This window comes from Gavia stellata, chromosome Z (genome assembly GCF_030936135.1).
Source record: "Gavia stellata isolate bGavSte3 chromosome Z, bGavSte3.hap2, whole genome shotgun sequence".
NCBI classification, from domain to species: Eukaryota; Metazoa; Chordata; class Aves; order Gaviiformes; family Gaviidae; genus Gavia; species Gavia stellata.
The window spans coordinates 40,240,930-40,313,018 of record NC_082637.1 but is presented as its reverse complement, the minus strand read 5'-3'; the positions used below and the strand labels follow the sequence as shown (position 1 = coordinate 40,313,018).

The 72,089-nt window shown below is 39.8% G+C and overlaps 1 protein-coding gene across 1 annotated transcript; it reads left to right on the top strand.

Moving 5' to 3' along the window:
* Positions 1 to 27,942: 27,942 nt before the first annotated feature.
* On the top strand, positions 27,943 to 68,745 carry RORB (RAR related orphan receptor B). The gene is made up of 10 exons (XM_059834010.1): positions 27,943 to 27,952; positions 30,720 to 30,805; positions 35,185 to 35,326; positions 38,374 to 38,775; positions 58,009 to 58,130; positions 59,426 to 59,558; positions 61,483 to 61,590; positions 62,699 to 62,809; positions 67,999 to 68,111; positions 68,590 to 68,745. Exons 1-10 carry the CDS (start codon positions 27,943 to 27,945, stop codon positions 68,743 to 68,745), a joined length of 1,383 nt encoding a protein of 460 aa, XP_059689993.1.
* The last annotated feature ends 3,344 nt before the right edge of the window (positions 68,746 to 72,089 follow it).

The window sequence follows — 72,089 nt, the reverse complement described above, 5'->3', positions numbered from 1 at the left end:
TATTGGTAGCTGTATATAGATATTTCTAAAACTTCCTCTTGCCAGCTTAGTGTAACATCAACCCCAGTTACACAATACTGTTTCAGATAAACGAAGAGTATCTCTGTGGATTTGGTCCCTCAGGGTCAATTTTCCATATTGGTCCAATGCCAGATAACTCATTGTAAACATTGGGCACACATTCCTTGTGACAAAGATGTTCATTTACACTTCATCTAAGCATCCTGGTGTTGAGCAGACCACTCCAGCTCAATTCAGTTTTTGTTTGCAATTACCATTAGTATTTGCCTTCGCTCTGTTGTTCTGGCTAAGAAAAACTCAAATGGCTGAAACATTTACACAGTGCTCTCCCTCCTATTTTTTTCTTGGTCACTGCTCACTGCCAAGCTTATGTCACAATCTGTGCTTAAAAAAAAATGATTTAGCTGAGACGTAGTTATTTCTTTGCGTGGGATGCTTTTATTTATCATCCAGTACCATGTTGGGTGAGAAATTTGCCTCATCCCTTAACAATATTGACGGCAAGTGATTGTCCAAACATACTAAATGTCTATTTAAAAATGTTTGAAAAAAACATACTTGCTACTTTATTCTGGTACGTATGGATCTAAGATTATGGCTATGAACATAGCTGTCCTTTGTCTGTTCTCAGCTCATGCAAACAGTCCTTTAAGCAGTCAACATGTGTCATTTCAGTTCATTCTATCACACAGGGCTGATAAATCTTCAACCAGCAACGTGGATAGTTAACTTTCAGTAGAAATAAATTATGTTAGTATGACATCACAAGCTTCAAACAATGTGACCAATATGTGTTCCCAGGTCATAGACTATGTGTGTTCTACCTCCATCGCTTGTGTTCCTTTCATGAGTTCTGTACTCACAAATTGCTGTGTTTTAAGCTTGATGTTTATCTAATTGAGAATTTTAAATTTAAGATGTCCAGAGAGACATGATGTGTGCCCCTTGATGCAGAGTTAAGGTACATCAGAAGCTGAAATGTCTTGTGTGCCAAGCTAGCAAGGCATAATGTGTCTAATTTATATAAGTTACTTACATTGCACATTAGTTGAATTACCTCCTTAAAGTTGCCCATACTGTATCTGTCAGTGATGATAAACCACTTATAGATGTGAATGTAAGGCATTCATTCATTTATGGGTCCAAAGTACTTTGGACACTCACAAACCAGCATTATGTTTTGAAGAACTGAGTTCTGTATTTAGATCTCCAAGATGGATGAAAGATGTGTACAATCATATGTATGCTGACAGCTTCTTATTAGCAATTCATTTGAAGAAATAGCTACTTTGGATATGTAATATCTGAAGCACGCAAGCACAGAAATATGTTTTTGAGAAATTAATAGGCAAAAGAAGAGGTGTTGTTTAACAATTTGGATTTATATACACGCTGACACATTAGTTGTGTGCTAATATTAGCTTAAAATACACCCACTGTTATGTCCCCATATGTAATAGCACTCTAAAATGGCTTTTGGAACTGAAATTCTAGAAGCAGGAGAAGAGGAAACAGTAGTGGAAAACTAAACCATCATGAGGACTGTCCAGCCTTGCATATCATTTATATCTGATCAGCTAATATCAGCTTTCACTTGTATTGCCCAAAGTGATACTGTGTAAACTGTTAACAGGATTGTATTGCTCAAAAGAAGCTTGGGTCTGATACCTAATGTGTGATTCAGGAACTTAAACAGATCTTGAATCCTCCTCAAGGTAGAGGGGCAACACAATAAAAACAAAAAAACCCATGGGGTGACTGGCATCAGCCACTAGTGATCAAAACAACCATCAATGCTTTTCAGCACTGTTAATCATAGTATTAAGGGAGGCATATAGTTTAAGAAAACAAAGACATTAACCTGGGTTTTGCTACTTCAGAACAGTGCATTTTTAAAAGATCAACTTGCTCCTGAAACAGAAATTACACTTTTAAAACTGTGGTTAAATAAATTATTTCCTAGCTTTATCAAGATTAACATAGAAGACTGATTTACTCAGAAGGCTAATTCTGCAGAAAGCTTTCCTTAGGTTCATTGTAAGTAAAAAGAGAATAGCACAGGTTCAAGAAAGTTTCTGTAGATATGTATGTAGCTATGTAAACTTTTTAATGTCTTGAGAGAGAGAGACGCCTCTTTGTGTTCTGAGTTTTATTTCTCATTCTTTTATTAAATTCTTGACTCAGGTTTTTTGTTTGTTGCAAATACCATTACACTGGAACCTCTCTAATGAAACTTTCTGACTGAAATTTGTGCATTCAAATTTTATAGCAACTTTAGTCAAAAAGGAAGATTTAAATGGATTTATTTTAATCCTTTACACTGTTGCTGTACTTTTAAGATGCAGACCAGCTGAGAGAGGGAGTGTATTCTGCTTGTTTTTGTGCATCATCAGGTTGATTGTTTCGGATAGTTGTAGCCACTCAGGTAAGGAATTTGCACTTGGTACGTCACTGAAGACTAACCACAAGACAGTGGAGTCAGAAATAAAGGTTATTTTTCTAGATAACACTTACTGTCATATTTATAGAATAAGAAAGAATCTGCTTGATTATCAGGCCCCACGCTGAGCTTTCAGGGTCTGAAATTAGAAGACATGGAAACAAAATCTTCTGTAAAAAAAAAAATTGCACTGAAAAACTCAAGATGGAATTTTTAATGCAGGGGTTTTTTGTGCAGTTTTTCAGAGCCCTTTCAATGGATATATAAAGTACCAAGTTTAAATATTCCCAGCATCCCAGGACAAGCCCCCCTCTTACATTCAATTGGGTGGGACATGGCTTAAAATGTTACACCGTTTCTGATATTTTGCATGTCCCTTTATATTCTGAAATCATCCTCTGAAAAAATAAATAGAAATAGCAGCAAAAGACTTACAAAGTTAGCTTTCTGGGCAGGACCTGTACACCCGAACTGCCATAGATTTGCAGCCACAAATAAGATTGTTCTGTGCATCTCACAGAAGGATTTCTCAGTGTTGTTGCTACTAGCTGTGCTGAACTTCCCAATTTAGCCATGGACACCTGGCCAGCAAAGGAAGGATACAGCTCACATAGAGCTATAGCAGCTGATAAGCTTAGCTGTAAATCAAGAAGCTCAAAGATGCCTCTGTTAATGGAGTGTTTGTTAAAGAAACAAATGAACCCAGGGCTTCATCTGGAAATTAATGGAAAAGTAATTCAGAAGGATTAAATGGAAAAATATGCTTAAATAAGATATTTTCTTAGGAGAGATCTGGGGTGAGATCTTTATTCTTGTGCATCATCATCCCTAAAATAAAAATTAGTCCTCCCTCTGCCAACTACCATCTTTCTACTCTGCAGGTAACTTACCCTCTTACCTTTTCTCTGAACACTTATGTTGCAAACGTGACAGTTGCAAAAAGAGGTTAAAGCCTCCTCAGCTTTCTTTAACTCCCTGCTTAATGACAACAAGGGCAATTTGGACCCTTAGAGTTATTTATTTGCTTAAATCTCTGAATGAGCTGGTTCTTTGTTAACCTCAAAATGGTTAAACTTCACAATGTCCTTTTCAAAAAAAAAGGTTCTTTTGCTAAACATCATTGAAAACTAAGAAGAAACACTGTCTGAATTCAAATTGCAACTTTCTGTCTTCTAAGCTAGGGAGTGGAGATAGGAGTGGCTCAGGCACATGGTTCCTTTTCTGCCCACACTGAATGGCTTATAAAGGCACTCTGCACACAGGGTCACTAAGATCCATAATACTAGAGTCTTTATTTGTGCCTTCTGAAGTGAATTCTCCTTACGTAATGACGCGCGGAAACAAACTTCACAACTCACAAAGAGTTATAAAGCAGGCATGTTTATTGCAGCACCGGGTGCAAGGGGATTTCTCCTCAAAGCTTGCACACCGTTTCGGCAAGTAGTTGGGTATTTATTACACTAAAGCATACATATTCATAGGGTTTCATAATACATATGTATAAGTTGAGGGCGGAGTTGATTCAGAAACTGCGCAGGCTCAGATCTGTCTCTGGTGGTCTTTTACTTCTTCAGGGGTCTTATCTTCCTCTTCCTCTTCCGTCCTCTAGATGAACTTTAGCCTTTTACGCATGCTCTCTTCTTGCTTGTTGATTTCAGCAGTTCTTAACAAGTTCTAGTTGGTTCTGTGGTCAGACACCTTGCAGCTCCTGTTATCACTCCCTTTGTTCAGCAAGTAGTTCTTGACAAATACCAGTCCCTGATAAACTTCACCCTTAACAGACGTTACAGGCGTCAGCCTTGGTAAGTGAGTTTTAGAAAGAATAAACAAGAAACATTATCTAAGTGAATAAACAAGAAACAATATTCAAGTGACTGAAAGCAGATAGTTATGTCTCTGTATCAGTAAAATGCAGGTTGCTCAAACCAAATGATTGTGCTTCTGCACCCAGTGTTTATGGGCACATGAAACATCGGATATACAGTAAAATTCCCATGTCTTGGAATAGAACAAATCTTTTCCAGCTCCAGAAATTGGACAGTTTATCTCTGAGTGAGATGGAAAACCCATTTCAAACTTTCCTGGAGCATGTTAAGTAATTTACAAATGAGATGTGCCTTCAAATCCCTTAGGCAACAAGAAATACTTATTCTGCAAGTGTGCCACAATCGTTAACCGATCTATTGGGTAAAAGGGAGTGTCAGCATCTCCATTTCCTTGCTGATTCTGCATTCAGATCCATGAACATTTGATCTTTTCATTAAAGAGGAATTATTGTTTCTAGCTCCAGAATAGGTTCCTTATAGCAAACAACCACATGGTAAACAAAAACCCTGGAGTAGGGGAGATCATCACATTTTGTTCATTTCCCTAAAAGACTAATACTAATACTAATACTAATACTAATACTAATACTAATACTAATACTAATACTAATAAATAGTACTACTACTACTAATAATAATGTTGTTTTGATTAGGTACCAGGGAAAGTAATCTTTCTGATTGCAGACAGTCTTACTGTTTGTTTAGACCTCAATTCTTTTCCATCTGTAATAGAGAGATACAGATGTAATAGCAGAAAGGATTTTACAGATGTCTTTACAGGCATGGTTTTCAAGCAGGTAGGTGATGAAAGTCTTCAAGCTCTAGGTGCCATTTTCAAAAGTAATTCAGGACATTGAGGTTTTAAATGTCATCAGCTTCCAAATTTAGCATGGTTGTTACTTCAAAATCCCTAGTTAACTCTTCGTTTAAGTCTGTGTAACAGATACTCCCTTCCAGGTGATTGGTGAAAATTGTCTTTAACAACATTTGACATTTATGAATTTATTGCTCACTTTATATGTGATTTTCATTAATAGTTTTAATTCAAAACAAATTATATTTGGAGTCTAAAGGAACTCTGTTATAGAGGGTTATATCATGAGCCTCTCCAATAAAGTTTGACTACTAGAGCACAGCAGGTGGTTGCTAACGGCCTTACAATTCTGACCTCTCCCAATAGCCTGTTGTTATTTTTCTCCTGACTGGTCATGGCCTATATGTCAAAAAATTTCATTTGAAAATATTTGCCAAGGACTGTTTCGGTAACAGTTCCACATGGCACGAGCTGAACTGTAACACGGCGGTTACTTGCTGTGAACAACAAAAGAATTGCAATTTGTAGAAATTTTTGAAAAGTTTGGAAAAAATTGCAGGAAAAATCCCAGTGTGCAATGTAGCATACTTGCAAGTATGAGTCATTGGCACAGTGGTGAATAGGTAGTCAATTGATCCTGCAGTAAAAACCTACCACCCACTTTCAAAATTCCACATGGTATAATAAGTCAGAGGTAGCAGTTACAAAGCAAACTGAGAGAGTCTCCCATTTTTTTTCTCGCTGTAGGGAAGAAAGAGGAATTTGAAAAAAAGAATTCATCCATCCTGCTTCTACTGGAGAGAAAGCAGGGGAAATATATATGTCTATAAAATCCATGAGAACTTTGAGGAAAGGAGGTGGCAAGTAGGATTTGAGCATAAGATGAGTAGTTGAAGTGTTGGGAGGCTAGCAGAAAGGCATCTTAAACTGGCTTTTGGGAAAGAAGACTGAGCAGCAAGCAACAGTGCTGAATTCGTTTGCTCTGAAATCAGTAAGAAAGAGGAGAAAGAAAAGGCAAAAGAAGACTCAAACATTGTCCTCTAGCTACCTGTAGGCACCTTGACAGAAGAAAAGATTCAAATTCACCATGGACGTAAATTGGAGAAACATGCAGTCCATCTCTTTTTGCAGGAAGCCAAGTGGTCAAAGGTTACCGTCTTTTGAGATACCCTGTACCACACCGTAACTTAATTGCATACACCCTGCTAGGACGAACAGTGGAGGCCTATAATAAAAGAAAATCATGATCGTAATAGCTGTTCTCATCTCCTTCTTTATCAGCTCAGTGTCTGTGATCCTATCGAGAATATATTTAGGTGCATTACTTACTCAAAGGATTCTGAGATCATATCTTCACATATAATGAAAATTTGCTCAAGTAAATATACCATTGTGTACCAGGATCATCTCTTTCCTACAAAGAATGGAGAAGAGTGATTGCTGTTGGTAATTCTTGCACCTGGGACAATCTAGGGTAAAGTTTGCAAATGCAAAATACTCAAGGTTAAAATAATAGGTAATATTTCCTGGAAACCTTACAGTACCACATGACCATATTGCTTAGAAAAATTAGCTGACATCTGCTATTGAGTTCTGGCTTCCTGTCAGTTCTTGCCCCCTTTTCTAGACACCTTCTCTGATGTTGAGTGTGTTAGGTGAAATCCTGCTGAAGCAACAATAAAAAGAAGCCAAGGACAATCTCCATCCTTTATTGGATGCAGGAGGGAACAGCGTCACCAAGGATGAGGAAAAGGCTGAGGTACTTAATGCTTTCTTTGCCTCAGTCTTTAATAGCCAGACCAGGTATCCTCAGGGTATTCAGCTCCCTGAGCTGGAAGACAAGGATGGAGAGCAAAATAAACTCCCCGTGATCCAGGAGGAAGCAGTTAACGACCTGCTATGCCATCTGGACACTCACAAGTCTATGGGGCCTGATGGTATCCACCCAAGGGTGCTGAGGGAGCTGGCGGAGGAGCTTGCCAAGCCACTCTCCATCATTTATCAACAGTCCTGGTTAACGGGGGAGGTCCCGGATGACTGGAGGCTTGCCAAAGTGACACCCATCTACAAGAAGGGCCAGAAGGAGGATCCGGGGAACTACAGGCCTGTCAGCCTGACCTCAGTGCCGGGGAAGATTATGGAGAGGTTCATCCTGAGGGCACTCACAGGGCACGTGCAGGACAACCGAGGGATCAGGCCCAGCCAGCACGGGTTCATGAAAGGCAGGTCCTGCTTGACCAACCTGATCTCCTTCTATGACCAGGTGACCTGACTAGTGGATGAGGCAAAGGCTGTCAATGTTGTCTACCTGGACTTTAGTAAAGCTTTTGACACCTGGAGAAAATGGCAGCTCGTGGCTTAGAGAGGTGCACTCTTCGCTGGATAAAAAACTGTCTGGACAGCCGAGCCCAGAGAGTCATGGTGAATGGAGTGAAATCCAGGTGGCGGCCGGTCACAAGCGGAGTCCCCCAGGGCTCAGTCTTGGGGCCAGTTTTGTTTAGTATATTTACCGATGATCTGGATGAGGGGATCGAGTGCTCCTTCAGCAAGTTTGCAGACAACACCAAGTTGGGTGGGAGTGCTGATCTGCTCGAGGGTCGGAAGGCTCTGCAGAGGGATCTGGACAGGCTGGATCGATGGACCCAGGCCTACTGTATGAGGTTCAACAAGGCCAAGTGACGGATCCTGCATTTGAGTCCCAACAACCCCAGGCAATGCTACAGGCTTGGGGACAAGTGGCTGGAAAGCTCCCCCGCAGAAAAGGACCTGGAGGTGCTGGTCGACAGCCGGCTGAAGATGAGCCAGCAGTGTGCCCAGGTGGCCAAGAAGGCCAATAACATCCTGGCCTGTATCAGAAACAGTGTGGCCAGCAGGAGTAAGGAAGTGATCGTGCCCCTGTACTCATCGCTGGTGAGGCCGCACCTTGAATACTGTGTTCAGTTTTGGGCCCCTCACTACAAGAAAGACATTGAGGTGCTGGAGCGTGTCCAGAGAAGGGTGACGAAGCTGGTGAGGGGTCTGGAGCACAAGTCTTACGAGGAGCGGCTGAGGGAACTGGGGTTGTTCAGTGTAGAGAAGAGGAGTCTGAGGGGACACGTCATCATTCTTTACGATTACCTGAAAGGGGGTTGCAGAGCTGGGTCTCTTCTCTGAAGTGACTAGCGATTGTATAAGACGAAATGGCCTCAAGTTGCAGCAGGGGAGGTTCAGACTGGATATAAGGAAAAAATTCTTTACTGAGAGAGAGGTGAGACACTGGAATAAGCTGCCCAGGGAAGTGGTGGAATCATCCTCACTAGAGGTGTTCAAGGAACGTGTGGACGTGGCATTGTGGGACATGGTTTAATGGGCATGGTGTTGTTGGTTGATGGTTGGACTTGATGATCTTACAGGTCTTTTCCAACCTTAGTGATTCTGTGATTCTGTGACGTATGTGGCATAAGGACAAGTGATGGTACAAACACAGCAGATACAGGAAACTGAGAAGTGCAGAATCAGTGAAGAACTGAGACATGAGCCATCTAAAACTCCCCCTTTTTGTTTGATTTCAGTGATTTACTTATATTTCAGCAAATTATTAAGTATTTTGTCGACATAAATATGCAGTTGCATAGTATATATTCTTGAGATTTCAATCAGTCTTTTAACTTTATATCTACTTTTTGTGTGGGTTTTTCTCTGAGATAACAGAAATTCTTTCTGCAGAGAGGATCATTTGGGAAGTTGCCTAATAAAGACTTGTACTCTCGTAGCTAGTGACTGACATTTGTATTTGACAAAAGGGAGGGAAAATTTTAAATAGTCACAAACTAACAGTGTTAACAGCAGCCACATTTGAGAAACCCTTAAGCAAAGAGCCTGCTGTTACACGTAATAGCCCTAACGTCTTACTGGGAAAAGAGCACATGAGTCACTTGAAGTAAGGAGATTCATATTTTCTCCCAGACATGTCTTTTCTTTGCATGCTGTTTAAAGACTGAACTGTATAAAACAGGATTGACATTACGTAATTACTTGCCTCTTACACTGTGCTAACTCAATTTGCTTTTCATTCCCAGGTATTTAAAAGACCATTATTTTCCCATCAGACTTTACTGTCTGCCAATTAAAGCTTTAGATCGATGATGTGGAGAGAGAACTTTGTTATAAAAGGTTTCAGGTAGACATATTGAAAACATCTGCTTTAGATTGCTTTTCTTTCCTTTTTTTAATGTCTATGATTTTTACCAGAGACAACAATTTTCCTGACAGTTTTAATAATGTTTTTCCAGCCTTTTTCTGCAAAGCAAAATATTTGTGTCTGAATGCCAGATTTGTTTAGCAATAATTGCTAAGAGAGTAAGAGGAAAAGCTCCAAATACTGCAAGATTTTATGTTTCTTTTGCCACCTTGAATCTAGCAGCTAAAGCTACATTGAATAAGAAGGTATTAACAGGGGCTGCAGTTATGGCATATATCCCTGGCATATTGTTTTCCCCTTACCTAGGTAGGTAATTCTCGGACCAATATTACAGTTTTGTTCAGCTCTCCTAAGTCACATGATCAGAAGTCATTAGTGTCCAAGGGAACATGAGGTAGGGCTGGTTAATAATCAAACGTAGAACCACGTGAATTGAAAATACTAATGCTATCTGTAGTTATTCACTGTCATCTTAAGTAATAAGAGCTATGTTAGTAGGGTCTGTCTCTTGTACAGTAATTTGAATTCGGGTAATTTTCTTTCTCTCTGTGTAGTTATGGGAAATGGCTGCACTTTTGAGGTGCAGAAAATCATAGTAATCGCATTATGCATGAGAACTGTGCAAAGGGGCAGATGATATACACTTTTCCCCCCTCAGAAAGAGGATTTGTAGAGAGAAGAAAAATGGATAAAAATGTCACTATAAGCAGACCTGAGTATACTGTACCGTTAAAACATTTTTAATAGCAATGCCATTTCTGACAGCTGTAATATGACTGTCGTTCTGAGTTTAAGAATAAAACAGAAAGTATCTTATTATTTAACCTTGATAAATATGGTTGTTCTGTTGTACCCTTCATTTAACTTTTTAAAGCAAATTAAGTTCTCAGTCTCAGCAACTTGAGTGGGAAATCTTTCACTTTCGGTTAGACAAGTAGATGTGTCTTGTCTAGATAAGTATCAGAACTAAAAATTCCAAGAAACATATTTTTGATTGTACTTTTCTTACTAGATTCTTAGATTTCATCAACTATCTTATCTCATTAGGAGATACCAAATTTGCATCTAATCATTTCAGTGTCTTCATTAAAGGTTATATCTTTTACTGTTTTCAAGAACAATCAAAATATACCAACAAAAAGCAGAATCTGCTTTCCATATGTTTTTACGTTTTATGAAGCTAACTAACAATGGACCATGTTTTTGTCCTTATTTTTGTTTATTTTGAGGGGTTTTTTTGAATCTAACGGGTAGATGGTAAAGGTTTCTATTTCATTTCTCTAAATTCATTGGCAGCTCCCAGAAGGGGAAGCCAGAAAAACACACCCAGCCTAATTACAGACCAGTGACACACTGATAAAAAAATAACAGTAACACCACTGTTCTACTGGTGGTCTCTTCCCTCCTTACAGCTTGTTCTCATTTCTTTTAAAATGGTCGTATGAAAGGTTTCTGACAAGGATGTGTTATTTCACTAGCATGGCAGGAAGCTGTTCTTCTGATTCATTTGATATTGCTCTTTCCTTTTATCCTGTAGATGGTGATAGGCTTTATCAGTTTCTGAAAGGGATGAGGGGTTCTTACTGAGGGCTCTCACCACACCTTGTGAAAGTGTTCTGACACGTTGTTCCTAGTACACTAGTCACGTTTGCCTAATTACCTAAATGTCCCCAAAGTTCTGTATGGCTAGAACAGTTTGCATTTCTTGGTTTGTACTGCTGTTTGAGGCTTACAAGCTATTGTACTTTGTCTCAGATGTGGCCGCATCCCAGATACTAACCATTAGGCATGGACTTATGAACAGGTTCTTCTTTACCCTGTAGCTTTATCAAAACAAAAAAAAACCAAAAAAAACCCCTGTCTGTTTTATACAGCTAGGATGACAAAGCTGTATTCTGTTTAGCCTTAACGAAGTTAAAGCTATGTTCATTAAAGCTTTGTTAGAAAAAAAGTCAGGTACTTTGGGCAGAGGGGCAAAAACATCACTGTAAGCAAATGCTTATATTTGGTGTATCTAATGATTGTATAAGAAAAGCTCATTCACTACTTTTTCTCTATATTCTGATGCCACTAGTACAATTTTATTGGTTAGTTGCTGTTGAGAAGGAAATTAGGTAAATTTTCAAAATTAAATCCTCCCTTAATAGGGTACCCAAGGCACCTAAGATACTTTCTTTTCTTCTTCAGCTTTTGTGTGTGACAAGTCCACAAACAGCCAGATCCAATGGAAAATCACTGGACTGCCTATACCCTGTAGAAGCATTTAGGCACTTCATACAGATTTACTAATCCCGCTTTGATTTTAAACTGCTCTCAAAAGACAGGTATCTGAGCACCAAAGTCTTGGGAGTCTCAGTTCTTTGTTTCTGTGGATCTGGCTCTAATGTATTTCAGTGTGGATGAGTTTTTCATGTCACCAGTCAGAACGAAGCTGTCATACTGATTGCAGTTTCTCTCCACTCCATTTCATGCTTTCCTGGCGGACTTTCAAGGATGGTGCCACAAGCTTTGTCGTATGTTTGGAGATCCTATTGAACACAATAGCTAAAATAGCAGCACAGTACATTGAGTGGTTCATGCTTACCCTCAGTTACACGTCTTCTGCCTGCAACAGACGTGATCTTTAGTTAGTAATTAATTTTTTCCATTATTTTAAAATTTGTTGACCTCTGCATCTATTATTCACATACTGCACTTGGAAACAGAAGCCTGTGGTAGTGTTTAGAAGAGTGACTTAAAAGCACTCACTCTTTCTGTCAAAAGCACAACCCGTGTCTTCAGGAGTGCAAAGAAGTGCTGACAGAGGTATTAAAGCAAAGTTCTGGGCTTGTTGTTTTAGAAAGGTTTGATGTTCTGTTGTGTATTATTAATGAGCACAAGCTTCAAGATTAGAAACCCAGCAGTGATGCTTCCTTTGTGGCTGACCTTATAACGTGGCAGGCAGTGTTCTCGTTTGTGAAAGCTTATTCGAGTTTAATGTAAGACACAAAATTCCCATTCTGCCCCCAGCTGGATGTAGCACAAATTCATGAGACGTTCAAGATCTCCACTGAAGTAATTCTGCTGTGATTGTCATTTCACCCCGCTGTTTCCAATATTTGGGCTTGGCAGACTGAAAGGACATGATACCAGCACAGTTCAGAAGGAGCATTGCTGCCAATCAAATACCATTTCCTGATACATATAATGCAGAGGTGCCAGAGATATTTTATTGTTTCCTTACATTAAAATGGAAATACAAAGGTCTCAGACTGAACTATGTATCGTTACATTGATCTCACTAACTTACTGAAGGTGATTGTGGTCATTGACAGATAAACTGTCCCATCTTATTAGGTTTCCAACTAGACATTATAGTTACAGAGTGTAATCCAGAGAGTTTAAAGTGGATTACATTGTAGGAAGCAGAGTGTGGTCACAGTAGTTTATGGGAGTAAAACCAAGAGGTTTCAGTTCATATTTTGCTTGAAGTATTGAAGACTAAGGCTTGCATAAGATACCAGAAAACTCCTGAAAATGTTTCCTTTTAATATGATTTATTTAATTACCAAACTTGCTTAAATCCTTCTGCTTTCATTTTCAAGACGTAGGGGCTACTCTTCTTAACAGATCACGTCAATAATTTACTGAAAAATATTTGGGCTGCTGGTTCTTCTGGTTTATAAAAAACTGTAGGAAGCAATTTGCTCATTCCTAAAGAAAAAAAACAAAATACCACCTTAGATTTATCTCTGCTTTTCTTGTGAGACACAAGCCTGTGTAAACCACAGCTTTCCTTAACAGGTCAGACCAAGTCCTCAGGAGGCAATGGTTCTTTTTCTCCAGAAAGCTGGAATTTATTGTGGAGGCACAAAGACTTAGGCAAGAGAATGAGGCTTCATAAGCTTAGGAGACCCACAAAGAGACAATCTTTGATTCTTGTCAAGTCTGTTGAACCTCGATAGCAAAGCCAGAAAATATGGTAAAATCTTATTTTCCCTTTTCCCATCGCCTGTTTGTATGGGAGTTCAAATGACAAGTTGTGAAGCTTTCGTGCATGTATGGTCAGTGAGAGTCCACCAGAGTAAGTTCTTTTTCTTATTCTGAGAAGAGTCCAGAAGAGCCTGGACTCTTCCTTTATGATATCCATCAGCCCCCAGGATGCTAAGGAAAGTTGAAATCAGCCTGATATATCAGTCTAGGGGAAGAAGAGGTATGGGCAAACAGCTGAGAGGTTTATTAGAGTCACAGCGGATGGCAAAGGAGGGGCAAGAACATATACACTTAAATACGGAATTATGTTCTGGTTCATGGGAGGAAGCACTTCGAGGCTTTTTATGTAGCCATCATAATAAAATCCTTTCTGTAAATGGACAAAATTTGGGACATTGTACTATTTATCCTATGCAGGCAAATAAATCTACTTTTAAATAGCCAAACTATGTAATTCATATTCAGACTACCAAGCAAAAAGCGAGTAACACAAATCAATGGGTTCAACCTGAAAGCAGCCATCAAAGTATTCCTACTTCTCAGAAGGTGGCTTGCAATTAAGGGAACACTTGCTGGTTATTTTAATCATACTAAAAATATCAATAAATTGGGCAACCAATGAAGATTTGAGTGTTGCATGTTGGATGAGACTGTCTAGCACTTCAAATCTTTGGAAATGTGTCTGCACACAGAGTGAATCAGCTCCTTGTACAGGAGTGCTGCAGTTTATTATATATTGGGTGTAGGGTAGAAGAGAGTGTTTTGTTTATGTCGAACCTAATACGAATTTTGGTGGTAGTTCTGATGATCTCCAAGCATAAGAAAAATATGCCTAATTGCTCTGCTGTTACAGGTCACCCCTCTGCTTCCAAAAGAGACCTGCTAAGTACATCTTCATGGTACTGATAGTTGCAGTCATACTAGAAAAACTGTATGGACCTGCAGAAATAATCAGTAGTTTCACAGGCAACAGACGATGACAAACTATCTACTCCAATGCTAAATCCAATAGCAAGAGACTGACACGTGAGCTATGTGACACATGAGACATGTGACACATGAGGTTTGAAATCATGAAAACAGTGATAATTGTTCTGGAAAATCAGTGGTTTCCTGCAGCAAAATTTTGGTAGTCTGATTAAGTGGTGTGTGAATATCTGGACTGTAAAAGTCTAAAATACCTGACTGAATGGGTTTAGCTGTATATTTCTCTTTACATGTGCCAAGGAGATGTAGAATCCATTTTAGGAAAGAGACTTTTTTATCAAGAAGGGCCTGTCACTCCTTGGAAGGTGAAACAAGAAGTGGTGAGACAAAAAAGTCACTCAGAACAACTCACCCAGATGCTGCAAGTTTCCACAGGGAAGTAAAGAATAGACCAACTAAAAATCTGAGGCCAGCACTCATGTCCATGATTTTTTTCAAATTTTCTGTGGATAACCATGCAGTCTTTGGTTCTTAAAACTCACTCAGTGTTTTTCAAAGCCATTAGAGGCCATAACAACAGAGGAAGTCTGTCACCTTAATGTTACAAGGTTCTCCAAAGATCCTTCTTTTCTGCACATAAAGGTATAGCCTCTCTTATCATTTCTGAAGTCTTTGAACTTAAAATGCACTGCATAGTGGACTAATAGACCTTTAGAGCATGCTCTTTCTCGTTCACCGCTTCCCTTCACCCAGTCTGGTGGGGTTACTTTTCACCAGAAAACAAAATAGAACAAAAAAAGAACAGACAAAAAGCCTTGCTACCAATTTCTTGTGCTAATCCTTTTGCTGTGATTCCCCCATATATAGCAGCCCTGATTAAAGCACCTGTATTCTCAATACATTTGTATTGATTTTTCATTAAATCAGAAGGTAGCACCACCATTTTTGTATCTTTAGCCTGCAAGTGGAATAGAACTTGATTCACATCGTTGAAATGTCCCCAGGGCTGCAGAGACTTAGATTTACAGATCACAAGATTTCAGGATGCAGCAAGACTTTTCTTTCTGTTTTGTATCCACACGGGAGGAAGGCCAACATCTGAAAGGACATTTGCAAGGTGGATCAGAGCTTCAATGGCTGAAGAATATACAAAGCAAAAGAGAGCAAGGTTCATCTCGTCACATTCCCCAAGGACAATACCTACTTCCCAAAATGAAAGAACAGATGCACCTTCTTTGAAATTGTGCAGGGCCACAACCTAGAAGCTGCTGCTCAATTTCCTATAGCTCTGGCAGTTAAGACCAGGGGGATGTATCATTTGCAGCCTTCAGGAGGAGTGATACAGTTACCTATAGCCTCTTTAATAAAACTCTCTTCCTTTATTTTTCAACTGTCATGTAATGTAGAAATAAACGAGAAGAGGACCTGACCTGCAGTTAATATAATTTGGCACAGCTTCACTGACTTCAGCAGCCCTGCACCAGTTCACACCAAATGAGGTTCTGAATCAGTACAGTCTTGCCTGCACGCATGCGCGTGCGCGCACACACACCTTTTTTTTCATTCCCCTTACTCCCCAGGCAGCTGAGTGCTTTTTGATAAAAACAGAACAGCAAGAGAAAAAAAGTTCCTGTCTGTGGATGCATCTGGTGCCTGCTCTTAACAGGAGCAAAGTGGCTAGATGGAAGTGAATCCCACTGTGCCTCCCTCATAATCTCTACATTTGTTGGTCTCTAAAGCAATGGCCAGATTGTCCTTGGTTTAGCCAAATCATTTTTACCAGAGCTATCACCTAGAAGAAATTTTACCTACAACAGCTGAAGGACTCCCTGAGCTATCAAAGTGCACAGTGTGGCTCCAGAAGATCATGTCTTCAACCATTTGTAGTTTCTACAAAAAACTGTAATATACAATCAATTACCTTTTTGAATTTGAATACCTTTGTCTTTCAGAAGGGTGGTTTTGTGTGTGGTTTTTTTAATGTAGTGCAATTGTCAGTTTCGGTGCAACAACTTTTATAGTTTATTTTCCTTCTAAATTACTGGGATAAATTGCTTACATTCCTCCTTTCCATAGTTAATCCTGTGACTGTGTGTGTGTTATAAGATGTCATAAACTGCTGAGCAAATTAAGCTGATGAGAGAATTAACTGTCAGGACATTAAAGATTAAGGCTATATTCCATAGCATTCATTGGTGTCAAATACCTTCCTTTCTTAATCTTAAAAATTTTTGTCATATTAAAAAAATCTATTTTCTGTTAAACAACATTGGGTATAAAAAAACACAGGCAACTTTTTTTGATGAATGTGCAAATAGGACCTTTTCATGCTCATTGCAGGGGGTTAAACTAGATGACCTTAAAGGTCCCTTCCAACCCAAACTATTCTATGATTCCATGATTCTATGATCCCTTTGTATTGAAACAGTTAAAAAGAAAGCTAAGTGCATAACGACCCCTTTTATTCAAATTGTCCATTGGTTCAGGCTATTAAGCCAGCTTTTAAGACAGCTTTCTGGTCAAAAGGCAGCTAGCAATGCATGGATGTCAGCATTTGCTTTACTCTATGCTATAGATGAGTAGAGTTTTCGTTTTGTATTTGTTCGGCTCTTGTAATCATTCCTCAATATAATTTTTTTTCAGCTGAGAGTCAGTGGGGTGCGTTTCTATAAATACAAACTTAGAATTGAAAACTGTTGTATCATATTTTTGTAAGAGTTTAAATATCGCCATTTTCTTCTGGAACTGAATTCTCATTACAAAATGCAAACATTGCGTAAGACTTCTGCGTCCAAATTCTGCCTGGCCTGATGCCTGTAGAGGCAGCACACACCCGACAGGACATACAGGGAGATTTATTAGGCTGCTAGTCAAGTGATAATTCTTGATTTGAAAGCCAGTGCATCTGGAACTGTTGCTCAGTACCAGTTTGATACTAACTCCTGCATCAGAAGAGTCTGTAGTATTTGGCAACAATCTATTGATTCCTTTCTGACTCATGCAGAACTAATTTTCAGTTACAGAAATTAGAAAGGGAGAAAAGGGAAAAAGAACCCTTAAATGTTGTTCATTTATTTTGGCCATTTCTTTGATCCATGTTTTTTATCTGAGAGGAAAATGGTGTGTCTAATAGGGAACTGTAATATATTATGAAACAGTAAGACTTTCAAATCTTGTTAGGCAATCACTACTTCAGCAGAATGAAATGCTGTTGCAACAGGAGGAAAATTATACACCAATTATTTATCCAGTCAAGAAAAATTATGCCCCATAACATCAAAGGCTTCCATTTATGAAATAATAGAGAGAGGGCAATTCCTATTCTTTTAGCAAGCCAGGGAATTTTTATTCATCTGAAATGCAGCAGGCCAAGAGTTTGGGACCTTATTTAAGATTGTAATCCAACAGCATCACATGTAGCCTACGTGACTGGTTCTAGGAACAGTCACGAAAAAAATAGCTGTGTAATGTTTATGCAGATTTAAATGAGTTATTATAAGTAATTAACTCATCCTGTTTCTTATTATCTTTCAAATAATGTTTTCCTCATTATTGGAAAAATGTTTTTTCAGGCTGCCTATTCCCAGCTCATGTATTTGTTTGTTTTCTGTACTTTTCCTAATCTTCAATAATTTGCCTTATTTTCATAAACTTTGGAACTCTCCCCTAATATTTCCCCTTGCATTGGTTTCTTTTTTTGAAAATTCCTCAACTGTTTTATCAAACCAGACCGAGCATTCCAAGCAAAGTGGCTGACAAGGTGGCAATTTTGAACAGCCTTTTTTTAATAGTAGGTAGGATTAACAGTCTTCTGTATGTACAGGCTTATTGAATTTTGGAAATTAAGTCCTCTCTGTTTTATCTTTGGCATAAATTCCAAAGGAATGAATATGCAGAGATAGCAGGACAGAATGGTTAAAATCTGAATCATCTCTTATTCCAACAAGTACTTTATGCAAAAGGTTAGGACATGAGAAAATGGTTTAACAAGGAAAGGTTACCTGGAAATGAAGTAACCTTGCAGAGCTCTTCCAGCAAAAAAGCCTGGGAATGTGTAACAGGGAGGTGAGGGGAATGCTTTCCAAGCACAGAAAACCCGCAAAGACTCCCAAGGGAAAAGTGAATTAGCGAGAGGCACTGTATTTAATGTATTAGCTGTCTTGTAAAAATGCTCTCTTCTTACATCTTGTTTTGCTTTGTTTTGTTTTTGACAGAAAGACTGTGTAAAGCTTGCAGTGTTTTGTGTTTGTCTATACCATGTTTGGTGCATGACAAACACTGCATGCCCTTGCAAGTATAGCCTGTGAACCAGGATTCAATTCTAGCCAGTGTGAGAGCCTAGAAAAAAAAATAGTAGTTCCAGGCTCTGAGCAACTCTGTTTGTTAGAGACTTATACCGAGAGCTTACCCCTAAATTCTCTCTGGCCGTACCAACAAAGGGCAATTGGGATTCAGTTGATACTCCTTTAATATAATGGGTGTCCAACAGGGGCAGTTCAGTCAAGTCTGTCACATGAAGACTAAAAACACTATAAGCAAATTAACTTTTTAGCTCTGGATGCAGGTAGGTAGGATATAGGTGTTATTTCACAAGATGGGCTTTTTAGCTGTAATAATTTGGCATCTTACATCTGCCATTCTGATTCTCAATGCCTCATATATGTTGGAAACAAAAACAACCGATGGTAAAGGAAAGCTGAGATTTATTTTCAGAATTTCCAGAAAAGAAGTATTTTTTTTAAACTATTGGGCTGCAAAAAGAAATGCATTCTACATGAAGATAGTATCAAAAGAAAATGTTGTTTCATTACTTAGTTCCTCCAGCAGTCTTCCTCCCTTCCTTAATGAAATGGAACAGTCTATGCCTTTATCACTTCTTTCATTTAATCTTGTTAATGCAGTCTGTTAAGACTCCACTTTGCAACAGCACAGGTGTAACTGTGAATAAGTAGGGTAGTAGGAAGAATACTGTTCTGCTCCTAGGAATATTACTTATTTACGACAAAATGTGTGATATTCAACCCAGAATAAAAACTGATGCAGCTGGTGAGTTGAAACGTTTTTCTTCTTCACTTCCTTAACAAGATGAGGTATTCCAATGAAGAGTAAATAGGAAAATATTAATCATGTTGTACCAAATCTATCCTTGAGACAACTGCACTTGGAGTTTTACTAAAGATTAATTCTTCCTACTCTGTTAAAAGATGGCAGATTAAATCGGTAAGTAGACAGTTGGGAAGTGTAACATTTTTCAGACAGCAACAGATGCAAATCCAAGAATATCTCCAGCTGATTTGATTGCTTTTCAAAAGATGGGGCAAAGATTTTAAATAAAAATGTGCAAAAGTGAAAATCAACAGTGGTGATCAAAAATATGATCAAATTCAAAAAGCTCCAAGAAGGGAACATCGGAGCGATTTCAGAGTCATTTCAATTGGTTGTTACTTGTTTGTTGCTGCTTATGTCTCTTGTCATTTTGCCTTGTAGGTGTTATATTGTGCATAATGTACGGGGGAAGGTATTGTAAGGAAAGTGATCCAGGAAAGTGGATGGGAAATCATTCCATTGACTGTGATGGTAGTTACATAAAGTCCCAGACAATGCAAGTTAGATCCTCTTTTTTGCTGCACTGCTATAATTCTACTTGATTGCATTGAATTACTCCAGTTTACTTAGCACAACTTAGAACTAAAATCTGTACCAGCAGAAACACATTTCCTCATCCCTTCTTTCTCTTGGGCAGCCCGCTTGATGGGTTTTTTAAAGGAAAAATAAAAGGAAAAAAAAAAAGTAACTCCCATTTTTAAGAAGGCTTTTGCTACTGAATCATGCTCATTAACAAAAATGAAAACATAAACTATGCTTATGGATTCTTCCCTCTCAACTTTTCCTTGAGCATTACAGTTAGCCATTTTGGCAAGAAGCTTTAAGCTGTAAAAAATTTAACATCAAAAGCTGCATTAAAGAGTGGTTTAACAGGACGGCAGATATACAATATTTTCAGCTTACTAAAATGCTTTGGGTTTTTAAGTTGCATCATGCCCTTTGGTTCACCAAAATATTGTTAATCAAAGTATATGATTGTAATAGTCAGTTAAAATTTTCCTGAAGATATCTTGCATAAGGTGGTCAGAAAACAGTATAATTAAGCATTTTTAATTGCAATCGACAAACAGATTTACAGAGATTCCAGGAATGAGAAACATTCCATGAAATACGGATGTTGAGAGTCAGGGGGGAAAAAAAGCAGGGATGTTGACAAGAATTTTACTTACCAATGTGTAAAATAAACCTTTGTTCTCCCCTGCTATGCCATTCCCACACCTTTGTTCATGGTCCACACTCTGTAGTGCTTGATATTCTGTGTGCAGGACTTCCTGAAAGTCCTTTGGCTTTTCTGTAGTTAAATGTACATGTTCAGATGACTCAGTGTATATATTTCTTCACTGGTTAGTGCCGGGCTACCTTTTGTGCTTAATTTTCAGTATCAGATAAAAGAAAACTCCCAGGACTAAATTTCCAGGAATGTAACTATTGTGACATTTGCTTGCTACAATAAGTGATACAACTATAAAAATTCATACTGGGGAAATTAAGGATATGATCAATTAATGTAATTAAAAGTTTAAACAACCTTGCAGGCATGCATATTCAAATAAATATAAAGATGGGATGTTTTGCTATTAACAGTGATGTGGTATAGGCAATCAGTTATGTTAGTCTGACAAACAAGGTATTGGGTTAATCAATAAAGAAAAAGAAACATTATTTTATTCTATATGTGATTTCCACAGTAGAATCCTTACCATATTAAACATATCCTTGTTACACAACATTGTTGGATGTGAAAGGTTTTTTCTGTATCTTCTCTATAACACAATATATATAGAAGAGAGAAAATTTGGAAAATAACATTTTTCTAAGTTTGCAAAAGCCATTAGTAACCCCCAAGTATGCTTTAACATTGTCTTTAAGTCATTTTAAGTCACATTTTCATAACTTGTAAAGTAAAATGCCATCTTTGGGTACAGTATCCTGAGAGATAATGTTTAAGGTAGCTGTAATGATGGTTACAAAAGAAAATCAAATTTGTTTTTTAGAGGTGCACACAGGATACAAAATTATTGGACTTTTTAGGTATGCTACCATATGTAGTGATTTCTGGACTTTGAAGTGCTTTTTTGTTCCCACTAAGGCTGACATTTTAAATATGTCTTTTTCCTATGAAATCTTAAAAATGGCACTAGTCATTCCTGTGGGGTGTGTATTAGGTTTGGACCTTTTCAAATCTCAACCTTCCTTCTTTCCTTTTCCAATATTTTGTTTATAAAAAGTAGAACATACTGAGACCGCAATAAAAATCAGTATGGATTTCCACAGAAATGGAAGAATATAAAACATAAACATCCAGTTATTTGAATGGTGAGCTCACTTACTTATATGAAAGTAAAGTACTTTTCCATTCTAAGTATCACTTAGTGATTTTTCTGTCATGTTTTTAATCATATTTATTTCTAGCAGTGCATAACTTACTAATTTTCAGAAGTAAAGATTTAGATGGTTTGATACTTCTCTGTTATCTTATTTTTCCAAAAGAAGAAAGCATTTTAAACTCTCTGAGTATTTCATAATTTGCAGACAACTTTTGCATGAAGTATAAATACTGAAAAAAATAATTATTCAAGATGTGGGACAATAGAATAAGGTTCTGATGCAGTTGTTACTTTCTGTGAAGCTTCATTCTCTGTAGGTCCAGCAACTCTATTTTGTGTGTATCCACAGATTGAACAAACCTCCTAAATCCTTAATCATTCACAGTGCACTGTAATATTGCACTACTAACACCCATCCCGCATGGTGTTGCCGTTTCTTATAGCTGTCCATCCCAGGTGTTGGTGCAGCCTTTCTTCTCTTTATCAGAACAAGTGCTTGAGAACCAGTTCAGAAAATAAACAGTTGTAGAAGAATAGTTAAATAGGATTATACTTGAAGCCTCCAGTTATACAGAGACTGGCTTCAGGCTCTGTTTAGTGGCAAATGAGTCATGAATACTCAAATTGCTGAGTGTCATCTGGTTCTGTGTGAACTGTGCAACGGTCCTCAATTCCCTTGATGATTTTGCAGGGCATCAAATTCTGGGTTTGAGTGTTACTGGAAGTATAGGAAGCTGGGGATGTTCGAACAAAACAACGCAGGTAGCGAGAGAGGAGAGGGGGTATGCAAGGATTGTGAGTGTGCTGCAGCTGCAGTTTAGTAGCAAAGAGCTGGAGAAGGTGCTGCCACAGACAGAGCTAAGAAAAAGCACTACACCTTCCTACCACTGCAGGCTGAGCTAAGTTTTAAGTTCATTCCCACCCCACTCCAACAAGCAGTAACACTGTCTGGGTGTGAGGAAAGATAAGGTAATGTGTGATCCCACAGCCTTGAAAACAGAAGGTCTTCAGAGCTTGTTCCTGCAACATCTCTCTTTGTCCTACTAGGCTTTGTAACCATACAGCAGTGATCTATGCATATCTAACATAAAGAATTCCCACTAAGGTGCTGAGTACTATATGACAATTTCAGGCAGCTTTCACAGGCAAAATGGACACTAAATGTTTATCACAGAATCACAGAATCACTAAGGTTGGAAAAGACCTGTAAGATCATCAAGTCCAACCTAAAAAAAAAAAAAACCCCCCAAAAAAAAAAAAAACAACACACCAAAAAGCAACCCACCCAACACCACACAGCACCATGTCCATCAAGCTACATCCCACAATGCCACATCCACACGCTCCTTGAATACCTCCAGGGGAGGGTGACTCTACCACCTCCCTGGGCAGCCTATTCCAATGTTTCACTACTCTCTCGGTAAAGAACTTTTTCCTAATACCTAGCCTGAACCTCCCCTGGCACAACTTGAGGCCATTTCCTCTTGTCCTGTCACTTGTCACTTGGGAGAAGAGACCAACACCCACCTCTCTGCAACCTCCTTTCAGGTAGTTGTAGAGAGCGATAAGGTCTCCCCTCAGCCTCCTCTTCTCCAGACTGAACACCCCAGTTCCCTCAGCCGCTCCTCATAAGACTTGTGCTCCAGACCCCTCACCAGCTTCGTCGCCCTTCTCTGGACACGCTCCAGCACCTCAATGTCTTTCTTGTAGTGAGGGGCCCAAAACTGAACACAGGATTCGAGGTGCGGCCTCACCAGCGCCGAGTACAGAGGCACGGTCACCTCCCTGCTCCTGCTGGCCACACTATTTCTGATACAGGCCAGGATGCTGTTGGCCTTCTTGGCCACCTGGGCACACTGCTGGCTCATCTTCAGCTGGCTGTCAATCAACACCCCCAGGTCCTTTTCTGCGGGGGAGCTTTCCAGCCACTCTTCCCCAAGCCTGTAGCGTTGCCTGGGGTTGTTGTGGCCAAAGTGTAGAACCTGGCACTTGGCCTTGTTGAACTTCATCCGGTTGGTCTCAGCCCATCAATCCAGCCTGTCCAGATCCCTCTGCAGAGCCTTCCGACCCTCAAGCAGATCAACACTCCCTCCCAACTTGGTGTCATCTGCAAACTTGCTGAGGGTGCACTCTATCCCCTCATCCAGATCATCAATAAAGACATTAAACAAGACCGGTCCCAAAACTGAGCCCTGGGGGACTCCGCTTGTGACCGGCCGCCAGCTGGATTTCACCCCATTCACTACAACTCTCTGGGCTCGGCCATCCAGCCAGTTTTTTACCCAGCGAAGAGTGTACCTGTCTAAACCACGGGCCGCCAGCTTCTCCAGGAGAATACTGTGGGGAACAGTGTCAAAGGCTTTGCTGAAGTCCAGGTAGACAACATCCACAGCCTTTCCCTCACTCACTAGGCGGGTCACCTGGTCATAGAAGGAGATCAGGTTGGTCAAGCAGGACCTGCCTTATCATGCTATCTGGGATCTTCACTTGCAAAGTTCATTAGTCCATTTATCCAGAAGAGAAAATAAAGTAGCCATGGATTGTTGTCTAGCAGGAAACAGTAATTCAGAAACACTGGGCACACTCTGAGTAACTTTCTAAGTAAAGACAAGTAAGGAGGGAAGAGAATTTGTCCTGCTAAATGCCTGCTATATTGTAAATCATATAAGGGAAACATCCACAAATCATGACAAATAGGTTGGCAGAATAAATACTAAGTGTGCTTCTCATAGGAAAGAACTTTGCATGGGCAATGTATTTTCTGTATAGACTGCTATTTTTTGAGCAAGTGCACATTTACCGTGTAGAGAACTGCATAGAAAACATGGTCATCACTGCTCAAACAGCCATCCTGACCAGCTTATATAAGCACTAGCTAAAGCTGCTAGAGATTATTTGCAGAACATTGGATCTGATGAGCTCAAATATAAGATAGCTTGGGTAGTATAATATTTGGGATTACCATAATAATCTCTTTAGGGAAAGTGTGCAGTATCAGCAGAACGATTGCTTGAGTCTTTGAGGGAAGTAGAAACCTTACAGTAATAAGTCTGCATTTATTATACACTTAAATCTTTCCCTGTGAATAAGGCAAGTTTCTGAGCTCTTTATGGGGCCCAGGCTAAGGCTTTGAGAATTTAATTAAATATCTTTGATTTGAACTCACCTATGGAGCCCAAATCATCGGTTTGGCAACCTGTTTTTGTTGTGTGGTAACTTGTTTTACTGTAGCACCATCCTTTGAAGTTACACACTAATTTCCATGCATATGAGTTACTAGGGAAAAGAGTTCATAGAAGAATATAGAGAAGTCCATGTTGAGAGGCAATAAAAATGCTTCTGTACAGATTTACAGAGTGCTTAGGTGACTTGTCAAAGTTTACTGATCCTTTGACCCTTTCTGACGTCTTTGAGCACAGCCTTTCAGGGGCCAAGCTTTGAGCCGTAGCTTCTGACAAGGGAGCTGATTTTCATCTTTTTGGATCTGGATGCCGGGCTGTACTTGTCTGTGTTAGCCATCACTGCCCTGCAGAGGATACAGACAGTTCTGCTTCTCTTCTGCTGCCTTCCCTGCCTGTGAACCAGCCCACAGAAGTCCAGGGTAGCCTTAAACACTTGTGCTTCTTATGCACTTCAACCACTCTGTCTTGTCCAAAATAAACAAATAAGCTGCTAGGTAGCAATTTCTGTGCCTATGGCGTCTTCCTAACCTTTTGGTGTTTCATTGAGTGTTGGGCTGTCATTCTTGGCGAAAAAGCTGCACAGCTTTTATTTGGAGTTCAGGAAACAGCATCACCACCACTGTCTTGTAGAAACCCCATGGAAATCCAGGTTTTCTGTTAATTTATGAATGTTTTTAACTCATTAAAATAATCACTTCTGCAGAAAAAAAGACTGGTAATCCAAAATAAGTATATATAAATTATGTCACAACATCATGTAACTGAGACTCTTACGGTTCTCTTGCTTACAACTACCCTTGCTGCAAATCTTGCAGTTTTTCTAATTGATTACCATAATGAAATTCAGCTCTGAGCAATTATCCTTAACCTGTTTTAACCTTGAAGTCCTTTGCCCCTATCTAATGTGTGATAAAAATCTAGGGATCCAAAAGCATTTCTTTTTGAAAGAATGTATCCCTTGGTCTAATAAAAGATACCATATCTATTTGAAAATCTCATCTCATCTATATCCTTGGACCATCACAAGCATAGTAACTTTTTACCATTCATAAACTGTTAAATAACACTGATAGATTCAGTGTAGTTACAAGCGGGTAAGGAAAGAAAAGGCATTTGAATGAAAACATTTTTTCTTATTTCTGTTCCTATTGTGATAGGAAAAGGTTGTTCTACTGCGCTCATTTTTTTTCCTATAATTTCACCTTCCCTGCTGAATATAAAGGCAAGTAGTCTGTGCAGATGATTCTTTCCAGCCTTGTTGCAAAATTAGTATGTAGCAAGAAGACACAAAAGATCAGATAATATGAGCAGTGTGGAGATTACTTTTAGCTCTGGAGCAACTGTAGTCATTTGAACTCGTATTACTTCATCTGTCTATTTCAAAGCATTTGACAATGGTCTGTAAACATTATTATGGCCATGAAACACATGATACAAAAAGTCTTCCAAAGTATATACCTACAGTGCAGATATAAACATATTTCCTTCACATACAAAACCTGCAAAAAGGCTAATATATAGCATGTAATTTTGAAACTTTTCATCAGTCTGCAGACATTGTCATGCATATTCCTAAGGTTCGATCTTACCTTTTCTTTTAAAAAAAGATTTAAAATGCATGCAATAAGGATGCACAGGGTAACTACATACAGACTTTTTTTTTAATCAACAAAACTTGAGGTTTTAAAAGGTAGTTTTCCAGTAGGCTTTAGAATAGCCATGCAATAGAGGGCAGAGTTGATCTGTTAGAAGAGTTGATGTACAATTCAGTGCATTTTCTTTTTTTTTTTTTCCCCACTGGAAAATCATAAAAGAGGAAGGGGAAAAGAAAACATGTCACCAAAAAACCTTCCAAGTGACATTGATTATAAGCTGAAAAAACTTAGGCTAAGAGTGTGAGACCATGAAAGAAATCAGACCTGACAATTGTGTGGATTTATGGGAAAAACTTTTTAACAGTAATCTATCACTCTTCTATTTTGAGCAATGATCTATCAGATTTCTCAACATCCAACTTCCAGGACTACCACTTACCTTGAAAGTCATGATGAGTTTTTACAAATCATGTACAGATCAAACCTACTGTGTATGCCCAGTGAGACGTATAGATGTACAAGAACTGCTGCTTCTGGGGAATTTGTATGTCTCCGCATGTGAGCTGTAGGACTGGCATATTTGGGAATCATCAGCCTTGCTGCACATGCAGAGAGGACCCTGGGCAGAGTGGACCTGGCAGTCTTCATAGCTCTAACAAAGTCCCAGGTCCCAACTTATAGTGAGAGCTGTGTGTATCACTGTGCGAAAATGCTAGTATTTTATTAAAACATTATTTTCCTGGGTGAATTCCATCATATCTGCTTACTCTAGTGGCTCATTTGGGGTATGGCTGACAGCAAATGTATCTGCAGACACATTAATTAACATTAGCTGGCATTAATTAGCTTGCTGAGATACTGCTAACTATGTAGCTCTCACTGCATGAGGTATGACAGAGGCTGGAAAACATAACTAGTATCCTCAGCTGTATATTTTCAGATTATTAAATACAAATGCAAAGCACCTGAAGCCTTGCTGTGAAGCCAGAGATATCTAATCCAGTGGCAAAGGGGATACCAAGATCTAGTTGGCAGCCTAACTTATAGTGGAAACTTCTATTGATGGTAATGTGCAAGGAAAAAAGCCTGTCTTACTCACAGAGGTTAGGATAAAAAAAGCAGAGTTGGCAACTAGATAAAAATGCTGAATATATTTAATTTGAAATCACTTAGGGATACAAACATGAAAGTGAACTGGGCCAATCTACTAGTATTTTTCAAAGAACTCCAGCTTAAGGATGATGGGAATTCTTGGAAGGTGAAAGAGCTGCTTTTTGATATCTGTTCTCTGATTAGCCTTGATGTTTCCAAGTGCAATCCCTCCTGGATCAACAAATTAGAGAGAGGACTTCCTCTTCAAAGTTCATGCCCAGCATGCTTTAGTATCCTCCTTTGATCAAGAACTAAATATTGAAAGCTCTAGTCTTTTTTCCCCCTTGGAACCAAAGCTACAGGTCTGGAAGATTATAGTCCTATCTCTCCTGAATGAAGTTCCTCAGATGTTAAACTGAGATTATATAAAATGAGAGCTTTGCTTTTTTCTTGTTCGACAATGTATGCACGTGAGTGGCAGGCCTCACCAATACAAAACGGGCACATTAGCTGCTTTGTTGACTCTTAAAATTGTTTCAAGAGGAATTCACCAAATTAACTGTATATCTTCTTCCAGATTTATTCCTAATTTCACCAATATAACAATTCTTGAAACCTGATTATTGCCTGACTTTTAGGATAATGAATTTTGTGCCCATGAGTAAAATTTTTGCTGGTAAAAAAAGAAAAAAAAGCAGCTCAGTGTACTTTTTTATTCCTCTTGGAACAGCATTTGAGAAAATAGCTAATGCTTGGTTTGAAGATGGTTTTAAGTACATATTCTTTTTTATCCAAGTGTTCATTTCAAATGTGTGACATGATTTTACATTTCCTTCCTTAATAGAATTCCACCCTTCTTCCTGTTGTCCTAAGCAAATGAATTAGATTCCAGGTGGTAAACCCATTTGTGGATTATTATTACTAGTCATGTAGAATTAATTATTTTCCACTGCAGCATTCTAATTTGTAGGGTGCCATATAAATATAGAGGCAGTTCCAAGCCCCAATGAACTTTAAACTTATTTATAAAACAAGAGATGAATACTGCAGAGAGATGGGGTGACCCTGTGGTACTGATGAGAGAAGCTATAGTTGGTGATAAAGAGCAATCACAATGCAGCACATATCCAAAAATTATGAATGTTTTGTTAAACATCAGGGTGACAGTGGTTTTGCAGGCTTTTATTGAGTGATAAGTTTCAAGACAGGATGAAAACTGAATGTGCTTGTTGAAAACTTGGGCAAATGGACAGCTAAGATCTGTCTTGAAAAAAGGCAGGAGACATTATTCGCATTCACATTATCAAAGTTGATGGGTAAGAAGGTAAGTGGAAGGACTTTAAAACTGAAGATAAGTAGTTTTGCTCTTGTATCTTTCCTCATGTTTACTACATTGGAAGAAAATAAGTTCTGTTCCTGGGCTGCTGAAAGTTTTCATTGTGGCAACTCCATTATTATAAGTTCATTCCATTTTTGCCTCAAAATTCAGGAAGCGGTACTGGATCAATGCATTTTATACTTGTAAGAAATTGAGAAGCAAGAGAGAAGTAGGATATACAGGTCCCTAAACTGTTTGTTGGTCTAAAAGGAGAAGGGAAGAAGAAAACCAACATAAAATTATAGGCAGCTGAACAAAGATACAATGTGAAAAAGGTGTAGTAACCTCTGACAATCACTAAATCTGCAAAAGAAACCTGGTACACTGGGTGTTAATTACAGTAATTCAAGATGGTTTTGGGAATACAGTGACTTCTTTTTCATCTGGCCTGTACAATTAATGACGCAAGCTTTCTGTTACGAATCCTTAAATTGTTCTGCTGTCTTACGAACAAAAAGGAATGCCTAGGAGATAGTAGCATAGGCTACTTTTCCAAACTTCTTCAAATGCCTTCTATGTCCTAAAGATGTTGCTTTTTCTGTCAGCTCTCTAAGGAGCCATGGTAGCAATTTCCTAGACATCCTGTATTTACTAATTTATAGAATGGTTAGTTTTGAATAAGGTTTTGAATTAACTGAGGAGTTGCAAGTCTAAAGTATTTATTTCATATTAACTGAAACATGGAGTCTTAGCATTTAGTGACCTGGTCCACAAATATTTGCCATGAACATAGTGCTTATAATTGCAAGTCATGAGTGGAATTATTGATTGCTCACAGTAACGAGTATTGTGCTAAATGCAACGAGTGTCACAGGATCAATTCTTCTGTCTCTGCTCCTATCACAGTTACAAACTGTATATGCAAGTCACATTAAAAGTACCTTCATATTGTTTGGGGTTTTTTTTTCTTCCTTTGTCTTGTCTTTTCCTGACGATCTCCTCACATTCCGACTGTAGTTCCTGCCTCTGACGTTGACATATGTCTTTGAGGCTTGTCAACATAAAGCAGCGTGTGGTCCCAGAGCTGAGGCTTGCTCCCTCCACATGCCTCTCAAGCAGAGACCTGTGAGCAATTACTCAAACTAGCCTCTCAAACAGCAGTACCTGGAGGTGCATGTTTAAAGGTTTTAATTATCTCAATGGGGATAAGGCATAGGAATTTTTGAGCAGGATCAACCTGGCAAAATTGCCAAGGAACTGCAGATGCTTTTCTGTAAGGAATTGCCTTCTTTTTTATGTGGCTATCATGCCAGTTTCTTAAGAAGGGAAAGAAACTACCACAACCTAGTTCATTAAAATAAAATGGGATGCAGAAGCTAACCCAAAAATTGTGGATGACATAGGAAATTGTATTTATAGGTAGGAACTTTCTTAAGTACAACCATAATCTGAAGGATGTGAAAACTTCATCACCTCTACTGCTTTGAAAAACGCATCAAAATATACCATGTAATTCTACCTCAGCAAAATGAAAAGTCATGAATATTTGAAATGTGTAAGCAAGAACAATCTAGATAATTATTTAGGATCCCAATGACTGTCATTGGCAATAATGATTATGAAACTAACAAGTAAAAATAAAAAAGGAGAATATGAGGAAAAACTTGCTAATCATGAGATATCTTATATTGTTGAAGAGTTTTGTGGGGTATGGTTGAAACTACACAATGTGAAGCAATTAAAATTTGCCATATTAAAGCATTCAGAAACATACAGTACAATACAAAACAGTTTTATATTGTCAGCAGGGTAAACAGGTTATCTACTGTCTAGTTCTAGTTTTTAAGATCTTCATTTGAGAAAGAAAGAAATAAAATAGAATTATGTACTCAAAATATTTGTCTTGTTTCCTTTTTCAGCACAAATTGAAGTGATACCATGCAAAATTTGTGGTGATAAATCCTCTGGAATACACTATGGAGTCATCACATGTGAAGGCTGCAAGGTATGAGATTTTAATACAGCATAGTCATCAGCATCTGCATTAGCCTCAGGCATCTGTGTACAATAACACACTCTTACACGCTTTCAAGCAAGTGGTGCCAAAGGCTGTAAAGCCTGCTGCTGATATAGATGCGTTTCATGCCTAATTTTACTAGTTGCTTTCTTTTTCATCAAATAGTCTTTAGTTACCTCCTCATTTGAAACATGAATTAATCGCACCTGATGCAGTGTAAGTGCTGATACAGAAGCCAGCAACTCTAAGTCACACCTGCTCTACCTTAAATCAGCTTGAGAGATGGATTTCTTATCTTGTTTCCTATGCAATCCATGTACCATTAAAAGCTGGCACGGTATCTTAGTTCAACATCTTAAAAGCTTACAGGTGTCAGTTTGGTCCTAGTTTATCACATTTTTATTCTCTGCAGGCCAAATTTTAATCTCCAAAAGAAAAAAATGCCTTACAGTATGACTAGTGTAAAAGGATCCTTTGTATTCTTCCTTATAGGCTCCAGCACAGGGCAATTGCTGGGAATTGGAGGTTAAAAAAACCAAACCAAACCAGAAAAAACACTCAAAAAAACTTCCATGCTGCTTAGTCATATTAACATATCATCCCAGGTATTGGTTCAAATAATGGAAATCATACCCCAAGCCAAGAGAAGAAAGACTTCAGTGTTCAACTTTAAAAATACTCTGTGATTTTATTATCTAAGGAATTACATAATTATTCATGGAAAACCAGAATTGCATAATACATGTATGTCAGCTTTGACTGTAAATGGGAAACTGCAAAGGTGGAGAGGCAGCATCTCTGATTTCTTCTATGTGGAAACATACAAACTGGTACATTTGAAAGCATGTGCATATTTGTAGAGTGCAACAGTAAGTCTGTATTTACTTAATATTTTATGAAATTTTAGAACATCTGAGAAATCTGAAAATGTGGGTGAACCTATTCCCAAAAGAAAGCTTTTAATGCCAACACATCGAGAAGCAATACAGTGTCAAAGATCAGATTTCTTTCAGAAACATTAACAATTGTAAACGGAACAACCCACAGTGTGTCACTGTCTTATTGTGACACTGGACTAGAAAAAAGCATCTTCTTATGATGATCACACTAAACAAGATTAGGCTAATTGATCTGGTACTTCAAAACTGGCACAAAATCTACAGGAGAAAAATGCTTTAAGCAGAAAAACGACGTCTTGTCTTGATACTCAGTGCCCACAGAGCAGTTATGGGTAGAGTCTCCTGTAGATGTGATTGGGATTAATGCCGGCCCTTGTGTGTGCCTCAAGAGGAGATGATACCCCTTAGCTCTGTGTGTAGACTGCTTATTGAGATAAAGAGCTTCTCTTCCACTTACCGACAGTTTTAACCCTATTGTTTTTGTGCCAGTTTTGCAGTATCAGATCAATTAGTCTAATCTTGTTTTGTGAGCCTGTTGTGAAAAAAGACGTCAGTTTTCACATTGAGTCTGGTGGGAAGCGTCTCAGTCTGGCAGAGCTCTCTTTTAAAGTAAGCGTTGTCTCAGGCAGTGCAACTCTGCTCTTCATTGCCCAGCAATTAAATAACTATTTGCTCAGTCCACATACTAATAACTTGCCATTTCTGAGTCCTTTTTTCTGAATGTGTTAGAAATCTGAATTAATTAAGAGGGACACCATGTGTGGAAGAAAGAGGCGAGAACCGCTCCACAAGCATGCGTACACGTTGAGCTAGGCACCAGACAGACACAACATTTCAGGACACTAGCATCCAGGGATGGTACTGCCAGTGGCAGTGCTACAAACATCAAGGGACAGGAAATCCTTTAACTCTGTGTCCCTGCATTAGCTATGCTGCTGCAAATGCATATTATAAGTGCTTAAGGGGCATCATAAATATTACTGCTGTTCCATGTGCATGCCTGCATACGCTGGATAACATGCTGGACCTGGACCCATTGAAAACGGTGGCTGTGCCACTATTGTCACTGAAGGGGTGAAACCTGGAGACAGGTTTCCATCCCGCCTGCCTCTGTGGCTCCTTCTTTTGCTGAGAAGCCTTTTATCATCTCTCCTGCCTACTCCCAGAGCAAAGTATTTGCTACAACTCTTTTGTCATGATTTAGACAGTAGTTCGCGTGACCATTTCCCTTCTCAGACTGACTGTCGGTGATGGATACAGCGACTTGTTGAAGATGCAGAAAGACTTGTCAGTGTTGGAAATATTGGGAAACCTGTCTGTAAGTCCGTAGTTCCTCAGTAACGAACTGCATCTTCCTTCAAATGGAATTATTCTCAGTAAACATAGCCAATATTATATAAAAGTCCCCTAAAAATGAAAGGACAGAATTGTCCGTACTTTGTAAGACAACATTTAGATCTTATGCAGGAGAGAGTACAAAAGTCTCCTCAGAAAAATAAATTACCTGCTGTAGATTAATTTTATTAGGTAACCTTTGATTTTTTCCTAAGAGGGGCAAAGAAGGAACAAATGAATTCTTCTGAGATGAGGTCAACCTTAATGGGAAAATACAACACTACAGGATAAGGCACAGTCAATGCTAGATGGTTGTGTGGGTTTTTTTAATGTTATTTAATTCATTTGTTTCCTTAGATCCATATCCACATAGGAGCTGCTAAAATCTAAACCTTTAAACCAGAAAATCCTTTGCATGTCAAAACCAAAACTGGCTGTAAAGTTCAGCAAATAGAACTATCTGCAATTAGCATCCATTTAGCTTTAAATTAAACTCAACTCCACAGTTTCAGGAAAGGTTTGGTGAGCCAGGATCAGATAAATCCCCACCAGATTTTTTCTGATAGTTCCCCTAAAGCACATCCGTGTTCTCAAAAGTGCAAATGATAAAACTTAGTTTTTAGATCTACTGTAATCACTGATAAAACCAGCATGGGCCAGATGAAGTGAGTCTCTTTATGCTCGACCTCAGGAATTAGCACTGCCAGTGTCCTTGGTGGGACACCATGCCTGTCACCTGTTGTTTGTTACTGACACCGCATCACCAGGACTTGAGAGAGAATTCAGGCACTACCTGTAGCAAGTGAATTGAGCCCTGTGACACTGTCACCTTGTTGCTTCCGCACTCTTGTTCCCCCAAAACGCATGGCTGCCATGTTATCCATTGCTCAGTATTAACATCTGTCAGCCTGTGGAGACATAACACTGGTTTTGCCTGGTAAATTAAGTCAGCTCTTGCTTTCTGGCTCCACTCAGAGCTGTTTGCAAACCAGCCCAGAAAGGCACAGGCACTTTCGCATCACTTCTCGTGACTAGTGTAACTGCAGTGATTATCCTCATGGCTTCCTGTGGTGGCTAGGCTGTCCTTCAGCTCTCCCACCACACAACCAGGCAGCTGCCTGCATCTAAAGACGCCAAAGTGGCCAAAGAACTTCTCTTCTTTGTTTCTCTCTCTCTGGACTTGCTGTTCCTCCTGTCCTTTATTTTACAAGAAAGAAAAGGATAACATAACATGCCTTCCTCCTCTCTCTTTCTCTCTCTAATCCTCACCCCCTGATTTCATTCCTCTTGTCACCTCTGCTACTTCATGTCACTTCTACCATACCGGTACCTCTCGGTGTCATTTGTAGCAGCTGGGAGCTTGTAAGACCTTAGGTATGAGTTAATACTCTCCTTCTAGCCCTCTGATCTTTAACCAAATAGCCCACAACTGGCCAGAAAAACCTTCTAGGAGATAGAATAACTACACATTTTTACATAGATAAAATGGATAATGTTATATTCCATTGAAATGGAAAAAGTCGTTACTTTCTCATGGTAGTGTATAAAGGTGTTGCTTTCTCCTTTGTGTGTTGGCTTTACTTGATACAGTCATTAAATCCTAGTGCTTTTGTGATGCTTGAATTTGAATTACTTTTCACTCCTGAAGTGTATGGTCCCTCCAGATCAGATCAACATTTGCCAGGTTAAATTGTACAGCAGATTTCAGCTTCTGATGCTATGCATAGCCAATGCCTGTTATTACCAGGCTCTTTCATTAAAGAAAGAAAATAGTCAGAGCAAGTACTTTTAAGTTATCTGTTTACAAATGCTGACAAGCTTTCCCTCTATTAGGAGCAAGCGTTAGATGATACATGGTCGTTATTGCACAATAAGAATGCATTCTGTAACATTATTGTTTGCATTTTAACAAAGTAAAATTACATTCTTTACAGACTAAAGCACAATTCTCCTTATTATAAGTAAATGTTCTTTAATTTCCCTATATGAGGCCAACACATCTGCAAAGCCATAGCCTAAGTAGCATTGCAATAAGAGTTTATTGTAGTCATTTACATGGTTCTTTGTGTGTGTGTGTGTATGCACATATATGCCCATGGTACTACTCTGTCTCTCTCTCTCTCTTGCCCCTAGGGATTCTTTCGAAGGAGTCAGCAGAACAATGCCTCCTACTCCTGCCCAAGGCAGAGAAACTGTTTAATTGACAGAACCAACAGAAATCGTTGCCAACACTGTCGACTACAGAAATGTCTTGCCCTGGGAATGTCTCGAGATGGTAAGGAGTCAGATTTCTGCTTCATGCCTAAACCCTTTGAAACTCTTCTTCACTGCTGACTTACTTAAACTCCCTGTAGATTTCTGGAAAAGGAGAGAGGAGAAGCTCCTTGCTTTGTAATGCACGCACTGTGAGACACAGATCTTTGCCATTCAGTTAACAAAGGAGGCTATTTTCATGGGGAGGGTGGGGAAATCACGAAATGGAGGGCAGTATTAGTTTGGAACAGAAAGAGTCAGAAGTGAAATGTGTTGCTCTGTTCAAAACCACAAAAAGGTCACCTCTGGAGAGGTGGATTTATATTCCAGTTTAGATAACTTCTTATATTAAACATTAACATTTATCTTAACATTAAATATTGATGTGTGAAAGCGTCCCTTTCCTTGAGATCTCGAAAGGTTTATGACAGTAAATAGGCAGTTAAGAAGAAATTTACACCTTGATAGCATTAGGGGTTTCTGTCTGTTTTATTCAGAGCAGTTGACCAAATATTTTGCATTGCTAAAAAAACATTTCTTTTACCTGTGCATTGCCCCCTATCCCTGTCTGGGTCTGTAGAAGAAACATTTCATAGTTTAGCACTGAAAATGGACACTACGCCAGAGGAAAGCTCCACAGTGTATCCGATAGATGTATCCTTTGGTCCTTGCAGACCTCTGGTCCATCTTCCAAGCTGTGGTATGACAAGCCGTGATCAGCAGGCTGAGAACAAGCAGCACACCTTAGCTGTGGGCAGTGGGAGGCTTGGGCAAGGCTGCCCACAACCAACCTGCCCCAGTCACAGCTGCTTGTGCAGGGGGTTTCCAGCTCACAGACATGTTTTAAATGGTCGGAAGGTATGAGAAGAAAATGTTCTATTTCTGAGGGCAGGTTGTGTTAATTTAGATTGACTGGCAACAGTTTTCTGTCTTAGAAAGTTTACACAAAACGTGTCATCTGAAATTAGCAGTCATTAATGGAGAAGATACCTAAAGAGCTATTTCTTTAGGTGGTCCAAAGATTATAAAAGTGTTTTAAATTTGGACTGTAATAGGTCTTTTCCTACCTCAGTGTGTCTCATGGAACTGAAACAACTTGTTCACCAGTCTTACCAGTCTGTGAGGGGCCTTGCAGTCTAGCCTTGAATCCATGAACTCTTTTGGGTCCTAGCATGCAGCTTACTTGATGTCTTAGCTCCCGATTCTTGCCAGAGGAGACTGAAGTAGTAACGTTTCAGTAATTTAACAGCACGTGCTTTCCTCCTTAAAGTAATACCTTCCAATGATTTGAGGTATCACAGGGGCGTTTTAATGTGACTGACAGCACTGTCTTCCCAACCTATCATTCAGGGACCACTGCATACAGACAAAGGGAGTGGTGCTTCTGATAGCATCGCTTTCTTCTCTCATTGTTTATGTAAGGGTGTTTATACTTAACGATATTAAGAGCTCTTTCAAGTTTAAAACAGGCTGTATGGATTTTTTTTAACAGAGACATTGAATGTGATTTTTACCTCTCAGCCATGTAACAGATTCATTTTTATCATGCGGAGGCAGGATGCTAATTGACAGCAGCTGGAGAATCCAATTAATGAATATATAATGAGAATAAACAGTGGGTGTTTGTTTTTATTACTGAGACTTTAAATTTGAAGAAAATACACAGTTGCATTTTTCAAAACAGTCATTCTGTGTTGTCTGTAAGGGTGTGCAGTGCACTGTGGACTGATTCCAGGGGCAGGCTGTGTTTCTGTGAGGTAACTTGCAGCCTGTGTGAAGGGCCACAAGTAAGCAGAGGTTGACAACAAGAAAAAAAACCTTTTCATGTAAAAAAGCACAAATAAATTGAAGAAGCTGCCACCTCCTTGGTATTCTGGCACTGCCTTTTCATATTACGCTCTTCCTTTTTGTTCTTTTTCCTGATTGATGATTTTCACATTCGACCATATGTGTAGGCTCAGACTCTTCTGGAGGGCTATAGCTGAACTACGGGGGAGTAAAAATGAGAGCCAAGCCCATCCTGTGCTAATAAATGTGATGATTCTGAATTGATCCCAATTACAGATGGACTGGAAATACTCAGCATTGGAAAACACACCTCATAATACGTAGAAATCAGTATTTCCAGAGCAATGTCCTCTATCTGTGCTCTGATGAATTCTGCTGAATGTATCCCTCATTTGTTTTAGAGCACAATTAACAACTACCCCTGCTCTGAGGTCCCAAGATCTAGCCCAATAGAAAGCCAGAATTTGCAGGGAGGTGGGGTGGGGGAAGATAACCAGCTATGACCCACTGTATATGCAGGCAGTGGATTTAGTCTTCCTAGTTCCACAGCAATCAGCCTGTCATTGTTGAAAATTTCAATCTCAGTGTAATGAACCCGAGTGGTTTGCACTCTGATGTTTTCCTCCTTTTCTCATCAGAAGAAATGCATGGATTTGTGCATGGAGATTATGTAAATTGATTGTGTAAATCCCTGAGTCTTTTCTCTGTGGAAAAGATGACATTCATTTGTGCTGTTTACCTTCAAATCTGTTATTTTCCTCTAGGTTCTAACTCTAACCTGTAAGATTTTTTTTTAAAAGTGTGAAGATAACACCCCATTGAAAGGATGCAATAATAGGGCTTTAGGGCTTGTTTTCTTCCAGAGTATTAATCCTGTTAGTGCACTGTTTAAAGGTTTGTGAAAAGTTGGTAAATCACATGGGATATGAATCTACAGACTGTACATTTCATACAGCTCTGGGTTGTTGTTCAGTGAACACAGAGATATAAAAGTGTGCATGGTCTTTTTAACATTCACAGTGTGAAGTGAGTTGCTTGACTGAGGCCCTTCTGCCAAATAGGAGTTATTGTCATCATCTTGTAAATCCAAGCACACAATACTTTTTGCTTTGTGAGACACATATGGTGTAAAGCTTTGCATCCTCTCTCATTTCCACAGAAAAAGACAGGTTTCCACAGCAAAAGTAATGCTGAAAGCAAATATCAAAAGAGTGGTGGGGTTGAGGGGAATCAAGAAAAAATGAAAGGCGACAATGGTTCATATCATGCTTTGCTTTTCAGCTGTGAAGTTTGGAAGAATGTCCAAAAAGCAGAGGGATAGCTTGTATGCTGAAGTGCAGAAGCATCAGCAGCGACTGCAGGAACAGCGGCAGCAGCAGAGCGGTGAGGCAGAAGCCCTTGCCAGGGTTTACAGCAACAGCATCAGCAACGGCTTGAGCAACCTGACTAACGAAACTGGCAGCACCTACTCAAATGGGCATGTCATTGATCTGCCGAAGTCTGAGGGTTATTATAATGTGGATTCTGCCCAGCCTTCCCCAGACCAGTCTGGGTTAGACATGACTGGAATCAAACAGATAAAGCAGGAACCTATCTATGACCTCACCTCTGTACCAAACTTGTTTACCTATAGCTCTTTCAACAATGGCCAGTTAGCTCCGGGGATATCCATGACTGAAATAGGTAAGGAAAATTCTTATTCCTCTAGTGTAATGTGTATACAGAATGTGTCTTTATTAAAATATTATATAGGCATTCCATACACAGTTACACAATGATTACGTGTTCACACATGTGTATATGTGCACACGCATACAGGGAGTAAAGGAAAGAAAATCAGTCTGGCAGTAATGGACACAATATCGAGGAAGTTCTGGTTTTACCAAAATCTGCAAATTACGCAGTTTCTTAAAGTCAGCAGTTCACTTTTTGTTTATGAAATAGGAACACCAAAGCAGATGATGAATCAATCAGAATCAAGTGGTAATTAGTAGCAGGAAGCTTGTTTCAAATGAGATTATTGCTAGCAGGGTTAAATGATCTCTTCAGCCAGCCACCCGTATTCTTGTCAACACCAGAATCCCCATGGCAGCTAATTCTAGGGTATTTCTTGTCAAAAAGCACCAGCTCCCTACTTGTGGTGTATGGGTGTACACGCAGAGCAAGTTCACTGAATTCATGAGGTGCACAAACTCTGAATGTAGTTGCATGGATACCCCTGCCCCTCTGTTTGAACACCTTGGAGAACCTGTCCCTTGATTTCTTTGAAAAGTAGTAAAGAGACTTCTCTGTGAGATGAGACAGTTTGAAAGGCAACAGCTAACGGTGATTCTTCTCTAAGGAGGATTTCTGTTCATCTAATGCCTCCAGTCATACCTCTCCAACACAACTGGAAGTACTACTGTTATAAAGAAATAACATGAAAGAACATTGGCATCCTAATTAGGTACTTCCCACCTCAACAAGTGAAGTATGCTGAGTCAGTTGTGGTAGAGAACATAATCAAAGGGTAACACTTAGTTAATGGAATTTAATTAAAAAGAAAGAAGAAGGAAAAAAAAAAGAAAAAATATGGTATTCAAGAGCACCTGTAACAAATGAATTAATGACACATAATAAAAATCTCTGTAATTCTGGCCTGGCCTTGCTGCCTCATGGATGTACACTGAGATGTGTAAATCTATGTGTATACTCAGACCTATTGAGGGCTCTGGAGATGTGGCATGCACTTGATATACATTGCAAAAAGGGTATATATAGTAGTTACCATCTGATAAAAAAATGAAGGTGCAGCTAGACTACATAGCATGTTTTCTACCCATGGATGTTCATGTTCAGGAAGCTGTGTAACAAATTGTGTGCTTTAGTTGCAAATTGTGCAGGGGAAAGTTATATTTTTCTGCCACTGTAGTGGGACATGTTTTGTTACCACTTTTGGCCTAGGCTGCTGTCCAGTCAAGACCTACACCCACAGCATACCAGTACAGAGGATTAGTGAGGAACATCTCCTCCAACTTCCCTCTCAGCTCTTGTGGCAGTATGAGTATTACTCACATGAAGCTTGTGCAAACCTCAGTCCTGCAACTGTGGTTCGCAATACTCCAAACCAGCTGAGAGACAATTTAAACAGTCATAAGAACTGTTTCCCTGCAGCACCCTTTACCAAAGGAAAATGTTCCCAGGGGGACTCAGAGGAGGTGCCAGAAATATGACAATTCTGATAGCCCATGACTTAGGGTTTGTGTTCAGTTATAGAAGTGAGCCCAAAGAGAGAATATGGCCATGGGACTATACCCTTAGTGGCTAAAGGATCCCACTGAAGCCAATGGGATCTTTCAACTCATGGAGCATTTAACTTTTATCTCTTGCAGGATCACTTAGAAATAATGCATCATTCTTAAATTTTCACCCATTTTTTTGCTCTATTGGCCCTAAACCAGTCACATTTCCCAGTCTTTCACCCTCTATGTCATCTGGCCATCTGGAGCACACAAAGCAGGGAAAACCCCAGAGCTCAGGGAGCAGCACATAGCAAAGGGCCTGTTTCTGAGCTGACAGCAAATTTCAGGTGCTGGGATTTACCTCTTTTCCTTTTGAAATTGGAACTGGGGCTCCTAAATTGCTAGGATTTTACCCAAGTAGTGCTGTATGTCATGTGTGGCACCTACAGCAGAGAAGTAAGGGTGTTAATGAGAGATAATGTAGTATAATGGATCAGCTGACACAGCTGAAAAAATGGAAGAGATGTACCATAAAATATTAGGATTAGTGCACAGGCGAATGATATTTTCAGTGTTTAAAAACAAACAGAAAATGCCTCTTAATGATTCAGTGGATTGTTGGACCATCTGTAAAGCTGCCATCTTGCAGTCAAAGCAGGAAAACTCTAAGCACTGGGATGCATTGATTTCATATTACGGTGTGCTTAAATTTCACCGCAGCATTGTATCTTATTCACTCCAGTAAGATTTAGGAATAAGCTTAATTCATGTTAAATAGAAGTTACTGCCTTAACTGTTAGATGAAATCATAGAGAATATACAGGAGATGGAAAAGCTATACTGCATTGATCCTCGTGCCTGATGGAAACTTCTTTATACTACCTTGTCTAGCGATATACTGAACCATTGCTTTAAGCATCCCAGATTATGTTAGTTCTTTTCCTCACTGAAGACTTTCTACCAGATTCAAATTTCCAGTCTTAAGTTTTCTTCTGGTCTTTATATTCTTCAAATACGGGTATATTTTTAAGGACAATCTCACTTGCCACTCGCCTGATCTTGAGTGCAACCCTCTTAATTTCTTACTCATAAATGAATGTGTGAGATACCTTCCATCCTTGAGCTCCTAAAAGTTACTGTAAGCTCTCCAAGGGACAGACTTCTTCACAGGCAGCCCAGAATCAAAGCAGTCTTTGCAGCTTCTGCATCACATGCCAACCAATATCCAGTTCATTTATTTCTTCAGTGTTACTGCTTTGCTTGTTTTTCACTTAATTCTCTCCTCTGTAGGGCAATTTTTATTAAGGTACCTCTGATTGCACATTTCCAAGTTTGAATCTCATTTTCTCTTTCTTATTTTTTCTAACTTTTTCAATCCTATTACATTATGTCTCAGTCCTCATTGATGTTTTGTGACTTCTTTCAATTTAGAATTATGTCTTCCTTTAATTAGCATGCTGTGAACCCTCTTTTTCAGATTATTAATGAAAAAGTTAAATGCTTGTAAAACAAGTTCTAACAATGGTCCCTGCTGCACCTGACTAAACAACTTGCTGCAATTGCATAAATTACTTTATTATTTACTTTTGCTTGCTATCCAATAGTAAGGTTCTTGGAAAAATCCAAAGAACAAGTCCCTGTCAGTTTGATTCAGTTACAAAAATAATATTTTCTAAGATACTTTATGACATAATTTACACATCATTTACATTCTTTTCTTCACATTTTAATATTCTAATTCCACCAAAAAGGAATCAAAATGGTCAGGCCTCCTTTGATCTTTAACAGTTCTATGCTTTAATTGAATGTAAAAGTGCTCTTTTTCCTGAACATACCTTCATCTACAGTAGACTTTATAGTGGAAATGGAAATTGTTCAACTTAACAGTTTTGAAATTCAACATTTTTACACAGCAAATGTTTCAACACATAGCATGAGAATGGCACAGCAAGCAAAATATAGCTTATCCTGCACTGCATGCTTACTGGTATCTCTAAATACTGTACCAGGAAATAGATGTAGGAGAAAGAGGTGCTGACAAATTAAAGTTATATAGGGCGCGTTCACATGTATTTAGTACCAGTATATTCCTCCAAATGAGTTGAATAGTCCAGGGTACAATTGCACATAATCTGGTCACCATAAGAAACAGGATAGGTAGTGTCTCCTATGGAAGAGAGGGCTAAGTATAAGAAAGAGCAGTTTCAGATAGAGAGACAAATTTCTCATGTAACTGCCAGAGCTTACGATGGAGAAAAGTTGGATAAAATAATTATTTCCCCATTAGCCAGAACTGTGCCTTAGGCTCAACCCTGGTCAGTATTCCAGTTCATGTTACAAAAAGAAACTCAAAGTAAAAAGAAATCAGTCCAAAGCTCGTAAATAAGCATACAGGAGCACAGCCTCAGCTTGGCATCAGCTGCATTTCCAGGCCAGCTCCTTTTTCTTTTAAGGGAGGTATTTTCACCCTTAACTCAAGGCATCTTATTGGAGACTTGGTCTGGATTTGTAGCTGAGTGGGCAGAGCACAAAGTAGGTCAGAAGCAGTGACCAGATGAGTTGGGCAGCCTCTTTCTCTACCTGTCCTGCTGTTCACAGGTGGCATGACCTAGGTGTGTCCCGCCAGCCAGCAATGTTGCCAGGACAAGAGGCACTCATGGCCTGAGGGTACATGCTGCCAGGGACCCTGCGGCATGGTCCTGTTTCTCCCTGACCACCGTGCCATCTGCACATCTGGGAAGGCAGAAATTCCTCATGCTGCAGTGGGAGCTCAAACCGTGGGGTGAAATCTGCTCATGGTGTCAAAAGCGAGAATTTGGTCATTTGCAGAACGGCTTTCTTCTCACAGATAGAGTGGCAGAGGTCAGCTGGTATGTGGGAAATCCTAGAGGGAGAAGGGAACTCCATTTCCTGACCCTGGTAGCCCCACAGAGGGACAGCAATGCTTTCTCCCAAGTGTGATTTTAAATTAGCAGGTATTAAAGGCTTATTTTCAGACTTGGTCAATTTAAAAAACATCTTGTTTAAATATATGTGCATAATATTATCTGTCACTGAGCTGAGCATTGCATTTTCCTCACAAAATATGTGGCTCAGATCTTGGTCTGTAAAAGTTAATGGAAAGGCTTCCCTGCCTTGACTGCAGTTGAACTTACCAGCTTATGATTTCTGAAAGATGAGAAAAAATTAGTAGCAAGCAATGTTGTGGAGAAAACAGATTGGTTAAGGATTCACTCCAGGTCAAGTTGAAAAGTGCCCTATAGCTGTGTGTATTTAGGTAGTCAATAAGGCACCGCTAGAGCGTACAGGAGGTCACATAGCTCAACCTCTATAATTACAGAAAAAGGTGTTGTTTATGTATATATACATGGCTTTTCTTCAACATCAGTGCTATTTGGAGGTAGCCTATACTGTTCATGGATGTCCACAGCACTGTATGTTGCATATGCAATGTGCATACTAGCACCAGACTGATGTCTTAAAAAGTATGGTGTGCCTTGCTGTTGAACTCTGAATAAAACCCATACTTAAGGTGATATTAACAATGCCTGTGTTGATGTTCCCTTTACAAGGCCACTGTCCACCACTCAGTGAAGCAGAAATAATGGTTTTGTGACTGTAGTCCTGTGCAATGTTTCTTCACCTCTTTTTCTAAGCCATAGTTTAATATCCCTCCTACCAAGGTGATAGTCAAATTTTGCAGGGCAGGTGTCTACAGCCTTACAGCTGTATTTCAGCAGAGCAATGTTGCCATCTAGTGAGCAATTAAAAATGTGCAGCACGTGCATGTCTGCAGATACCCTTAGGGCTCTGTATCTTACCGTCATTACCTATTTAAAGTGACAATCAGAATAAATTAATATTTCAGTTCTGTACTCATTTCAGTTCATATGACAAAACTTAGAACTTCTGCTATTTTTTTTAACTATTTTTTTTGCCGGTTTGTACACTCAACAAAAGAACAGAGAATGGCAAGCTTTAAAACTCATTTGTCAGCATTGCTCAGTAAGGAAATACTTCAGCTTCATAAAAAATGGACAGAAAAGTGAAGGAATAAATTAGAGCATTATGATGTTGAAGCGTTCTAGCTGAACTGATGCTGGAGTGAAGAGTGTTTTTCTAGAACTGTAGAATTCTGATTTTTTTAAGCATATATTTAGAAATAAATTTAACCAATAAAACCAATAAATAATTTGGCAGAAATGTTGGGGAAAATGTAATATTTTTGAAAGTTTTAAAAATTTTCTAGTCCTATCTTTTCCCACTTCCAAATTAGTAATCTTTCTTTATTTGCAAATTTAGACCAAAACCAGTCTAATTACAGATTTACCTAAAGGCTTTAATGAGTTTATGTTGCCCAGCTCAGTAGGTTAAATGATCCAAATGTTCATAAATAGCTGATTATGTTGTTATCTTTTACTAAGTCCATATTTTAGCACTTACTGATGTAAGAAGAACTTAGGGAGGGCAGACATTGTGTTGTAACTCGTGATGTAGATTTAGAAAATAAAGACTGTTTCCTAGAAGGTATTATATTCAAGCACCAGTTTTTTCATCCTGTGATTTTCAAATCACCAAGCATCCACTGCCTCACAGTAACTGCAGTGGGCTTTGGATCAGTCGCATGTTGGTTCTGGCTGTCCCACTCGACTACACTTAACACAAATTATAGCAGTTCAATAAGCACAATGCAATGTGCCTTTTTACTAAGTCTAGTTCAAATTTATACAGTGAAGCAATTAACCTAAAACTATTTGAAATTGCAGTAGATAGCCTAAAAGTATACCTCAGACTGGGTTTTCCTGCAAATTACAAAGCTTTTTGGCTATTTCTGAAAGCAATTTGACTTCTCTTTCAGTTAAGTCAATTAATACATCAAATGCAGGCCAACTAGTAATGTCACAATAATTTTACCAATGATGGCTATTGGCAGCATTCCTAGCTGGGGTTTGATCACACTACAAACCATGTACTATAGATGGTACAGAAAACGCCATTTTAAATATTGTCCTTTATGTTTAGTATGGGGATAATTGTTGCAAGTGGGAATACAATCAAGAGTTCTGTTCACACAGTGGTAAAGTTTAATTACTTCTGGCATACGGTGCATGTTTTCAAGAAGTGAAAATTTTCTACTGACCGTGTTTTTCTGCAGCACCCAAGACAATGAGGTCCTATCTTAACTGTGGTTATGACTATTTGAACAATATAAGCAGCCGGATTAAGCAATTAAATTAATAAAATTAGTGACATCTTCTTTTAACTGAGATTGAGGATGGGGAACATTTTGTGATCATTTGTTCTGTTTTACTTACTTTTCAGCTTGTTTTACAAATGAATGAAAAAGATGCATTAAACAGTATCAAAACCAACATTACCTACAACTTACATTTCTAAAACATGGTAATATGGTTCTTTAAAGTGGCTACATTTCTAATCCATTAAATCAAGTATATAAAATTCCTCCTTTTCTCAAAAGATATGAATATTTTCTTGCGTAACCAAACTTGATAAAACATGTTCATTCTATAGAGAAACCAAAAAGTAGTTAGAAAGCAACCATTTGAGGCAGTCAAAATATGTAAAATACCATGTCATACATCCCATATATTACCATATATCATGACAATCTTCTCAGGAACAGCACTGTGCTGTGAATGTTGTCAGATTAGAAATCGCGCAAAAAGATCAATGTAAAGCTAATGTTACAACGAGCACTGAGGCATGCTGTTGCTGCCAGGTGTACGAATAGGCCGATTCCCTATCGTACGCTTCAGAGCAGCAATGTCAATAGCAGAAGAAAAGGTAACTGGCTTTCTGCAAGAAACCCTCAAAAAGAGAAGGCCAAAGCAGGTGCCAGAGCCTAAAGGGCCTGGGACATGTGAAGGATGTTGTCTTGTGGGTTTGTGTCTCACACACAACCCATGAGACGGCAAACATAGAGAATCAAGAGATCACACATGAGAATCAAGAGGGCAGGCAGTGATGATTTAGGAATCACTGTAGTATATGGAAGTGCCATACTATCTGCAAAAATTGGTGTGGTCTGAATTAGTAGTGATATGTTGCTTACTTCCTCACCTGAGCAACCCCTGTCTCTCAGTGTCAATGCTCCCTGTCTTTAATGTTTGTATATGTATATGTATATGTCCCCAAGGGGGAAAAGAATCCTTGCCCGTAAGTTGGCAAACCTCATCAGGAGGGCTTTAAACTAGACTCGAAGGGGGAAGGGGATGAAGCCAGGCTACCCAGAGGTGAGCCTAGGGGTGACGTGCCATTGTCGGGGGCAAGACCGATAGCCCAGCTCAAGTGCATCTACTCCAATGCACGCAGCATGGGCGGCAAACAGGAGGAGCTGGAAGCCATCGTGCGGCGGGGCAGCTATGACGTGGTCGCCATCACAGAAACATGGTGGGACGACTCGCATGGCTGGAGCGCTGCGATGGAGGGCTATAAGCTCTTCAGGAGGGACAGACAAGGAAGGAGAGGCGGTGGGGTGGCTCTGTACGTCAAGGAGTGCTTTGATTGTATAGAGCTGGATGATTGTCACGACAGGGTTGAATGCTTATGGGCAAGGATGAGGGGGAAGGCCAACAAGCCGGATATCCTGCTGGGGGTCTGTTATAGACCACCCGACCAGGGCGTAGAAGCTGATGAAGCATTCTACAAGCGACTGGCAGAAGTCTCACAGTCGCAAGCCCTTGCTCTTGTGGGGGACTTCAACTTACCGGATGTCTGCTGGAAGTACAACACAGCTAAGAGGAAACAGTCCCGGAGGTTCCTCGAGTGTGTGGAAGATAACTTCCTGACGCAGCTGGTAAGCGAGCCTACAAGGGAAGGTGCCCTGCTTGACCTACTGTTTACGAACAGAGAGGGTCTGGTGGGAGAAGTGAAGGTCGGAGGCCGTCTGGGGCTTAGCGACCATGAAATGATAGAGTTTGCAATTTTTAGCCAAGTAAGGAGGCGGGTGAGCAATACCGCTACCATGGACTTCCGGAGGGCAGACTTTGCCCTGTTCAGGACACTGGTCGGGAGGGTCCCTTGGGAGACGGTCCTGAAGGGCAAAGGGGCCCAGGAAGGCTGGACCTTCTTCAAGAAGGAAATCTTGAAGGCGCAGGAGCAGGCAGTGCCCCTGTGCCGTAAGAAGAGCCGGCGGGGAAGACGGCCGGCCTGGCTGAACAAGGAGCTTATGCTGAGGCTCGGGGAAAAAAAGAGAACTTACCACCTCTGGAAAAAGGGGCAGGCAAGTGAAGAAGAATACAAGGACCTCGTTAGGTCATGCAGGGAGGGAATTAGGAAGGCGAAAGCCCAGCTAGAGCTCAACCTGGCCACGGTCGTGAGGGACAACAAAAAAAGCTTCTATAAATACATTAACAACAAAAAGGGGGCCAAGGAGGATCTCCATCCTCTACTGGATGCGGCGGGGAACATTGTCACGAAGGATGAGGAAAAGGCTGAGGTACTTAATGCCTTCTTCGCCTCAGTCTTTAACAGCCACACCAGGTATCCTCAGGGTATCCGTCTCCCTGAGCTGGATGACAGGGATGGAGAGCAAAATAGGCTCCCCATGATCCAGGAGGAAGCAGTTAACGACCTGCTATGCCACCTGGACACTCATAAGTCTATGGGGCCTGATGGCATCCACCCAAGGGTGCTGAGGGAGCTGGTGGAGGAGCTTGCCAAGCCACTCTCCATCATTTATCAACAGTCCTGGTCAACGGGGGAGGTCCCGGATGACTGGAGGCTTGCCAACGTGACACCCATCTACAAGAAGGGTCGGAAGGAGGATCCGGGGAACTACAGGCCTGTCAGCCTGACCTCGGTGCCGGGGAAGGTTATGGAGAGGCTCATCTTGAGGGTGCTCACGGGACACGTGCAGGATAACCAAGGGATCAGGCCAAGCCAGCACGGGTTCATGAAAGGCAGGTCCTGCTTGACCAACCTGATCTCCTTCTATGACCAGGTGACCCACCTAGTGGATGAGGGGAAGGCTGTTGATGTTGTCTACCTGGACTTCAGCAAAGCCTTTGACACTGTTCCCCACAGTATTCTCCTAGAGAAGCTGGCGGCCCGTGGTTTAGACAGGTACACTCTTCGCTGGGTAAAAAACTGGCTGGATGGCCGAGCCCAGAGAGTTGTAGTGAATGGAGTGAAATCCAGCTGGCGGCCGGTCACAAGCGGAGTCCCCCAGGGCTCAGTTTTGGGACCGGTCTTGTTTAATGTCTTCATTGATGATCTGGATGAGGGGATAGAGTGCACCCTCAGCAAGTTTGCAGACGACACCAAGTTGGGAGGGAGTGTTGATCTGCTTGAGGGTAGGAAGGCTCTGCAGAGGGATCTGGACAGGCTGGATCGATGGGCTGAGACCAACCGGATGAAGTTCAATAAGGCCAAGTGCCAGGTTCTACACTTTGGCCACAACAACCCCAGGCAACGCTACAGGCTTGGGGACGAGTGGCTGGAAAGCTCCCCCGCAGAAAAGGACCTGGGGGTGTTGATCGACACCCGGCTGAATATGAGCCAGCAGTGTGCCCAGGTGGCCAAGAAGGCCAACGGCATCCTGGCTTGTATCAGAAATGGTGTGGCCAGCAGGAGCAGGGAGGTGATCATGCCTCTGTACTCGGCGCTGGTGAGGCCGCACCTCGAATCCTGTGTTCAGTTTTGGGCCCCTCACTACAAGAAAGACATTGAGGTGCTGGAGCGTGTCCAGAGAAGGGCAACAAAGCTGGTGAGGGGTCTGGAGCACAAGTCTTATGAGGAGCGGCTGAGGGAGCTGGGGTTGTTCAGTCTGCAGAAGAGGAGGCTGAGGGGAGACCTTATCACTCTCTACAACTACCTGAAAGGAGGTTGCAGAGAGGTGGGTGTTGGTCTCTTCTCCCAAGTGACTAGTGACAGGACTAGAGGAAATGGCCTCAAGTTGCGCCAGGGGAGGTTCAGGCTGGATATTAGGAAAAAGTTCTTTACCGAGAGAGTAGTGAAACATTGGAATAGGCTGCCCAGGGAGGTGGTAGAGTCACCCTCCCTGGAGGTATTCAAGGAGCGTGTGGATGTGGCATTGTGGGATGTAGCTTGATGGACATGGTGCTGTGTGGTGTTGGGTGGGTTGGTTTTTGGTGTGTTGTGCCTTGTTGTTGTTGTGTGGTGGTTGGCTTGCGTGGGTTGTTTGTGGGGGTTTTTTTTGTTTTTTGTTGTTTTTTTGTGTTGTGGTGTGTTTTTTTTTTTTTTTTTCCCCAGGTTGGACTTGATGATCTTACAGGTCTTTTCCAACCGTAGTGATTCTGTGATTCTGTGATGTTGTTTCTGGGCAGTCAGCAGTGACAACATACATACTTACCTTGTGCCTTCTGAGAGCTTCGTCTGGGGTCCGCACTGTATTTCTTTGTCGTCCTAGACAATGTTCAATTGTTCTTTAATTCTCAGGCACAAAGAAGCCAACAGAAGCTTGGTTTTACAATTTTTTTTCTTTTCCAGTACACATGCAATATCTTAAGTTTGACTTCCCAAGGCCAGAGTTCACTTTTTCACACTGAGTGCCTTCTGTCTGGCATATTTCATTTCTCACTTCATGCTTTTCACTACTTCATTGTAGTGAATTCCTGAGAATAATGTAATTCTGCTTGTTATGCTGTTTGTGATGCTGTTCCCAGCTCTATAGGTAATGATGTCTTTCTTCAGTCCATTCAGTTTTGATACTTTATTTCACAGAACAGTGACAATTCTTTTATACAAGAGTGGAAAAATATGAGGAAAAGTTGGTGTGAAACACGTGGGAAAGGTACATGGACGTGTTTAGTGGAAAAATGCAGCCTGCAGACACAGGCTCAGAAAGTGCTGAAATTATCAGAACACAGTTTTTATAGTGCAGTAGTCTTGCAGGGATGAAAGTCATGTGTAAACTGGAATAGTTAAAGCAAGATATTAAGGCATGGAGCACTGTCTTGTTTTTCTTTTTGACTGTATGGGCATTTTTTCTCTTGATCAGTGAAATCTCTGGCATTGCTTATGATAACCAAATTGATTCACTTTCTGACAGAACACACTGACACCACTTTGATCCAGCTCAGTTGCCACACTACAGGAAAATAGAACCATCGTTAAATGTTTTGTCATTACTTTTTAAAGCATTTCTATACCTAAATTGCTTAAAATCTTTATAAAAAGCTAATTGTGAGCCTGTGACAGTGAAAGAAGTGCTAAAATGTATGTCTAACCTCTCCCAGCCTTTTGCAGACTATGACAGGGCAATCCCTTCCAACCCTAGTTTAAACCCCTTAATATTCCAATTGTTTCATGCGTACTTCTAGGTTTCATAGTGAACAGTGTCCACTCCAAGCAATGTTTGCTTAATTGTAATAAATGAAACCACATTTTTGTTTTGGAACAGTCTCAATTTTAATATAAAGATCTCTTCGTGTAAGCTATGGTGGTAGAAGTTAGGAAACAGCTCATCTCAATAAATTTGTGATAATTATACGGTGCCTGTAGAGTCCATGTCCCGTAAGCTCTAGCTATTTCCTTGGTTAGTGCATTTGCTGCCAGCTAAATGATTTCTAATTAGTACAAAATATACAGTTTTTACTAAATTGGCTGAGACCCAGGAAAAGTATTATTAAGTGGAGACCTTTAAGCATTTATAAAGATCCTCTAGGATTTAATAGAATTCTGGGTCCATCCTCTAGGTTTCTCCAGATTAGGACTTCATTCAATTGTATTGTCATTTCTTGTAATTTATTAACATTTTTTGAAAGGCAAATGAAAAACTGATTTATTTCAAAGGGAGAGAGAGGAAATACAGAATTCACACACATAACATTGCCTCAATGTGCAATCTGTTTCTGACAGTAAGCATTCAATAACTTGACCACAAGGGAGGGTTATTCCTGAACTAAATTCAAGCGCTTCTAGTCTCATATGAGTGTTTTAATGTTTTATATCTTCTTCCTAGGCTGCATATTGTGTAGTGTTACAAATTTATTAAACAAATGGGTATTATGAAACTTGCTAGTCTATCCTTAACAGTTTTTGAAAGGGAAATCTTTTGTGCATTATGACATTGAGAATGCCAGGGACAGATGAAAACTGGGATGAGCTTTTTGCAACAACTTTTAGGAAAAAGTGTTCCTGCTTTTCTGTGAAAAAAGTTAAGACTTTTCAGCCAGTTCATTTAAAAAAATTGGGACCCATTATTCATGTTTAACAGCAATCACAAGACATACTTTTGCTTTATTCCCTGTGTCACTGCCTCTAGTACTGTCTAAGAATTTATTGAGGTAAAATGTGTAATGAAACCAGTTTGCAAAACTTTTCGTTTTGCAGTCATAATAACCTTGAATTAGGGTACAGAAGAGTGTTGACCTGATACTGGCTTTGCATTATTTGGGTCCTAGAACAGAGTTTTTATTTAGAATGTCTAGCTGGAGTTTTGATAGTTGTATGAACTGATATGCATGCTTACAGCAGTCAGCCAAAGCTGTGGTGTTATTGCAGCATTAATTCAAAGTGGATCCCTGCGAGAGCTCAACTTAGGATATAAGCTGAGATGAGCTCTTAGCTACTCAACTGGATCCTAAGGGTAAATGGCAAATTAAAAATTCATTATTCATTTTAATTGAGAATGATTATCAGTGTTTTAGGAGGCAGACTTCAAAGTTCTTCAGTTCCCAGTGCAAAAGAAGGGAATGCTGAGAAAAACTAGAGTCTCTCCTGAGAAAAGAGAGACAAATGAAAGAACTAAAGAGCCTGTAGGAAACAGACACTGCTGAGTACTGTGGATAATTTCCACTTAGCAGGCCAAATTCACAGCTGGTGAATGTTGTGTGCAGTCCATGGACTTATTACACCCATTTCCACCAGCATTGTACTTGACCCCAAGTTGGAGTTTTTCCTCAGTGTTGTAGTTTAAGATCTCTGAATATTACAAGGAAACGTCTGAAAAAGGCAGGACTGACTCATCAGCTGATGATGGACCCCTGCAGGTCTGTGCTATGCTGATTTATATTATCTAGGTTGCAATGTTCAGTTTTCTGTATGTACTTAGGATTTAAGCAGCTCCTAACCCAGTGGTGCAATACATGTTTGAGCTATCATAACCTTTGCAGAGTGCCTTTTGTGAGGTGTCTACTGAAATCTAAAATAAGAAATTACACTAGCAGGGAAAAAAAGAAAGGAAAAAATTGAAAGAAGAGCCCAGCAGAGTAGCCAAAACTCGAAACAGGAAAGGTCATTTGCTGTTCTGGAAGTTGTGAGCTGTAGTCCCAAGTTTATGCAAAAGGTGTATAGCTTGTACACTCTTGCTTTTCTGTTGCAACATATCCTTTTGTCCTGTTTTGCTGATAGAATAGGGCTTTCATAGCCTTGCTGTCTGCCCAGTCCTTCTGTCAGGACCAATACTTCTTTAGCTACTGTCCAGCTTCAGTGAAGAGAAGCAAAGGTCTCAGACACTTGGGTTTCCACGAGCTTTGGAAGAGGCTACTCAGCAGGTGAAGGAGACAGCCAACCTTAGGGGAAGGCAGAAGCCGTGACCCAGGCCCATGTTCACCCCAAAAGCTGGTGGCTGCTGGCCAATTGGCCTCAGCAGACCAGCCCCTCGTACATGTTCATGGTGCCTCTTAGCCAGCCAAACACAGGGGATGGGAGGTGAGAGAGGGAATGGCAAGCGATATTTCACATGTCTGTAAGAAACCACAATGAGTTTGTTGCACTAATTGGGGTATAGCTTACTTCACTGTTCACTGGGTCATCCTCACAGAATCAAGGCTTTTTGTTCTCTCTGTAGTTTTAGGTAGGCCTGGCCAAATTTAAAAGCCATTTATTTTGCTAAAACAGCATTGATCTCTCATGATCCTCCTCATCCCTATCTTCACAGAATCACAGAATCACTAAGGTTGGAAAAGACCTGTAAGATCATCAAGTCCAACCATCAACCAACACCACTATGCCCATTAAACCATGTCCCACAATGCCACGTCCACACATTCCTTGAACACCTCCAGTGAGGGTGACTCCACCACTTCCCTGGGCAGCTTATTCCAGTGTCTCACCACTCTCTCAGTAAAGAATTTTTTCCTTATATCCAGTCTGAACCTCCCCTGGCACAACTTGAGGCCATTTCCTCTTGTCCCATCGCTAGTCACTTGGGAGAAGAGACCAACACCCACCTCTCTGCAACCTCCTTTCAGGTAGTTGTAGAGAGCGATGAGGTCTCCCCTCAGCCTCCTCTTCTGGAGACTGAACAACCCCAGTTCCCTCAGCCGCTCCTCATAAGACTTGTGCTCCAGACCCCTCACCAGCTTCGTCGCCCTTCTCTGGACACGCTCCAGCACCTCAGTGTCTTTCTTGTAGTGAGGGGCCCAAAACTGAACACAGTATTCGAGGTGCGGCCTCACCAGCGCCGAGTGCAGGGGCACGATCACCTCCCTACTCCTGCTGGCCACACTATTTCTGATACAGAATCTTGTTTATGTCCTATATTCTACATTTCACCCTTCAGATGCTGCTTTTCCTTGATAGCTTCATTTAATTCTGTTAGCACCAGTGAGATCCCTCATTATGCTTCAGGACAGTTCCCATCAATATTTGCACATGGTCTCTTTCAGGTATTGGCCTCAACAGTCTATTTTGTAACCACTGAGCCACAAGCCCAGGGGCATGTTCTGTAGATATTTATTTATTCCATTACCATGCTCCCTTGCATATTGTAAAGCCTTTGTGTCACCCACAGTACATGTACATCTTTCTGCTACATTTTGTTGTTCCATCTAGTCATAGGATTGAGACCATCTTTTCTGATGAGTTGCATGTCACAGGCCATACACGCATACAGTATTTCTTTCAAGAATCTCAAATTTTCTCTGAATAAGAACAAATCTTTTTCACAGATAATCCTTCATCTTGCTGATGTACAATTTTCAGCTGCTTCTGGGTATCTCCAACTACGCATTTGACTTTTTTTTGCACTGCCACATTGCAAAATCCCAATTAATTTATCTCGCTATCCAGCTGGCACCTTTCAGGGCCCCACCAGCAGTACCAGAGCCGCTGTGACAGGAAGGGCAGTGTTCCCACCCACTGTGGGGCATGGAGGCCAGCCCCACCTCTTGCGTTTCTGCTCTCCGGCCGCGCCAACCAATGATATGTAGATTTCCTCGTTGCACCCAAGAATGAACAAAACTTTACAGCTAGCATAGTGGGCCATTATAGAAAACCCATCAGGTATATGCAAGAGAGAAATGAAATATAAGTGGTCATTCCAGGATACATATTGTTTGAGTATTTCTGATTTTTCAAGGCCTCATATTGGTTACAAGTACTGACTGCTTGATTGAGTGTGTTGTTTCTGGTTTATCTCTCTGGAAGCACCTTTTTTTTTTTCAGTGAAACATAGCATTTGTACAAAAAGTGTCTGCTTTGCATAAAAAATTTCAAGGTACCAATACTAAGAAATCTTCAAATTTAGAACCAAGCTATCTGATGTAAACATTTCCATGTCACAGTGCATGCTGGAGTTCAGACACTGGGAACATGTTATTTTCTATGGGCTGTGTTTCCCAGACAGAGTCAATCTGCTAGGATATGCTGTGGCTTTCAGATTCCCCATGGTATCATGTAGTATCAAGTGATCATGATGCGTGGTAGGAGATACAGCCTTAATATAATGAACCCCGTATATAGACAAAGGGGGAGGAGCGAAGCATCTAGTCTACATTTGTGTTTACATACTATGGCAGATAAGCTTTACAAATCCTGCAGTTTATAGGTGTAGTTATTATAATGCTGGTGGTGTACCAGCATGCAGGCTCAGTAATTCTTTTGGTTGGAATTATTAATTTTCACTCAACACTTGAAGCAGTTGGTGCTTGTAAAATAAAATGTTGCGGACTTTGATTCTCACACATGAGTGGCCAGCATAATCTCTTTTGTTTTTCTTTTCATAAAGCAAACCTTGCAAACCTGCTGTAAGTTATGTAGAATTGAGGCTGACAACATTTCAAGCAGAAATGCGGTTCACATTGAGGTCACAAAAACGGAGCTGTCTTTCATAGTCCTTGCAGCCCATCCAAACAGGAGTCCTAGTTGTGCCTGTGCAGCTTCCCAGTGTAAGGGGACCCTTGAAATCTCTGGCTCAACATTTTTGAAAACAAAATGAACAAAAGTCAAGACTTGATGCATGGAGTAACTGTAGTGGATTCTTCTAGCCTGGAGAACAGGAGGGACATAGCTGTTGAGCATCACCCCAGCAGGGTACCTCCACAGGGTTGAGGCCACAGCCTCTACATCAAGGCAATAGCTCTCCTTGCACTATATGAAGCTGTTTGCTTTCTTTTCTCATTGCCTCGTTCTTTCTAGTTCTACTAAAAGAATTAATCTGTTGAACTCAGTTGCCAGCAATGATTCAGAGCTGCCGGGTCTTGCAGAAATGTATCATATTTTGGATTCAGCACAGTACTTGTGCCATATGACACAACAGGTTTACATTAGATGTCAGCACATTATTCCTAGTGGTTTAGGAACTTCTTTCTGCATGGGATTTGCCGAGATGAGTACTGATTCCAACTTCATTAGCAAAAAGATGCTAAAATCTGAAAACTGTCAGAAAAAAAGGCTGTGGTCTTTAAAACCCTTTGAGAGTGAATGCTCTGCCTGCATTGGATCTTCTGTTGCTGGACCATCTGAGAAGCCAAGACAAGCTTATACTTCTTTTACTTTTCGCAGCATGTCAGCTCTGCGCAGCCAACGTGTGTCATATTTGCATAAAGCTCCTTCCACGGACTCCAGCGTTGAGTGTAAGCAAGCAGCCTCCTCTGCTGCTTATGCTGAATGGGTCTCTCTCCTCCCATGAGACCCATTGTACCCTTTCCATCACACACACAGTCTTGCCTAGCCTGCAGCGCAAGAGTTTCAAGTCTGTCTTGCACCTGATTCCTCTTTGGCTGTCAGCATTCAGAGCTGCTGCTTGCTGTGATTGCCCTAGGCCTTCACACATCTAAATAGGTTTTAATATCAGCTCAACATAAGCACAAGTATATAAGGAAAAGATGTATGGGGGTAAAACACAGGATGCCATCGGTAAGGTTTTTACTCTAAAATGCAACCGCTTACCATCATGGGTTAAGACTTGCATCCAGTCTTCTGTAAAAGAATGATGGATAGATCCCTGTACTCACCAATATACACTTTAAGTTATCTTTATGCCTGAGTCAATTCTTCCATCAGGAAACCTAAAGAAAGTGTTGACCTTTAAAGGAATACCTGTAAAGATTGAATTGAGCAGGTTTTATTGTTCCCACAAAAACCTGCAACTCTTTTCTGTTTTCTTCAGCACCTTTCCACTAAGTCTCAGCTTATTAACTGTGACAGTAGCGCACGCATCTCTCCTTTAAATAACACTCCTGTAGCAGTGGTTGCAGGGAACATATACATGTTTACATTCATTTTTCAGCTTTTCTTCTTGCTGGTGTTTTTAAATTCAGTCAACATTTGGCCAAAGAAACAGTCTTGTTTTGGGACTCCAAGCACGAGATCCACCACTGTATGCAAACTGTTGAGGATGTGAATGACTAAATGATGACATTCCTAGTTCTTTCTGCTTCCCATGCTAAGATTTGGCTAATGCATTGTCAATGTCCTTTCCTTTTTGACAAATATGTTTTCTGAGAAATGCCAGTTCTGCCACAAGGACTTCAGTTCAGTTCTGTGACTATGACTTTGTTCCGTTGTTTAAAAGGTAGTCAGCTTAAGCAACATCTTCAGGCTGAAGCACTGAGCTTCATTAAACATATAGGTCTCAAAGCTGCAAAATAGAAATCATCACATTTCTGTGGCATGTTTTATCAAGACATTTCAACTTCCAGTGCTAATGAATTAATGCATTAATGCTGAAAGTTTTTGTGAAAATCTTTTTAATCCACTCAAGTGTCTTAAAGGGGAAAGATCTACTTTAAAATATTTCCCTGAGAAGTTTATTCTTAGTTTCAGTGGGATCTCAGGCCAGCACTGACTGCTTCCCTTTCCCCTTGCATCCTGCATTCCATGTTACACAGTAGTTTCTAAGGCTGCAATATCAGAATAACCTTAAGGTAACTTGATCCTCTATATGAGATTTATTCCCCCCATCTCTTCTTTTAAAAGCCAGGATACTAGTTCTAGCTTTCACTCCTTGCTAGCACCAGTCTCCATGTTCGTGTTTGTTGAGCTAAATCAGAAACTGATCCAGCTGAAAACTAACCTGAGAAAAAAGATAAAAGACCTGTTTCCCGTTTCTCTGATATAAGTCACCCCAAGGTAATGCAAATGCCCGTGTCGGGATTGAGCAGCCAGAGCTGGGCAGCTGCACAGGCTTGGGGCATACAGAAGTGATCAGGTAACCAGGGTCTCCAAATGACATTTATTTAAACACCACCAAAAAAACCCCCAACACTTCCAGAATGAAAGAGTCTGAATAGTTTCAGAAGATTCTTTGTTATTTTCATGTGCAGATCCACTATTTATCAAGCATCCTTTGGCTTTGGGTTGAATACTGAAAGATTTTGCAACAATTGCCTTCAGAAATAAAAAAAATGTGAAAGGTAGCATTGGAAAGAAAAGATTATTTTTTTAAATCCGCATTTTCCAACAACTTTAATATTTTCAACATTTTGCTATTGCAAATCACTGTTCACTGTTTCATGCAAGCTATTTTTTATTCTCCTCTTTGCAGATCGAATTGCACAGAATATCATCAAATCTCATTTGGAGACATGTCAATATACAATGGAAGAACTACACCAGCTAGCGTGGCAGACTCACACATATGAAGAAATTAAGGTTTACCAGAGCAAGGTACAATCCTGTAATATGCTTTTTCTTCTGCTCCCTAAGGTTTGAAATTGTTAACAGCGTAATGTATTTGGCAAGGATATGCTGACAAGTTTCATATAGGTCAAAACAGGCTTTTAAATATCTTTGAGAAGCTGATTACTGAAAGCAAAGGAGTGACACTTCAAAAAGAAGCAGCAGCTTTCCAGCATGTTGGGATGTTTGCTAATGTCAAAGCGCAGGCATGGTTATGGAATCCAGCTTTCCATGCTTTGCTTATTATCACAGGTCTAAACTTCATGCAGAAATTCAGTTGACTTTAATGTGATCAGGATTGGATACTCTGTTGTAAGGATTTTAGGAAAATAAGGCAACCTAACCTTGGTTTCCTTATCATTTTGAAAACACATCCCCTTTCATGTGAATAACAAATATCTCTCACTTATAGACCATAGATAATGGCAAACTGAAAGTACTCCTTAAATTGAAGTTGTTCAAAACTGGGTGGAAAAATGATTTCATTACACAAGATTTTTGTTCTACCTCTTGAGATTCTCAGGTCAAGTTCAGACTATTTCCCACTGGCACCTCTTCAGATGTAGTCCAGTCAAGAGAAATCTTTGTGCCTCTTGTACAGGCATCACTAGTAATGATTCTTCAATCAGATTTCAGTTGGCCCATTAGCTGATCACACAAGAGACAGAAGAGACTCCAGCTTGTTCTTTGAAAGCTGAGGGGCTATGCAGTACTAGCAAGAATAAAGATACACCACAGCTTGCAGAGCTCTGGCATGCAAACCAAGACCATCAGTTTACATTTGCACACTTGTGTGTGCAAGGAAAATTGTTATCAAGGAGACAAATTTTGATGCAATCAGTGTTCAGATTGCAATAATACTTTGATTATATATTATTTAAGGTTTCAAACTAGAAAAAATATTCTGTTGGATTACTTAATAGCACTTCACCACTTCTTCCCTAAGAGTGCTCTGGGATGTTTACATTGTTTGTGCCACTGTTTGTCTATCTATCTTGCACAAAAGCCAACATTACAATCACATTTTAACTTTGGGTAATGCATTCTCCCCCTTTGAAGAGGCAATGCCAGAGTTCAGATCACTGGGGCAATTGGCTTGTGAAAACAGCCTTCTAATGAAAAGAGTTAGGTACCCTGAGATGCAGAGATGCTGCTAACTCTGCCTGGGGATGGGAAGGGGAGTCTGAGGACTGCACCTTTCTGCAAGGCCACCTGAAGAACATAATGCACTGATGAACCTGCTTGCTCACTGCTTTGCATTTCCATGTGTGTTTTCCCGGAAGACCAGAGAAGCTCTGTGGCAGCAGTGTGCCATTCAGATCACCCACGCTATCCAGTATGTGGTGGAGTTTGCAAAGCGCATAACAGGCTTCATGGAGCTCTGCCAGAATGACCAAATTCTCCTCCTTAAGTCAGGTGGGTAAATGCCGGAGGCTCAAGACTGGTTTAGCACCCAGCACATTCGAAATGTGCTCTACTGTCTTGTTCTACAAATCATTTTCATTTTGAAGGAGCCCTAATTTCAGTCTGTTTCATTAGCTACATTAACCCTTCCATATTTCTCCACATTATTCTTGTTGCTGCCTTCTGATCCCCTTCCCTCTACAGTCAGTTGTGCTTGTTAAGTACATGCTTGCACACAATCGTTGCAGAAGCTGCAGTCTCCAAGCTGACATGTGGTGGAAGGACCCTGCAAATTGAGCTGGTCGAATCAGTCATCTGCCACCCTGTAAAATCCCCACTTGTCATTAGTGAAACAAATGCAGGCTCACTGGGGCCTGCCTCTGTGGTCATCTCTAATCTTTTTAATGAGACTACAGAAATACCCTCTAGCCACTGCACAGGAGGGGAAATCCTTGCTGGCGCCAGTTGGTTTCAGAATAAATGAGAGCGGATTACAGCGGTGTGCTCTGGCCATGCTCTCTGTGTGTGCCTGGGTGTGCATGGGTGTGCATAAGGGCAAGAGGGAAAAGGGTTTCCTTCCTTGTCGTGGGACTCAGTAATTTCTGTCCTCCGGAAAAATCTTGACAAGATTTACCATGACTATTTAGTAACCCTGCCAAACTCAGGAGGACAAAATGGTATGACCAAGTGAACCACTACTGGTAATTACCTGCATTTACCCTGTCATATCAGTTTCTTGCTCCCTCCATGTGTAAAAGGCAGGATGCTGTGTGAGGCAGCTCATTAAAACTTAAGAAGTGCTTCCTATTTCAAGAAAGACCTCTTCATTAAGGCTGAAAGCCAGTGTGGTTCAGCACTCTGTACACAGAGGGCTGTGGCTCAGTGTGGGACTGGACTGAGACAGTGAGCACAGGTGCAAAGGGAAGGGATAGAGACACCCTGGAACATGCAGGCAACCTCCTGGAAAAACAGGGTCGTAGCATGAGAGCTATTTTTTTAAAGTACTATGAAAATTCTGCAGATGCCAGTGTACCCCAAGTAACTTCCCTCATTTGGCTGGCAAAGCTAACAACACAACTGCACCTGCGGCAAAAGATATATTTGACTATACTGTCGGACAACTCTCTTTAGCTTCAGCACATATAAATATGTCAGGTTTTATTTTCTGTTTTGCAGTTAATGCTGAGCAGGAGTTAGAAAATCAGGACTTTCCACTCAAAAACATGTCCACAAAAGAATCCTCAGATTCAGAGTTCCTCTTATAGGAGATTTGGATTTAGTTAAGGGGTACTTAAAATTTTTCCCTTCATTTTCTCAAACTGTATTTTTTTAGAGTTAGGAAATAATAGGGGAAGTTAAGGAGAAAAAAAGAAGGGTTCCTTTGGCTATTCCCCAACCTGAAAGAAAAACAAGGTAAACAAAAGTAAAACCCAATTTAGGGGTGTTTTTGACAGTACTTTAACTTTTATTTTCTCTCTAAAAACACTCTGTGATGTTTTCCCCCTGCAGACAAGTGAAGCTGGGATTTATATACACATTGAATGAAGCTGGTTTTTTGTCTAAAAAAGGTTTAGTTATTAAAAAGGAGTTTCAATAAATGCCTAATTTTCAAGATAAAATATTTCAAATTGAAAATATTTGCCCAGGTCTAAATTCAGATTAAGTCCAGGCTGCCAATTTGCTGCAATGGGCGAAGAATCAGCCTAAAGAAAATGTGGTTAGGCTGGACCTGAAATTACCCCTCTCTGTACTTGAAGCAGACAGAAATATTTTTTCCTCTCATTCAGAGACATATCATCTAGATGCCTTCAAAGAGTGTCTATCCCTGCAGATGTTTCTAATGACTGATGTCTTCCTAGATATTTTCTTGACATTTCGTATATTCTGATGTTTTGCAGTAATGTGGGGTATTTTTGCTCTTTTTCATGTCTACTAGGCTGCTTGGAAGTGGTTTTGGTGAGAATGTGCCGTGCCTTCAACCCACTCAACAATACTGTTCTGTTTGAAGGAAAGTATGGAGGGATGCAAATGTTTAAAGCCTTGGGTATGTTGGTCGTCTATTTTTCAATCAATTACATTTAGCCACATAGTGACAGATTTGTCTTTCTGAAAATAGTGACCCCCAATGAAAATCTCCAGTAAATATTGAATCCCCAAACCTCCAAATCTCTAGGCTGGAACTGAAGAAGAAAAAACGTGACTCCACTAGCTGCTAGCAGTAATAGGTGTTTTTCTATAATAAAAAAGAGCAGCATGAGGGTTTTTCAGACAAATTTCTTACTCTGCCATCTGCAGTTTTGATAAAAAGTGAGTTTATGGTAGAAGCCAAGAAGTTTATCTTCACAGTTCAGTTATGCTTGATATAGCAAATCACTCCCACTAATTGTGTCATGCAGAAGGCAACTTTAGCCTCAGCAATGAGGGGACTAAAATGATGAAATACAACAAAATACAGACAAGGACTTACTTAAAATACTGTTTTGCCTAAAACTTTTAAGCTCATTTAGATTCACGTGTTGAAACAATTGCTTAATTTCTCAACATGATATTGAGTGCTACATGAAATGTTAATAGCTAAGTGGATGTCTTTTGCCCATCCATGACATTGATACATTACCAGAAATTTATTCAGGACCAAACTCAAAGATAGATATTTGCTTCAAATGCATATATTTATCATATAGGTAGATATTTTTCTTATTTGCATATGGATAAATGTAACATTACTTTACAAGTTTAGTTGATTCATTATTTATGACGTTTTCACAGATTTTCATAAATATTTGTACTGTTAACTAATAAAATTATGTATGTGAACATTATTTAGGACTGGTCATTCAAACCTCTTAGATTTAATATCTGTTTAGAAATAGAATTTATTTCCACATTGGGAAAAGAAAACCCTCTTCTAAGATCTCTGTGCAATTTTTGTACAGGTCATGACCCTAATTCTTGATAGTTTTTGTGCTGCAACAGGTGTTTTAGTGATACATTTTGGGGTAGGTAGAATTTTAATAACTGATGGAAGGCACTTGTTTTAGAAGTACAGACATTCACTCACAACTTTTTTGACACCAAAAGAATCCACTTTTCATGGCAGGTTAAAGTGCTGATAAGTTCCTAGCATTGATTTTGTTCTCTATGGTCTGCAGGTTCTGATGATCTGGTGAATGAAGCATTTGACTTTGCAAAGAATTTATGTTCCTTACAGCTGACTGAGGAGGAGATTGCCTTGTTTTCATCTGCTGTTCTGATATCACCAGGTAATTATTCATTCCAAACACCACAATGATTTTTCTTTTTTCATTCTTGTCCACCTCTATTTCTACCTACTTAAACAGCCATTTAAGCAGTATTAAGCGATATTGAGCAATGTATTAAGCAATGGAAGAATACCTGAATTACCCAAATATACCTCACTCTCGTTTTGGTAGACTGTCAGCAATGACATGTGCTGGAAATACATCCAAAGTGTGAGGGTAACAGATATGGAGGAGGATTGTGCAGACAAGCAGTGCAGGCTGACATTCCTCCAGACCACGTTCAGAGAAGCATAGTACTCAAGGAGGTGCACATTCCTCCTAGCATTTTCAGGGAGCTCAGACGTCACAGCCCTGAGCAGGTCATAGAGTCCCTAACTATGATGGGCTTTTTCTGTGGGGATAAGAACATGAGCAGCAAAAATCTGTGTGAAGTCCTGTCTGAATTCAGCTCCAGGTGAGAGGTGGTGATTCCAGGGGCAATATGCTCTTTTTCGTGTATTCATACATCATAACTCTGCACAGGCAAGCATGCATTCAGTGAGTGCTGGCTGTCTGACCCCAGAAAAGAGGGTTTTGTGAATGAATTGACTCAGAAGGTCAATCTAGTAGGTAAGCTCACAGTTTAGTGTAGGATTTTTAAACATGCACCAGGGGATGTAGACCCCCAGTTCCCACTAAGAGTAACCTCTTGAAAGGCCTTTACAAGAAATCCCACCATAGATTATTTTTCCACCCTGTTCCACTAAAGACTTCCTCTAGGTCACTTTGCCCTTTTGCACATCTGTGGTGGAGATTATGTTAGGCAGAATTAGACTAGCACAGATGGTGTCAACATGTTCATTCTCATCATTAATGACACCTACTGAAAGGACTCTGCTTCTTTTGTTTTCCCTTTGAGTAGTTCTTGAGGTCATCTGCTCAGAGGTGAAATGATTCAGCCGATGGCTCTTCATGGTGTTAGGCCAGGGTGTTCCAGAGAAGACCCTCCAAACAGCCTCCATTTCCAGCTCAGAGGTTTCCCAACTGTGCACAGGGGTGAGAGTTGCCTCTGCACTGTCCCCCAGATGCCCTGACTTCCTCTGGGACAGGGGACCTGCAGTGTCCTGATGGGTCCCTGTCCATCAGCCCTCTCACAGTCCGAAAAGACCAAAGCTGTGAGCATGACAGAGATGTGCAGTCAGTGCTTGCTCCTCGTTAGCATTAGTGGCCTGTTCAGCAGACTGACTCAGTGCAAAGCTGAAGACAACCTGGAAATCTGTTTGGGGTCTGGGCTGTGAAGTTCTTCAATAAGATGTCAACAGAGGATGCATAAGATGGTTTCAATGTTTCCAGCTGACTTCATATTATGAAGCCAAGGGAAGCAGGAAGAGAGTGGTGGGATCCTTGTATGCAGTATCTGTACTTCTCTTTTGTAACAGCTGGAGGGTTTTTTACTCTTCAGTTTATTTTCTTACAATTAGGAACAGAAACAGGAGTTAGCTGAACAGACAGAAACAATAAGATTATTTTGAAGCTGACTTCAAAGCACTTTGGATCAGATGGGGGCATCTCATCTGTAGAGAGAAGGAGAATTCAGTTATGTAATTTCTAGCTAAATTGAAAAGAAGTCATGTTTCTGTTTGCCAGGTAATCCTGGAAAGGAGAACAAGTTATAGCCCTATTCAACAAATTCTGGTTGCAGAAAGCTTCTAGCATCTCAGAGTGTTATGTGCCTCAGGCCTGGGCAAAACCTATTTAAGTAATGGAAAATTTCCCATTTATTTTAATGGATTTTGGATCAAGTAATTTATGAAATGTGCTTAGCTGCAGGTAAGCATTAGATGGACATCAAAATTCTGATTCAGCTCTGCAGTTCTACATATGTCCCTTTAGTTTGCAAAGCACCAAAATCTCTTTCAATCTGCCAACAGTTCATGTTGCCTGAGTATCCACACTCATTTCTAATTCTTGCAGCTGTACAAAGCCCTTGAAAGAGCTAGCAACTCAGCGCTGGCTTTGAGCCAGCTGTATTGCAGACATGTTGTAAAAGCTTCTCCATTAACTCTAGTGATGCATTTCAGTCCTGATACACATCAGTCCTGATACAGCCTTTCAGAGTTGGGTGTCTCCTGAATAGCAGCTTCTGTTTCTGCTAAGTAGCACAGATAAGTAGAGGCAATTCCAAGGTTTTTTTCACTATAAGTGAAAGTTTTAGGGTTGAAGGTGGTAGTATGAGATGAAATATTTCAATAATCCATAGTTTCCCATTTCACATCCAAGTTGGCTTTTTCCAACTTGCAAGCAAGAGGACACATACAGTATCTCTTATTCCTTTAACCAAAAAAAAAAAAAAAAAAAAGTTTGATGCATGCTGACTGCTTATTTCTGCAGTCTGTAAGCATGTGTATCTCTAGTCATAGAAGACACTATAATAAAGAAATGATGGGCTGCAGCAGCATGTGCATGAGTGAAAGCAATCTCTCTTCCATAAAAAGACCACAAATCTGAATTGTGCAAATAATTCTCATTTCAGCTGGGCTGCTAATTTTGGGAGTGAGAAGGCAGGGAAAATCAGTACAAATTGAACTGAGATTGAAATTTGCCATTTATTTTCTTACAAAAATGACAACAGTAAACAAGAGAGAAAGAAATAATTTCCTTCCACATTAGATGTTCCAGTTTCTTCACAATAAAGTGCTTCATCTTGGGAACATATGTAAAAATTTAAAAAATTAAGCGTTGCCTCACAGAAGTACCTGCATCAGTCCTTCCATCCACTAATATAGGTACACAGAGATTCCCTATGGGAAGTACTCATATTCAAGTTTCTTTTCTACAGAAACCACCATCCTGAAAGGTGATTCTTGTGCCTTTGGTCTCAGTGTTTAGGTAGTTTACAGGAAACAGAGCAGTCCCATCGGGAGTAAGAGGACCTAAGGACATCCATTAATACAATTGCTAAGATTGCAAAACACAGTGTCAGACACATTTTCCATCTGATTCAGAGCAGAAATCCAGATTTTCCACTTTGGGGTGGACCTAACCAATCTGCTTGGAGTTGATTCTTTAACTTGATTTCTGATTTCAAACGTTAAAACATTGTAGGAGTCCGGTAAAGGTTGCAGAGGCATCTCCACCTGCAAACGTGCCAGAGCCAGGTGGTAAGACACTAACCTGGATGCCCCCTGGGTGCCAGTCCCTCTTCTGAAATTCTGAATGGCCATGTTCCTTTCCTCCATCCTCCTTTTTGCAAAAGGAGATCTTGTAAGTTGTCCCTCATCTTCTTTCCTACACTATTCTCTAGCCTAGCAGCCTGTGCACTATTTAAAGATACACAAGTTCAAAACCCAAAAGGAAAAGTACGGAATTGAACCACTGCTTCTTATATCCTGTATGGGTAGCCACTGATCTATTGACTTTTTCCTGCACTTTTGTGAACACACCTAGAGGTACTTGGGGAATTCCAGCCAAATTTGCAGATGGATTTTAGGTGGTAGAAACCACATTTTGGGAGACGAACTTGATGTCCATTGTAAAAGTTTCACCTAGCTCTTGTCACGAATTTAAGAACTCTTGTGCTATATACAGCCTGCTCCATGACAGATAAGTGATTAAACTTGTCCTCCAACAGCCTCAGTCTATTTTTAAGCTTTTTCTTGTGACAGAAAGATAAATCTTTAAGGATTGCTCTCTATGATAAATCTTTTTAGCTCCAGCCTGCCACAATAGGCCTTGATTTAACACTATTGAAAGGCATGTTTTTGCAATAGCATAAAATTTGGCACCTAACTTGTGAAGTCTAAATATTATTGTGTGCTTATTTATGTAAGGGCTGCATGTGCTCTCAGCTAATTCTGTTTCTATGACCACTGGTGGCACAGGATCCATTGCCTTACCTTCTGGGAGAATGATACTCTAAGCATTGCAAAAAGGTTATTTTCTTTTCCTGATCATCTGTTAAGTAGGTAGAGGTTTGGTTTTGTCTCTTTTCACAGTACTTGGTGATGGACACTTTTCATACACTCCCTCTCCACAGACAGTCAGACAAATGACAGAATCCTGCCCCTCCTGTGATGAAATACTATTCAGCTCCAGCCTCTGTGGCATGTGTGCTCACTGAAATGATTGACTTACATTATTTCTATGGATTATTTTAGTGACTGGGAGTGGGTGAAAGAGATCTGAAACTGAAAGGGATTTTCCCGCACTTTTCTATTTGTACATGAAGATTCATGCCCTGTGATAAAATAGATTTTCTTATTTCCTGTTTGAAAGCTAAAATCTATACCCAAGAATTGATCTGGATTGAGGGAGAGAGGGAGGAAGAAACAAGCTTGCAGCATGGGAAAACAAAAGGTTTAATGGTGCTGTAAACACAATGGGTTTGGGATTGTCTTGGTGTCTGCTACTTCTCTTTCTGTGAGTTTGTCTCCAGAAGCTATTACTTGTGAGAATACAGATCTTAAGGAAGATCTCCTACACTTGGGGTTTGAGTTCAGTAGAAGCCATATAGGTTTCCAAACAACTGTGTCTGTAACTGTTATTCTCTCAGATAATCTTTTATTTTGTGTTGTTTAAAAAGAGAACATTTTTAAATAATGAGAAATTTGCACTTCAAGACATTGCAACAACTCATAATTCTTTAGAATTATTAAAGAAATTCTTTTGAAGGAAGCCATTTCTTTTTATTCAGAATATAATATTTGGTCTCAAAATGTTAGCCTAGTAAATAATGAGCTATATTTTATTTTAATTTTTAAATAATTATATTTTATTATTTTCAAAGAACTGTTTTGATCAATATGTTTATTATTTATGTATTAAGACATTGAGATGACATGACATGTTTTTCACCTAGCCAGTATGAAGTTAGAAGAACACTGATTGTACCAACAGAGAATAATAAAATGGTTGGGCCTTGTTTCATTTCTACTCCCATCTTTATCTCTAACATCCTGGTTTAAACAAAGAGATGCAGAGCCAACACTGTGTTCCTGTACACTTTATGTCTGTTAATTAAACTCTCAGGTGATCCTTTAATGGAATAAGATACTTTGCCTCTGAAACCATGTCTTAATTAACATGCAGTCCTTCCTCATGGGAATTATGATTGCTGTGAATGCTTGGCAGCATGGGACACTGTGTTCATCCATGAGCATGCCCCACATCTGTGCATTCTTGACTTTAGCTCTTGCTTTCCTTTTTCTCAGATCGAGCCTGGTTAATAGAACCAAGGAAGGTCCAGAAGCTTCAGGAAAAGATTTACTTTGCACTTCAACATGTGATCCAGAAGAACCACCTCGACGATGAGACTTTGACAAAGGTAAATTGTTAAAATGAAGAGCCGGGCACTCTTTGATCGTGATCTTTTTTTGTAGCCATTTCTCCATGTATTGCTGCATTAATGTAAGTTAAAAGCAGCATACTACATGCTTGCAATGTATAGGAGAAGTAAGGCTTGTTTTACTCTTGCTCCTGATTCCTCTTACTCCATTTTTTGTTTGAACCACTAATATTTTTAATTGGTACCCTAGCAAGAATGAATCTGCCTTAAAACAATACCCCTGCAGGCAGTTCCTCGTTAAACGCATTTTTGGCACTTGGTTAAAATTTCCAGGACAATTGTTTTCAGCCTCTTATGGTAAGAACAATGACTGGTCCTTTGAATGGGTAGTTTTGATGGAGTTCTGAGTGTTGCATTCAGTTACCCAAGATGTTAATGTAGTTCATTATGGAAACTGTAATTTATACTAAATTTGTTTCCTCCGTCTTCCTTTTTTTTTTATCTTGATGTCTCGCAGTTAATAGCCAAGATACCAACCATTACTGCACTTTGCAACTTGCACGGAGAGAAACTACAGGTATTTAAGCAATCTCATCCAGATATAGTGAACACACTGTTTCCACCATTATACAAGGAGCTTTTCAATCCAGACTCAACCACTGGCTGCAAGTGAAGGGGATAATAGAATTTTCACGTAGTCATGGAATGCGTCACTGTTAAGACAAAAAGAAATGTTTTCATGAAGAACTTATTAAAAATGTCACTACTGCAACACTAGGAATGTCCTGCACTTAATAGAATTATTTTTCACCGCTACAGTTTGAAGAATGTAAATATGCAACTCTGAGTGGGGATGTCTTTTTTCTCTTTTCTTTGTTTACTTTTTTTTTTTGAACTGACAATGAATATACAAATATAGGACACTGGGTGTTACCTTTTTTTTATTTTATTTTATTGGAGGATGTTTTGGGAGACAACTGTTCCTAGAATTTTATTGTAGATATACATGAGAATAGAGCAGTACTTTGCAGTATTACTCTTGCTGTTTATTGTTGAAATATAATTTAAGAAAATTCCACTTATTAGACTTGCTTATTTCTATGTTTTTAGATAGTTTAATGCATGTGGAAATTTGTAGCTGTCTTGGAAATTACGGTGCATGTATGGAATACACACATATATATATAAGTTATATACTTTTTTTATATATATATATGTAGGTATTACATGCATACACGCTGTAGCTTAAAAATCCCATGCCTACTTTTAAAGGATGCTCAGCCTGGCTGTCATGCATTTCTTACTCTCCAAGTAATGTATTAGATTTACTTTGGGCAATCAAGATTTGCTTTGCCAGTCAGAGTTAAATTATCAGCTGCCAATGTGTAATGACAGGATCACTTCTGAGATATGTGTAATGTAGTGCATATGTGCAGTCTGTAAATGAAACATCAGGAATGTATCAATGGTGCAAAAGCCTTGTCTGGATTATTTTAGTGGAGAAAGGAAAAGGGTTTTTTGAATTTTCTCCCTGTTACAGGGATAGAGCATACATAAAACGGAACATTGTAGTACCTGATGTCAGTAAAGTATCTGAAATATGGAGTAAAAATGTAGACTATCCCACATGTACATTTTTCACATAATTTTACTTTATACATACTGCTTTAAAAAGTAGTCGCAAGGCTTGGTTTGTTTTTTGCTGAACTCAGTGGAAAGACAGTGAACTCAGTGAAAACCTTAGGAAGCCTAAAATGTAGCTCTGAAGAGTAGCAACAGAGGGAGGAAGGGAGCAAAGGAGGAGGAAAGTCAAAGCAAGCAATGTCTATGGTTACAAAGGCAAATATAACTATCACTGTTTCTGACATAGCCATCATTTAGATGGGACTGATGGTTTCCATTACACACATACATATATGTATGTTACATACACATGCATATATGTATGTATATATCTGTACGTATGTAACTGTATGTATATACATATATGGGGTTGATTTTAGATGCACTTCAAGAGGGAAGCAAAGGATTGGGGCTTTCTTTTTGTCTGGCTCTGAAATGACTACATGTGCATTTGCTTGCAAAACCAAAGGCAAACACAGAGGCAAGTGGAAGACTGCTATGGACTTAATCTTGTGGACTAATTAAGTTTAATTAGCAGTCATGATTAATGTATTTGGATTCTGTCAGAGACACAAAACATAGGCTTTTTAGCTATGGACCAGGGATTCAGTTTCTGCTGCGGGTCTGTCCTTGCCACCACTTTTACCCATTGAGAGATTTTTCAGAGAAGTCTCCTCTGGGATGCCAACGGAGGGACTAGAGCAGAAATAAGAGGAAGCAGGCAGTAGAAAAGAAATGAAGTGAAGGCAGGATCATGAGCAGATAATTTTTTTTATTTCAAATCACATAAAAGTCAGTGTAATCTGAGGCAAGGTGAGGAGGAGCATGCTGGCAGGGAGGCCAAAGGACCCTCCATCTGCCAGGCTGCATGGCAGAGCAGTGTCACAGGGAGCCCACAGGGACAGCTGAGCCCCAGGATAGGTACAGAACCTTGGTTTGTTGCAGTGATAACTTAAGGCCTCCAGCTTTTCCAGCAGACTCGCACAGCTCCAGTCTCAATCTTCTGTTCCTTCTCCTGCATAACCAAATAATTCACAGGTTATTCCAAGTACTTTGTGGAGTTTTCCCTTGCCCTCCATCAGCCAGTTTGCAAGTGTACCCACATGTTTCATGACAGAATCCAGTCTAGATAACATCAACATTTGTTTGCTCTGTTTTAACAATGCCAGACCAGATACAAAAGCAATTACAAATTCTTAGCTAATAAATGTTTCTCTGTAGGTCCATTACAACTTCAAAAAGAAAAAAGAGAAAACCTGCACAGCAAAGTTAGTTGTGCTGAGAATTTTGTTGCAAACATGACATACTCTTCAAAATTACTTAGTCCTATAGAACAGCAATTTCTAAAATACCTTTTTTGCTCCAAATTCAGAGCACGTTTTCTGATCTCTACTGATTACATTAAAATGTCTTCAATTAACGTAATAAAGCATTGCTCTTGAGGCTTCTTTATACCACTTAAACCCAAAAACTGGCACTCCCTTATAAGGTGATTCATCTGTTTGCAACCCCTTTTACATGGGAAATCCTTGAAAAGGATCACAAATGCCAATTCTTTCTAATATCAAAAAACTTATTTAACTATATTTATGTACGGCTTGTGTAAATTTATTTGAGAAAAACCTCAAGTCAAACTGAACCCTGGAAATGCTCAGTTTTAACTGCAGGGGATTCATGTTTTCCTTGCCTTTTCCAACACAAGAACACATACATATATATTTGTTGGAAACCCTTTATAAACTTGTTTTCGGTGTATCAAAAGTAACCTATTTAGCGAACCCACTGAAATATAGAATATGTGATAAATATTACTGTTCTTAGTGCTGATAAATAAAGAGGTTTGTTATGTTTCTAAATAGTCCTTCACAATTATGTGTTACATCTTGAAAATGTTTTGTTCTTTTCAAATAAGCTAATCAGTCCCTGGGTTTTTTGACTTATGTCTTAGGCAAGATAAACAAATGGAGATCACCAGTGAAAAAGACATTATTTAATCATTATCTGCAGGGCTTTTAATCCTTAAAGCAGTATTCTTAGATCACCGCAACCTCATGACCTTTTCAATCAGTAAGGATTACTGTCACTTTTTAAAGACGTGGAAATGAAGGAAAAGAAATTAAATTACTTGCCAGAGACCACGGAGGTAGCAGTATCCAGTCCTGGAATAAATATGGATTCTTGCTTTTTGGTCCTAAAAATATTAAGATGCTGGTATTCAAAATCTTCATTGCCATTGATAGCCGTACAAACAATTACAAATATTGCTAAACAAATTTTTATCTTCAGATAAGGTTAAGTATTAACAGCTTGCTTTGATTTTGTTACTACTTCTACAAAATTTGAACAAATAAACTTATTGTTTATTTGGAAAATAAAAATTCATTCTCATACATT

Excerpts from the sequence above, each read along its gene's own strand:
- RORB (XM_059834010.1), top strand. Across the intron at positions 30,806-35,184 it reads TCACATGTGAAGGCTGCAAG|GGATTCTTTCGAAGGAGTCA; the intron begins GTATGAGATTTT and ends TCTTGCCCCTAG. Across the intron at positions 62,810-67,998 it reads TGCTGTTCTGATATCACCAG|ATCGAGCCTGGTTAATAGAA; the intron begins GTAATTATTCAT and ends CCTTTTTCTCAG.